Source organism: Nansenia antarctica, assembly GCF_963989245.1.
Source record: "Nansenia antarctica genome assembly, chromosome: 8".
NCBI lineage: Eukaryota > Metazoa > Chordata > Actinopteri > Argentiniformes > Microstomatidae > Nansenia > Nansenia antarctica.
Genome location: NC_137678.1, coordinates 46,934,010 through 46,998,591, shown reverse-complemented (window position 1 = coordinate 46,998,591; position 64,582 = coordinate 46,934,010). Strand labels below are relative to the sequence as shown.

At 44.1% G+C, this 64,582-nt stretch overlaps 2 protein-coding genes across 2 annotated transcripts; one reads left to right on the top strand and one right to left on the bottom strand.

Annotated features, from left to right (window-relative positions):
* Nucleotides 1-6,430: 6,430 nt before the first annotated feature.
* LOC308163580 (tropomodulin-1-like) lies at nt 6,431-18,361 on the bottom strand (the record flags this gene model as incomplete). The annotated part of the gene is made up of 9 exons (XM_080537751.1): nt 6,431-6,489; nt 8,014-8,158; nt 8,993-9,136; nt 9,366-9,473; nt 9,785-9,915; nt 10,520-10,609; nt 13,368-13,484; nt 15,338-15,494; nt 18,251-18,361. The coding sequence occupies 9 exons, from the start codon at nt 18,359-18,361 to the stop codon at nt 6,431-6,433; spliced, it is 1,062 nt and encodes a 353-aa protein (XP_080393877.1).
* A 1,245-nt stretch (nt 18,362-19,606) lies between these two features.
* Nucleotides 19,607-34,043, top strand: LOC308164287 (tropomodulin-1-like; the record flags this gene model as incomplete). The annotated part of the gene is made up of 9 exons (XM_080538420.1): nt 19,607-19,615; nt 20,254-20,410; nt 22,274-22,390; nt 25,109-25,198; nt 25,832-25,953; nt 26,265-26,372; nt 31,936-32,079; nt 32,891-33,035; nt 33,940-34,043. The coding sequence occupies 9 exons, from the start codon at nt 19,607-19,609 to the stop codon at nt 34,041-34,043; spliced, it is 996 nt and encodes a 331-aa protein (XP_080394546.1).
* Nucleotides 34,044-64,582: the final 30,539 nt, after the last annotated feature.

Genomic DNA, 64,582 nt, shown 5'->3' with positions numbered 1-64,582 from the left:
ACCATGACCATGTTTTGCCCTCCCTCAGTAGTTCGTGCAACGGCTTTAGCCGCGTAGCCAGCTGTGGAATAAACTTGCCATAATAGTTTAGAAGCCCAAGGAAAGATCTCAACTGGCTCACATTCTCGGGAGCAGGAGCCTCTGAAATGGCGGTCACTTTAGAGGGCGCTGTGTGGAGCCCGTCTGCATCGATGACATGGCCCAGGTATTCCACTGCTGCCTTGAAGAAGTCGCATTTTTCCTGGCGAACACGTAAGCCATATTCTTCAAGTCTTCCCAGAGTTTTATCCAGGTTCAGCAGATGTTCTTCATCATCCTTTCCAGTCACCAAGATATCATCCAGATAGCATTGCACACCAGAGAGACCACTCAGGACCTGATCCATGGCCCTCTGGAACACTGCCGGGGCGGAGGTGATGCCAAACGGCAGATGGTGATATCTATAGAGACCCTTGTGGGTGGTGATGGTGAGGAGCTCCTGTGACTCTTTTTCAACATGCATCTGTAGGTAGGCCTGGTTCCGATCGATTTTACTGAATTTCTTACCACCAGCCAACCCAGCAAACAGGTCCTCAATCACTGGAAGAGGGTATTGTTCAACAGTCAGCACCGGGGTTAACAGTTACCTTGAAGTCACCACACAGGCGAACTGATCCATCTCTCTTAATTACCGGGACCACGGGGGTGGCCTAGTCGCTGTATGGTACTGGCTCAATGACCCCAATCTTCACCAGCCTCTGTATATCAGCGTCGACCTTTGGCCTGAGTGCATAGGGAACAGTCCTGGCTTTCATAAAGCGTGGTTTGGAATCAGGTTTGACCTGCAGCTTGACTGTGATGCCTTTCATGCTCCCCAGCTCGTCTTTAAACACAGCTGCATGTCGCTTTAACACTGCTGATAGGCCGGTGGTATCTTCTGATACTGCATTCACCTTTCTCCAGTTCAGACGCATCACCTCCAGCCATGGTCTGCCCATCAGTGCTGGATAGTCCCCTCTGACCACATAGATCGGAAGCCTGACTTTTTGTCCATTTAATTCAACTAGGACCTCAGCCCTCCCAACCATGGAGACGGTTTCACCTGTGTATGTTTTTAGAATGAGCTTTGCCTGAGTCAATGGCATATGGTTCAGTTTTTTTCTCGAACAGTGTCTTTGACATTAGTGATACAGCAGCTCCAGTATCGATTTCCATCGTAATGGGATGTCCTTCCAATAACGGGGTGACACTTTAGGCTGCCGAGCCTCCTTTTACAGTTAACACCTTTATTGGTAACTCCTCTTCTGAGTCTGTTCCACTGCTGCTTGTCTGTCGCTGCTTAACACTGTGCAGTTTCTTCTTTGACCGCCAGTGGTCTGTGTTTGCCTTGTCTGACTTTTTCCTATCTTTAATTAATTTAATTAATTTTGCCATTTAGCAGACGCTTTTATCCAAAGCGACTTACAATTATGAATTACAGGGACATTCCCCCTGGAGTAACTGAGGGCTAAGTGCCTTACCCAAGGGCACACTAGTAGTGGTGTGGCTTCAGGCGGGATTTGAACTCACAACCTTCCGATCCCAAGTCCAACTCACTATCCACTAGACCAACACTACCCTCTTTAAAGGTGTCCTTTGTTGACTTCTCTCTCTTAGCTCTACAAACCCGCTCAATGTGTCCCCTCTTGTCACAGTGACGGCATAGGAGCTCCCTCGCCCAGCATTCTGATGACAGGTGATCACGTTTCCCACAACGATAACATTCCAGGGTACCCCCTCTCTGTCTATCATGTGTGGCTGCTACACCATGCACTCTTGAGGCAGCCCCTAGCTGCAGTGCTTCCCTGGCAGCTAGCTCCATTGATATTGCAATATCCACAGCTGTCTTAAATGTGAGGTGCTCCTCTGTGAGCAGGCGCTTCTGTATTGCCTCACTCCTTAATCCACACACAAGTCTGTCACACAGAGTGTCACACAGTGATGTGCCAAACTGACAATGTTCAGTCAATTTCCTCAGTACTGCTACATATTGAGTAATGGATTCACCTTCCTCTTGATTCCTCTTGTGGAACCTGAACCGCTCTGCAATCACCAAAGGCTTTGGGCAAAAATGTCCATTTAACGTTGTCACAATGTCCGTGTAAGAATAGGCACCTGGCTTATTTGGTTGGAGTAAGTCCCTTAGCAAGCCAAACGTTTTAGCTCCTATTATACTAAGGAAGGTTGCCACCACCTTGTTATCTTTAATGTCATTAGCAATAACAAAAAACTCAAACCGTTCAGTGTAAGCATTCCAAGTCTCTAAAGTGTCATCAAACTGTCCAAATGCTCCCGTCATCGGCATTTTCCCACTTTAAGCAAGTCCGTTTCACTTACTTGTTTACTCTCCTCCAATATGCGCAGTGTGTGAGTTTCTCTTTTTCCGAACTTCACAGCACGCACACCGCCCTGATCATGACTCCCGCCGGTGATAATTTGTAATCCAGGGGGAAACGAAACCGCCGCACAAGTTCGTCAATCCTCGTCGCCAATTGTTTTGTTATGTATATAGCCAATAACATCTAGAATTCACAATAAAGAATGGAGGCAGAGGCGGCGAAACACTTTGATATATCTCCGTAGCTTTACTGACCAAACCGCAGGTATACAGGCATAGTATCACTTCCGCATTCCTGCCCGGGCAACACTAGTTACCTATACGCTTTTCATCACTCCAACTACGGTGGTTCACATAGCTCAAAAATCACACTTCAATACATAACAATTATGCTGAAATCAAATCTCATTATGAACAGTCACTCATTTAGGAACTTTAAAACACACACACACACACAGACACACACACACAGACACACAGAAAACATAGCATGTTCCTTGGTTACAATAATACAAACAAATAACTTGGACTGTCACAACCTACACATGTGTATGTAATGGGGGCAACATACCATATTAAGTTCCTTCTCACTCTCTATGCCACTGGTTGTGTGTGTGTGTGTGTGTGTGTGTGTGTGTGTGTGTGTGTGTGTGTGTGTGTGTGTGTGTGTGTGCACGCATGTGCTATTGGACTGTCATATCCTACACATGTGTATGTAATGGGGGCAACATACCATTCCATGTTCCTTCTTGCTCTCTATGCCACTGGATGATGTGAGAGGGTTTGAGGAGTCCCTCGCTCTCTTTAGGTATTCAGGGAGATATCCCGATGCCTGGCCACTCTGTACAAAGAGATTCTGAATTGTTATTGATTCTCAGCACACAGCATTGTGGGTCTCTATAACAACAAAATGCATGACAAGTCTGTGACAGTATTCAAGGGAAAAGTGTGGAATAACTGATCTAAACCAGTTTACAGCTAAACTCTCATTCACCTCCCAATGCAATAGCTGCCACAAACCACAAGATGGCTTGAGCTCATCTGTATCATGCTGCTGGTTGTACTGTAGCACCCATTCACCTTTTAGTTGTTACATTTACATGTTTTACATTTAGTTGTTAAAGTGTGTTTACTGTCCTCTTGTATATGTGGCCTGTTTTTATTATTATACTGAAATCAAATCTCATTATGAACAGTCACTCATTTGGGAACTTTAAAACACACACACACAGAAAACATAGCATGTTCCTTGGTTACGTTCAAGGAATAATACCATTGTAACAACACAACACATTCTCACCTTGAGTGGTCTGTGAACGTTTTTCTTTATTCCTTTTCTGATTTCTGATTAGTGTTTCCAGGTCATATGGACTACCAGCCTGTTGTACACATTCCTCCTCACTCTCTATGCCTGTGTGTGTGTGTGTGTGTGTGTGTGTGCGTGTGTGTGTGTGTGTGTGTGTGTGTGTGTGTGTGTGTGTGTGTGTGTGTGTGTGTGTGTGTGTGTGTGTGTTGGGGGGGGGGGATGTGTGTGCGTGTGCTATTGGACTGTCATATCCTACACATGTGTATGTAATTGAGACAACATACCATTTCAAGTTCCTTCTTTCTCTCTAGGCCACTGGATGATGTGAGAGGGTTTGAGGAGTCCCTTGCTCTCTGTTTAGGTTGAAATCCCGACGCATGGCCACTCTGTACAAAGAGATTCTGAATTGTTATTGATTCTCAGCACACAGCATTGTGGGTCTCTATAACAACAAAATGCATGAAGTCAAAATCATATTATGATACACACCCAATATACAGTATAAGGCTGCGTTCGTAAATTCGCTTTGGAAATCTGATCAGCACTCATGGAATGCCTCTTGTCCAGTCAAATGACTTGGTCCCTTTATGACGTCGAACCCAGTGTGCGCTCCGGCGCTCTCTCGAGCGAATCTACGAACGCAGCCAGTTTTATTTGTAAATAGCCTGAGGTGCAAATGATCAACGAAATAATCATTACTGTGTGTCTGTCAAAACAATATCTGAGAATAACTCTATAAGCCATATTTTATCTTTAAAGGACATTTGAAGAATCGTTTCATGTTAGGCTATGTTTGGTTTTGTCTTATAACAACTTTTTGCACACGCGCGTATATGTACACCTATGTGTCGTGCCCCACTTCACCCCATAATCATTACGTCGGTCTGAACACATTTTATATCAACTCTGTGTACCTTCTTATGTCGTGCATGCCATTTGTCTAGTCAAGTCTTTTGTGAATATGTACAATATCAATTTTTTCCTCTTAGTCACGCAAAAATATATGGCAATAACTCTGATTTTGAATGTGGTTATATTATCATGGTATGATAATGGTAATAACATGTATGCAGGAATTTCATTTACAGTTTTTGATGAGGATGACCACACAGCAGTACTGCTGAAACTCAGCTTTAAGCTTCGACATTTAACTGGAATTCAATAACGCTATCAGGATTTGCTATGGGAAAAAAATGGAAAAAAATGATTAAAAACAGTATTGACTGGAGGGCTAGATTTTCCATCATGTGAAGAGAGGGAACATCAGTTTTCCCCCCTGGATTGCGGATAGTTTGTTCAATAATTTGCTTAATCAGCAAAAAAATTATATATATAAATAAATAAATACAGTTTAAGAGGACATTATTATGCTTGATAATTCAGTTGTACTCCTTGGTCGGTTGTGAGAATGTCATGGTAACCAGAATGGAATGCTATATCAGCAATAAAGGACCATCTTGTATGTTCTGCTTAAGAATAAATAAAACTTGTTCACAGACCAAAATTGTTTTTTTTTTCCTCCCCCAGTTCTGTTGATGATATGGGATTTACAGTTTTGAAAGAGATCAGGGTGATTTGACTTAAAGGGGGGGATTCACAGATTTTTCACCTCATATGTATCATCTCCACAACTATAGCAGTTTTCACGTGAAGACTGTGATTTATACGTTCTATGTTTATTTCATATGGAACCTTAATGGTGATCTTTTTTGACTACAAAATGACATTGCACTTCAAGAACACTTGGGTAGCTGGCACATTCAAGACCATCGTTTACAGTTCAACTGAAAAAAGCAACAACCAGAACAAAACTCTGACAGTTCAAACCTTATTAGGGGTAATCATTAATAAATAACACCCCTAAATATATTATCTCTACCTACACCTCTGAACATAGCTTCTACCTCCAAATGACATTGCATACAAACGGTGTGAGCTGACTACAAACCTTTATGAACCTCACACAAATGACTTACGTTAAGTGGTTGCAAAATGCTGAAATATGCAGTGTGTAATGTCCTAAATGGTGCGTTTGTAAATACGCTCTGGAAATTTGCTCTGAGTGCTCTGGTTTCAACTGAAATCATTTATTTACCGAACGGTGTGCTCCGGCGCTCTCAGAGCGTATTTACGAACACACCCACAGTCAGGAAGACATCACAGGTGGTGGTGCAGCATTTTACAGAATGGGTGTACACCATTTAAGTTCTACAACCACAAAACATCATCTCCAGTAAAAACAAATAAATATATTCTTTATGGTGGATTAGTCTCACAATGACCAACTGTCATAACTGATCTGTCATCTAACCAGTATCTGTAGAAAAACTGTGAAAGAAAACATTTACAATAGTAGATAAGTACATGCCTCAGGTGAGACAGCATTCACCAGAGTCCCCCCCCCCCCGCCTCTTCAAATATAACCATTGCTCTGTTCCAATACTTCTGAAATACATCCTTCCTTCCATCCTCCAACACTTGAAGAAATCACTGATCTATATAATTGGATGAAAAACAGAGTTTTTATAGATCCTGTCAAGTCAGATGAGTTTGTTTGTCAAACAAATTAGTCTGTGAGAGATATTTACTCCAAGTAAAAGAGAAAGGTAGGTAGGAAGGAAGGAAGGATGCACTTTAAAATGTATTTGACCAGGGCCCATCTCTGTAGAGTTGGGGTTGAAACAGGGGTTTATTGTGGGAGTTTGGTTGGATGTGGAGGGGCAGGGCAGGGCGGGGCGGGGTGGGGCGGGCAACTCCGGCAGGGGAGGCTACACGTTTGACCGACACTTGGGGAAGATGGGCCCACCTTCAAGCCTTCTCTTTCTTACTGTGGTAAGGAAGTGAGAGACAGAGACAGAGAGAGGGAGAGAGAAAGATAGGGAGGGAGGGAGGCAGAGTAAGCACACAGAAATTAGAGGAGCAATGAAAACATTTCAATATATTTGTCTTAGACATCTTAGTGTCTGTCTTGTCTTAACCATTTTGTAGAACCAACAAGTAAGCAGAAGTGCTTGAAGAGAAACATATAGTCGAGCAAAGCAGTTGTGTCCTGTACCGTTTGCCTGATAGAGTTTTGAAGAAAATAGCCAGTCAAAGTCACCTTCAAACCTTCTCCCATGTCACTGAAATTGTAAAAGCCAGAAGCAAGCCCCTGACAATGAAGGCCTACTTAAGATCTTAAGAGCTACTAAAGAAGGTCACTGCTGGAGAGAGAGAGGAAGGAGGGGGGGTGGAGAAAAGGAGAGGAAGACGCAGGTAGTAATGGGTAGGCAAGAGACTGCTGAAGCAAGAGACTGCTGTAGAGGAAAGACTATTCATAAAATGGCTGTCTTTACTTGGACTTGCTCTTGAACTTTTTACCAAACGCCCTCTCCAACTCTGGCACGGACAGAGTGAGGGTAAAGGAACCATCTGAGTCAGATCGAACAATCCGAGCTGTAACAAAACAGTGGTATACAGATAAATGCATGCCCACCCATGTACACACACACACACACACACACACGCGCAAGCAAGTACACACGATGACCGACATTAAATACAACTGTATACAATGAGTGTGCTTTTCACATTCTAAAAGAAACACTAATCATAATAATTTACAAGAGCAGCTCATGCATATCTTCTCAAGAAGAGTCGTAAAATCATACAGACACACAGTGTAATAATAGTATTGATGTATGGAGCAACATTGGTACAAGAACACAGGCATGTCCTGTGATGCTCCTTTTATAAACAGCTTTAAATTAGTCACTGGTAGTGCCTCAGCTCAGCTGTTCCGGATCACAGGAACACCAGTTCAGCTTTGATGATGTCATCTTCCAGAGAGACAAGATCGAAACAGCCAGGAACTTATGTTCCCTGGAATTGGCTCTGCCCCCTTGCCTTATTGAGTTACAGTAAAATTATGATGCTCTGATGGTGCACTAAGTTAGATTACAATCGACTCAAACAGACGGAGAGGCTCAGTTCCATGAGTGCAATGCTTTTTTCATTTCTTGGAAAGTTTATATTTAAAAACAAAATCTATAATATAATATTCAAAGGTCTGAGGTGTGAGTGAGTGAGGGTTTTTGAGGATCGTACAAATGTGAGAATGGAAAAGGATGGATGGAGGAAAAGGATGTCATAAAATTGTGAGATGTCTACTAAGAAAGACAGAGTGAGTGATTGTGGGACTTGTGTGAAAAGATAAGCATCTTTGGGTCTTAGAAAAGCTCAATATGAATTCAGTGTATTATTATTATTATTATTATTATTATTATTATTATTATTATTATTACTATTATTATTAGGATGGTTGCATTAGTGAATGAGTGGTACTGTAGCATGACTGGAACAAAGATCTCACCCAGGTCATTGTTGTTCATCATGGCGTTGGAGCCCCGCAGGCGCGGGCCCTGCTGGGTGAAGTGGTAGCCAAACTTGAGCAACGACCTGTTCTTCTCCAACATACTGGCAATCTCCATCTCCACCTTGTTCCCCAACGGCTGGCTCTGTTTGGAGACGGGGGGGAACGACGAATCACACGCGTTACGATGCAGCATAATGACGACGTATGAAGATTCTCAGGAACATCTGACTTGGATAGTCCCCTAGAGATAGTTAGTTAAACAATCTATCAGCTATCAAGACAAACTATTCAGGTAGATATATTTGGATAGTGCCCTAGAGATAGTTGGTAGATTGTTTAACTAACTATGAAGACAAACTGTTCCTCTAATTCATTTAACCCTTACCCTAAACCTGAAGCACCCTTTGAAAACACGATCAAGCTAAATCTAACTACACAATCAAGCTAAATCTAACTACCCAAATACCTGAACTCTCTGAACAAAGTGGGGCCAAATATGTATGACACATAAACAGATATGAAGCATGGAGTAGTGATATTCATCCTACTATGTTAGGACATATTTCACTTGTTAGATGTACAGTAAGGCCTAATGACCATATTAAGTCTCTAATATAACATTTAGCTTCTTTTATTTTTAATACAATAATCTATCCTTCTGAAAATAACTCCACACTAGTGCAAACGCTTTTCAAACTTGTTGAAAGTACCGTAATCCGTCCAGAGAGAGATATTTATTATCACCATCACATACTGTAAACTGAATATTTCTCTATAAGCTGTGTCTGCTAGCCAGTATAGGGCATCTGATAAGGTGGCAGACACATTCATAGATTGAGTGATAATAAATACATAAATAAAAAGAGACAGACAGACAGACAGACAGATTGTCTTTCAAGGCTTCTGCTTAGGCACTCTAAAGTTCCCGACAGGCAGACAGACAGACAGACAGACAGACAGACCAACTAGTCCCTACCTGGTTGTCGATCTTGAGTTCTTGCAGAGTTGTGTTGGACTGCAGGGCCCCTATCAGAGATAGGATGCCTGTCCCTGTGATGAAGTTAGACTCCACGTTCAGACTCTTCAGAGTGGTGTTGACCTTCAGCATATCAGCCAGGGCCTACCACAAACAGACCCACGGGGGACACTGAATGAAAATATACCGGACACATTATTGCCACGGCAAACAATGGTTTCCAGGAATTTGCTTTGGTGTCAGGTATGTTAAAAAAATATGCGCCACCGAAAAGCTAACAATTCGATGCCGCGGGTGGTGGTGGTGTTTGGACTTCTGTAAAGTCTCCAATGAAATATATGAATCACCAGCCGTGTACAGTTAAGTCACTCACAAAGGCTATGGGGTCGTTACTCCTGGTTCCTACAATACTCAGACGCTCTACGGCCGTGTTCTCTTTCAAGACGTCTGCGTAGGCCTTCAGGACAGGCACTGGAATATTCTAGAAAACAAAAGTGACAAGAAAATACTTTTGTCAAAGAAAAGACGTCGTTCGTAGAGAACTATTATTGGCACTGCTGTTTTCAGCTGTAAGGCCTCCATCAGGGTGGAGCAGGGCTGTGCCTGCTATACAGACCTACACGTCTAACATTGGGTAGTTAAACGGGTGATGGACCGATCTCGCCTTGGAATTTCCATTACACTGATGGCATTGACCCCGACCCCTGGCTTATCAACCATATCCTGTTGATAGTATTACTGTACTGTGTTATATCATAAATCATGCATATGTACATCAATGGTCAGAATTACCCTGATGTTATTGAGGTTGACCTCCAGAAGGTCAGGGTCGTTCCTCTTCATCCTCTGCAGCGTTTCCTCAACATCAGTAGCGTTGGGCTGTTCGTCAGGGACGGGCTTATACTGGGCGCACTGGATAACACCTGCAACGGGCATGGCATACTATGAGTGAAAATCACACTCTTGTTTGGTTCATATATACTAAATCTATTCATTCTATACTATGTAGAAAACTCATTAGAAAAATCTATCAAAAACGTCATTTCATTTTCAAAGGGATGGCTCATTGTTTTTTCAATTCTTTGCAAGTGCTGTAGAACAATCCAGACTGTTTTTGAGTGCATGTACGTGTGCTATTTTGGAATCTCAGCATGTAGCCAACAGCCACGCTCGCCTTAGATCTAACTGAATCACTTTTATGGGGCAAGTAAGCTGCCTTCTCTAAAAAGCAAAACATCTCCTTTAAGAAACTCCATAACAACATAGAGACAGCATGTCAAGTAAAGGTAACAGAATAACAAATAGTTCAGCAAGAATTATTAGGCGATAACCAAACTTGAGAACAGTTCTCAATTGGAGCTATTTGTTCTGAAGCATGCATTACAGCTTTGGCCCATTTAACTCTATGTTCAACTTACACCATTTGTCTTGCCACTTGCAAGTTTACAATAAAGGTTTACTGTAAGTATAACATAGGATAAACAGACGAATCACATTAGGGCAGTTCCCAGGAGCTATCCCACTTACTGTTTAAACCTTGTTTGTTGACAATGTTGCTGCTGGCCAGGGCTTCGTAGTACTGCTGGTTACTCATCAGAGTGTGCATGCCCAAAATGGCTGGTGGTGAAGGAGAGGAGATGGAGTGATAGGAAGAAAGGAGAGAAAAAATAAAGTATGAGAGAGCGAGATAGTGGGGGGAGGGGAGAGAGAGAGAGGGGGGGGAGAGAGAGAGAGAGAGAGAGAGAGAGAGAGAGAGAGGGGGGGGCGGGGGGAAGAGAGAGAGAGAGGGGGAGAGAGAGAGAGAGAGAGAGAGTGGGTCAAATGACGTGACCAGAGGGGAATAGATCCAAGGGAAGGTAGTGGGTGGATGCCAACCCTTCCTTCAGTTGGGATTATGTTTACTTGACCGAGTCACCAGAGCAGAGACACAGTAAGTGGGCCTTCAGAGCAGGTTCAAACTCAAAAACATCCCACGCAAAAAAAACATCAGCCCAGACATCCAGTACATTTCACACAAAGCAATTCACATCACAGCACGACACACACCAAAAACAACCGTCGCAATGCAGATCACGACGAAGGGCATTGTTCAAGTAGCAATTGTCATTGTTACAAATGTCACTCGATACAGACATTGTTTCCCAGAGCGTGTACGCCCTATGAAGACGGTATAAAGAGTCTAGAGGACAGGCTCATTGTGATGCATGGAATGGAATCAGTGTTTAATACCATCGGTCATTCCATTCCATGCCTTACAATGAAACGGTCCTCCGATTGCTACCTCCACCAGCCTTTCTCCTGCTGGAGAAATACCTTGACTGTGTGTATAGACTATGCATATTTCTGGGGTTGTTTTATCTTCCGCGCACTCGTCCAGCCAGTGGGTTCAGATGTATTTGGTACAGCACCAGCTCTGAGGCAAGCACAAACGAACAGAGTCAAAACAGGGAGCCAAGAAGAAAGCAGAAAAACAGCAGAAAGAAAGCACTTCCCAAAAAAACAGCCAGCACATCTTTTCATCTGTCAAGGTGACAGAGTGTATGAGAACAGGTTGTTTTTACAGACACAAACAACAGAGAACAGGCTGTCCATTTTTAGTAGTCCATGGAGCCAGTGACTCATCTGGCGCTATTATTAATTGCAAACCAATGAAGTATCTGAGAGGGCTGAATCACTCCAAGCAAGCAAACTGCCAGGCACCATTTACTGTGACTCAGGAGTGGGCAAACTAAACTAAACACGACGATTTACATTTTAACCATTTAGCAGACGCTTTTATCCAAAGTGACTTACAATTAGAGATTACAGGGGCAGTCTCCCTGGAGTAACTTAGGGTTAAGTGCCTTACTCAAGAATGGTACACCAAAGATGGCGGCCGGCTCACTCGCCATGGAATGTTGATTTTATTCTGTTTTTCTATGGGGTCAGCGTGGGAGGTGCAAGCTTACCTGCCCAACCCGCATCAAACTCACATCAAATCACTTTATTTGGACAGTCCCCCGCAGATAGTTTACTCTGGGCCGGTTTCACAGACAAGGCTTAAGCCTAATCCTGGACTAAATCACACTTGCAATGGAAAATCTCCATTGAAGATGCTTTATAGTCTAGGATTAGGCCTAAGCCTTGTCTGTGAAACCAGCCCTAGATGTTGTAACTTAACTATCAACAAACTCTTCAACTGTCCGCTAAACATGACCCTAACGCTTACACTAACCTAAGTTCTAACCCTAACCCTGACCCTGACCTTTAAACTGAACCCGCAACCTAACCCTAACCTTAGTAAATTGTTGCATAGCAACAGACTTGCAGTTCATTATCTAGAAGATGCAGATGAACTAGAGGCCAGTATCCAAATAAAATGGCGACAGACAACAACATGAAGAAAATGCTATGGCAGGATATGCATGGGCAGGCATCCAGATACCCCGTCTATTGTCCTAGAGAGCGCAACCGTCATGTCCAGCAGGAGGAGACACTAATGGAGGGTATGATGAAGACGAGGAGAGGGTGAAGATGGAGGAAGAGGATGTCAGGATGAGGGACACAGGGAGAGGAGGGGTGGAACGCTAGAGGAGACAGCAGAGTGAAATGAGAGCAGAGGATTACTGATGGAGAGACTGTGGTGGTGGTTTTTTTAGGATGAATATAGCATTTCTTCATGCAAAGAGGAAATGGTAGATGCTAAGTGGGATCCTTAGGTCAATCCTCACCTTTACCCTAACCCATAACCCTGACCTAACCAGTTTAAAATCTCCACTTCAATGGAGTGAGGTCAGAGTCAGGCCGTCCCAAGTATCCCACTTAGCATTAACCGTGAGGAAATGGTGACAGGAAGTAGGACAGAAATCGACACAAAGCCACTGTAGGTCTTGTTACCAAAAAGGTTATGCGGTCATTAAGGATCCTCATTGTCTACAGAGAAGATTAATTGACACAGAACATTGTGTTTAGATTAAATAACAGATTAGACACTGGTAGAACTCAAATGTGCATACCATACAGTGAAAGTCCAATCACACGTTACATTATATGTACGGTATTCACCAACATTATGTCTACTTCCTTAGCTCAATGCAGAGAAATGTATACAAAACAGTATGTTCAATTCACAATACAAATTCAATGTCTTTCACAAATGTACAGAATGTAGGAGTGTCTGTAAATGATTGTGTGTGTGTGTGTGTGTGTGTGTGTGTGTGTGTGTGTGTGTGTGTGTGTGTGTGTGTGTGTGTGTCAGTGTTCCTGCGTGAGAGAGAATGAGAGAGGAGAAAGTTGAGAAAGTTGAGGGAGGGAGGGAGGGAGGGAGAGAAAAAATAAGTACATATTGTACTCAGTGTACTGTATGGGTGTGTCTTTCTCCTATCTTTCTCCCTACCTGCGATGTCACAGAGTTCAGCATCACTAGCATTGGCCAGGGCTTCCTCCAGCTCCGGCTCCAGAGTCACGTTCTCCATGATGGGGTCTACCACCTTCTTAGGCACGAAGGCCTTCCCTGGAAGAATGAAGAATGTTTTTATTTGCCATACAATCCATTGTTGGAATTTGGTCTTTTTTGCTCTAGGCACACAGTCAGCCATAGTCGGCACCCCTGGAGCAATTAGGGGTTAAGTGCCTTGCTCAAGGGCACATAGAGCTCCCTCCTGGGGGCGGGGAACGAACCAGCGACCTTCTGATCGCTAGCCGGGCCTCTCTAGCCTCTAGGCCGAAACCGGCCCATGGTGTTCTAGTCACTACTTCTTTCCCATTTGGTTTTCAACAACTGACCATGGAAACGACGTAGTTAATACACATTGCGTCATGCAATCCTGACTAACGGGGGCTCTAAAAATCTGTTCTCACAGGACCGAGGGGGGCTACTGTTACTCCCAGCAATCCCTGGCATCTGGCCCCCCTGCATCATGCTCTACACCGGCTAACGACTCAGGATTAGCGGCTATGAATGGACACTTGGAGGGGGACATCTGTGTGTGTGCGTGTGTGTGCACGTGTGTGTATGTATGTTTGTGTGAGTGTATGTGTGTGTGTGTGTTGGCGTATGTGTGTGTGTGTGTGTATGTGTGTGTGTGGGCGTATGTGTGTGTGTGTGTGTGTGTGTGTGTGTGTGTGTGTGTGTGTGTGAGTGTGAGTGTGTGTGTGTGGGCGTGTGTGTGTGTGTGTGTGTGAGTGTGTGTGTGAGTGTGAGTGTGAGTGTGTGTGTGTGGGCGTATGTGTGTGTGTGTGTAAACCTACAATGCGGTGTCAGAGGTCTGGTCCTGGATCAGAAACTGTGAGCTCTCTGGGTGTGACAGCAGCTGAAGCCATGGAGACAGTTGGTCATTCCGTGTTCAGGTCAGCTCACCTGACCCAGCCTCTGGCAGCCTGGTTGTCCCTGCGCCAGCCAGCTCAGTGGCGGCTGTCAGACCAGAGCGACTGGTGCTCTATCCTCAATCCTCTACCCTTTCCTCAAAATGTCCGTATTTAACCACAAACCTAGATTTTTCCACATAATTTAGCAGCTTCCACTTCCACAATTTCCAATAAGTGGATGTGGTCACATTTTGGGCCAGACATATTGGACCACATCCACTTCCATTATATTCTAAACATTTAAATTGCTAATCTAGGTCAAATAAATAGGAACACGTCTTAAAAAGTGTCACAGTGTATCGCCTGGAGTGAAGGTACGGTATGAAACGCTCCCTTCAAAAGGAACGGTCTGTTGAGGGGAGAAACTCCCACCTAGCCTTATGCTTACATCATTGCTTTTGAATCTGTGTGGGGGGAAGTGTGGGACAAGACACAAGAGCACACCTCAGGGGACAGGGTAGAGCAAGGGACCGCAGTAGAAGAGACAGACTGCTCCCCAGCAGGCTCCCCCTCACCTGGTCTGGACCTGGGAACGGAACGGGCCAGTTGGCCATAGGCCCTGACGGATAGGCAGGCTCAGTCAGGTTGGTAGTGGCATATGTCCTGACACAAGGACAAATGCAGGCCTCTGTGCCAGAGATTGGTCAGGTGGTTAGGCCCTTCCGTCTTCAGACCACACCCCTCTCGGCACAGGAGGTTCCGCCACCACCTTCCTTTTTCTTATGCATGCTAATTTCACGGACAAGCTTGTTTGATGAAGGTCGCCGGGGACGGAAACGTGACGTTTTTTTATATTAAGGCAGCACCTCTCTTAGGTGCTGGACTATTTAAGGCAGCACCTCTCTTCTTGTCGTTTTGAGCACAAAACCCTCTTCCATTACACTTTAACTGAAGAAAAATGTGAGAGAAAAAAACAACAATGCACGGAGCGTGGATGCTAGCTTTCTGTGATGTACATTTAACATCCTTCTCTGGGGAGTGTCTGGATGGGCCTCCTACCTCTCTTCTCCCCGGTGAAGGGCACAAGGTCCTCCTGGTCCGGATGCTCATTGGCCTGCTTCTCCAGGTGGGCCAGCAGGTTGTCTCTCTCGAAGCTCCCTGTGGGAGCCTTCTTGGTCTGGTCCTTCTGCCTCATGCCGGCAGGTAACAAGGCATTCTAAGAGGACAAAAGTTAATAAAGTCACCCAAATTGAGTGCCAAGAGTGGCTTTATTCACCCAAGATTATGCATAAATGATGATGCTTAATTGTGTAGCCAGTATTGTTGCTTGGCAAACACCACATAAAACAATTGGCATTCTAGGTGGTGAGTGTTCCGGAATTCTTTGGCAGTTGGTGGTTTAACTTCTATATTACTATGCAGCAATCAGACTACTTCAGGCGTGCAAAAAGCCTTTTTCTGATCAACATTGCCTTTTGGTTTTACAGCAGGCCCCCTAGGAACTACTTATCCTCGTAGACAGTGTTGATGTCTCAAAAGCACAGACATAAATACTAATTAGCATATCTCCCAGGAAGGTCAAACCTAATTAAACAGTTAAAAGAGAGCCTGAAATAGAGATCCACTTAGCCAGATATGGTGGGTACCGCATAGCCAGATATGGTGGTATCTTTATGCGGTAAATATCAATTGCAGGGCTTTTACTATCACTATCCAAGTATGGAACAAAGACAGTTCCCAGACCTGTTAAGCATTATACTGTAGCTATTCTTAGTGCAGAAACAGGTCCATATAGACTGATACCTTATCTTGGCTCTCAGCACCTACAAATGCAGGGGTGCTAACATGCAATACAGTAGTCATAGCTAGACATTAGTTTGACTCCTAAACATGGCTAAATAACAATGCTTATGTTATGACTTCTGAAAGGCAAGAAATACTTGAAAACGTGGGTTCTTTCACATACACACTGATACTACCCACGCACTAATGCACACACGACAGCAACTCACAAGTGCACGCACGCACGCACGCACGCACGCACGCACGCACGCACGCACGCACGCACGCACGCACACACACACACACACACACACACACACACACACACACACACACACACACACACACACAGCCTTGCTAGCTCTCTTGGCATAGCAAGCTTCCAGCATTTATGAACTGTTGGCCATTAATCCTGACCCTATTACTGGCTCTGTCAACACCTCTACAGATGATGAACAATCATGGATACAAACACAGCCCCAAGTAGCTACATAAAGCCATAAATATCTGCTGAGCTCGTATCCCGGTTTCAGCCAACCTCACAAAATGGAATAGGCTACACCTATGTCAGGATCTTTTTAAAATGGACATATTCAGCCCGTTCTTTGATTTTACCAAGCTGACAAATCATGTTTACAGCAATGACGTGGGGAAGGGTTGCAGGGAGGTGGGATTCATTCTGGCTGGGATCTAGCCAGGGTTCGAGTTATGTGGGAGCCAATGGGAGCTGAGCTCCCATAGAGATGGTCTGAGACTCTCTGAGCTCCCATGAAGGCAGTAAAATCAAAAATCTGTGGGGGTCGCTAATAATACATTACCACAACTATTATTTGATCAAAATGTCAATGTAATGAATATTATTTAATTTATATGATAAATATTGTAAAATAAACACGTTTTCCAAAAGAGCTACGCGCACCATTAATCTCCTGTGAATGACAGTAGGCCTTTGACTGCCTGCACTTCACCACCAAGACACCATGGGGCGCAGTAGAATATTGTGCAACAGCAAAAGGTTGATTAATCAGCTGTGCGGTAAACCGTTGGAACACACAGTGCACAGCTGATTAATCAATTAAACCAATAGAGTGAGACAGGATATGTTCATATACCAGTTGCCTTTCAGGAAGTAGTGGAGATCGTGCACCTAGCCTATTATTGAGAAGCAAACATTCATTCATTAGCTATACAGGAGTATATACATACAGTAGTAGTAGTAGTAGTAGTAGTAGTAGTGTCTCTGTCTCAAGCTACTCATCTACCCGTAACAACTTTTAAAAGTTCAACGCAAACTATTATAAATGTACAGACAGTTTTGTGAGGTGGGAAAGTCGGTAGAAAAGTCTATATTACAAGTTTTATCGGAGCCCTCCGCGCACACGACTATTCACTGCCTCATCAAACCGGAAGTCACCAAACTGTACCCAACCCTAACTATATGTTTACATGCCAACTAATTAGCTAATTCATTTCTGTCATTTAGAGCTGAGGGGAGCAACAGAGAGACGGACAACAGGACAGTAACAGAGAGACAACGGGAGAGGAGAGCAATGACGTGGAGACGTGGGAGTGCAATGACGTGGGAGTGGAGAGCAATGACGTAAAAAAAAAAGTTCAGTGCATTCAGTTCTGTCTCTATTGAGACAGAACTGAATGCACTGAACTTTTTTTTTAAATTCTTTGCATTATTAACACTGTTGTGTTATTGTGTTATTAAAGTGTTTAAGTGTTTTATGGTAAAGCATTATGAGTGGTGTGTGTGCAGGGTGCTCGTAAGTTGTATATTTTGGGGAGGGGGGAGGCTTGTGTATGGGGGCGGGGGGTCCTCACACAAAGGAGTAGCCTAGGGCCACTGACCACCTTAATCCGCTACTGCCTATAGCTAATTAAAACTTGTAAGTCCCATCGCTGTGTGGGCATGATTCGCGCGTGCATGAGAACATTTCGCACTGTTATTTTGGAGACCCCTACAGAGATCAGCTTATAACTCGAACCCTGGATCTAGCCTACTCATAGAAATTGGCTGTTTCTCTCTCAGAGGCTGTGGATCTCTTTTCAGAAATATCCACACTTGGATATTCAATCGCGACACAGTGATTTAGTGCATCCTGGCCTGGCCCCAACCTCAACCACAACCTTTTTCCAGCAACTCCACCTGAAGGTCATAAAAAGATAAAAACAATAACTTACGTCAGGGTCTAACTCTTGCAGTTCGTCCTCCAGCCTCTGCAGCTCTTCCTCAGAGAGCTTCCTCAGTAGCTCGTCCTCATCCACATCCCGGTAATCCTTCTTTAAGGACATGGCAGCGGCACAACCCGATCACAGCGACCTCCGACCTCCCCCCGACAAAACAGACAGAACGACAACGCAGTGCCCAGACAGACAGACCCTGGGAGGAAGTCTGTAGGCATCAACAACAAAAGCAAGGAGAAAGTTAATTGCCACACATTGGAAGCCTCCCCATACACTTTCTCGGAGAGTCTGGGTTAGAGATGCTCCGATCAGGGTTTTTGGTGCCGATCACCGATCACCGATCACTGGAATCAGTGATCTGCCGATCCGATATCACCGATCACCGATCACAGCGTCGAAAATGGCAATTGAAGCATTCTATTTATTGTGTAGCATTATTTATGTTTTTAATTATTCTTAACACCATTGACATTGTATATTAAGTATTCAAATGAAATTAGGAGATGAGAAAGTATCATGAATTGACGACCATCTGTTTTATTGAATTCACAACCACCTGTAGCTTACTTCAGGAAAAACAAATAAAATGTGAAAATAAAAATCATAATAAATAAAATGTACACTGTCACATCAAATGTGCAACATTCCACTCGAATGACAGGAACTAGGGGCTCTTAGAGAACTTGCTTAAACTGTAGCTTTCCTGAGGAACAATAAACATACCCAAACTAAACTGCAACATAAACAGGCTATAGCCAAATATAAAATACTGTTTCAAGTCAGTCAGTTTCAAGTCATATTTAGGAGGAGATAAGACAGCAAGTCAGCAATAATCAATAAAACAAAAAAACAAAACATTGCACCTAAGGAGATTTCAGACTCAAACCTTACTTCTGATTAAGCAGAATCACTGGCAGATTAGCCTTGAGAAATACAAGCATCTCAGCGTTTTTGGCACTCAGCCTGTTCCTCTTATCATCTAAAATATGTCCTGCTATGCTGAAAAGTCGCTCGCTATCTACACTTGTGCAAGGTGCACAGAGGAAGACCTAAAACTCACGTGCTAATAGTTGTTGCTATGGGCCAAGTGACTTCCTGCTCGCGGGGTCACATGACGTCGCTGAACACTACCTACACTACGCTCGTGAAGTCGCGCTGGAACTCTGACCAGCACTCGTGCGTGCGTGCGTGCGTGCGTGCACTTGTGAGTTGCTGTCGTGTGTGCATTAGTGCGTGGGTAGTATCAGTGTGTATGTGAAAGAACCCACGTTTTCAAGTATTTCTTGCCTTTCAGAAGTCATAACATAAGCATTGTTATTTAGCCATGTTTAGGAGTCAAACTAATGTCTAGCTATGACTACTGTATTGCATGTTAGCACCCCTGCATTTGTAGGTGCTGAGAGCCAAGATAAGGTATCAGTCTATATGGACCTGTTTCTGCACTAAGAATAGCTACAGTATAATGCTTAACAGGTCTGGGAACTGTCTTTGTTCCATACTTGGATAGTGATAGTAAAAGCCCTGCAATTGATATTTACCGCATAAAGATACCACCATATCTGGCTATGCGGTACCCACCATATCTGGCTAAGTGGATCTCTATTTCAGGCTCTCTTTTAACTGTTTAATTAGGTTTGACCTTCCTGGGAGATATGCTAATTAGTATTTATGTCTGTGCTTTTGAGACATCAACACTGTCTACGAGGATAAGTAGTTCCTAGGGGGCCTGCTGTAAAACCAAAAGGCAATGTTGATCAGAAAAAGGCTTTTTGCACGCCTGAAGTAGTCTGATTGCTGCATAGTAATATAGAAGTTAAACCACCAACTGCCAAAGAATTCCGGAACACTCACCACCTAGAATGCCAATTGTTTTATGTGGTGTTTGCCAAGCAACAATACTGGCTACACAATTAAGCATCATCATTTATGCATAATCTTGGGTGAATAAAGCCACTCTTGGCACTCAATTTGGGTGACTTTATTCACTTTTGTCCTCTTAGAATGCCTTGTTACCTGCCGGCATGAGGCAGAAGGACCAGACCAAGAAGGCTCCCACAGGGAGCTTCGAGAGAGACAACCTGCTGGCCCACCTGGAGAAGCAGGCCAATGAGCATCCGGACCAGGAGGACCTTGTGCCCTTCACCGGGGAGAAGAGAGGTAGGAGGCCCATCCAGACACTCCCCAGAGAAGGATGTTAAATGTACATCACAGAAAGCTAGCATCCACGCTCCGTGCGTTGTTGTTTTTTTCTCTCACATTTTTCTTCAGTTAAAGTGTAATGGAAGAGGGTTTTGTGCTCAAAACGACAAGAAGAGAGGTGCTGCCTTAAATAGTCCAGCACCTAAGAGAGGTGCTGCCTTAATATAAAAAAACGTCACGTTTCCGTCCCCGGCGACCTTCATCAAACAAGCTTGTCCGTGAAATTAGCATGCATAAGAAAAAGGAAGGTGGTGGCGGAACCTCCTGTGCCGAGAGGGGTGTGGTCTGAAGACGGAAGGGCCTAACCACCTGACCAATCTCTGGCACAGAGGCCTGCATTTGTCCTTGTGTCAGGACATATGCCACTACCAACCTGACTGAGCCTGCCTATCCGTCAGGGCCTATGGCCAACTGGCCCGTTCCGTTCCCAGGTCCAGACCAGGTGAGGGGGAGCCTGCTGGGGAGCAGTCTGTCTCTTCTACTGCGGTCCCTTGCTCTACCCTGTCCCCTGAGGTGTGCTCTTGTGTCTTGTCCCACACTTCCCCCCACACAGATTCAAAAGCAATGATGTAAGCATAAGGCTAGGTGGGAGTTTCTCCCCTCAACAGACCGTTCCTTTTGAAGGGAGCGTTTCATACCGTACCTTCACTCCAGGCGATACACTGTGACACTTTTTAAGACGTGTTCCTATTTATTTGACCTAGATTAGCAATTTAAATGTTTAGAATATAATGGAAGTGGATGTGGTCCAATATGTCTGGCCCAAAATGTGACCACATCCACTTATTGGAAATTGTGGAAGTGGAAGCTGCTAAATTATGTGGAAAAATCTAGGTTTGTGGTTAAATACGGACATTTTGAGGAAAGGGTAGAGGATTGAGGATAGAGCACCAGTCGCTCTGGTCTGACAGCCGCCACTGAGCTGGCTGGCGCAGGGACAACCAGGCTGCCAGAGGCTGGGTCAGGTGAGCTGACCTGAACACGGAATGACCAACTGTCTCCATGGCTTCAGCTGCTGTCACACCCAGAGAGCTCACAGTTTCTGATCCAGGACCAGACCTCTGACACCGCATTGTAGGTTTACACACACACACACATACGCCCACACACACACACTCACACTCACACTCACACACACACTCACACACACACACACACACACACGCCCACACACACACACTCACACTCACACACACACACACACACACACACACACACACACACACACACACATACGCCCACACACACACATACACACACACACACACACACACACATACGCCAACACACACACACACATACACTCACACAAACATACATACACACACGTGCACACACACGCACACACACAGATGTCCCCCTCCAAGTGTCCATTCATAGCCGCTAATCCTGAGTCGTTAGCCGGTGTAGAGCATGATGCAGGGGGGCCAGATGCCAGGGATTGCTGGGAGTAACAGTAGCCCCCCTCGGTCCTGTGAGAACAGATTTTTAGAGCCCCCGTGAGTCAGGATTGCATGACGCAATGTGTATTAACTACGTCGTTTCCATGGTCAGTTGTTGAAAACCAAATGGGAAAGAAGTAGTGACTAGAACACCATGGGCCGGTTTCGGCCTAGAGGCTAGAGAGGCCCGGCTAGCGATCAGAAGGTCGCTGGTTCGTTCCCCGCCCCCAGGAGGGAGCTCTATGTGCCCTTGAGCAAGGCACTTAACCCCTAATTGCTCCAGGGGTGCCGACTATGGCTGACTGTGTGCCTAGAGCAAAAAAGACCAAATTCCAACAATGGATTGTATGGCAAATAAAAACATTCTTCATTCTTCCAGGGAAGGCCTTCGTGCCTAAGAAGGTGGTAGACCCCATCATGGAGAACGTGACTCTGGAGCCGGAGCTGGAGGAAGCCCTGGCCAATGCTAGTGATGCTGAACTCTGTGACATCGCAGGTAGGGAGAAAGATAGGAGAAAGACACACCCATACAGTACACTGAGTACAATATGTACTTATTTTTTCTCTCCCTCCCTCCCTCCCTCCCTCAACTTTCTCCTCTCTCATTCTCTCTCACGCAGGAACACTGACACACACACACACACACACACACACACACACACACACACACACACACACACACAATCATTTACAGACACTCCTACATTCTGTACATTTGTGAAAGACATTGAATTTGTATTGTGAATTGAACATACTGTTTTGTATACATTTCTCTGCATTGAGCTAAGGAAGTAGACATACTGTTGGTGAATACCTTACATATAATGTAACGTGTGATTGGACTTTCACTGTATGGTATGCACATTTGAGTTCTACCAGTGTCTAATCTGTTATTTAATCTAAACACAATGTTCTGTGTCAATTAATCTTCTCTGTAGACACTGAGGATCCTTAATGACCGCATAACCTTTTTGGTAACAAGACCTACAGTGGCTTTGTGTCGATTTCTGTCCTACTTCCTGTCACCATTTCCTCACGGTTAATGCTAAGTGGGATACTTGGGACGGCCTGACTCTGACCTCACTCCATTGAAGTGGAGATTTTAAACTGGTTAGGTCAGGGTTATGGGTTAGGGTAAAGGTGAGGATTGACCTAAGGATCCCACTTAGCATCTACCATTTCCTCTTTGCATGAAGAAATGCTATATTCATCCTAAAAAAAACACCACCACAGTCTCTCCATCAGTAATCCTCTGCTCTCATTTCACTCTGCTGTCTCCTCTAGCGTTCCACCCCTCCTCTCCCTGTGTCCCTCATCCTGACATCCTCTTCCTCCATCTTCACCCTCTCCTCGTCTTCATCATACCCTCCATTAGTGTCTCCTCCTGCTGGACATGACGGTTGCGCTCTCTAGGACAATAGACGGGGTATCTGGATGCCTGCCCATGCATATCCTGCCATAGCATTTTCTTCATGTTGTTGTCTGTCGCCATTTTATTTGGATACTGCCCTCTAGTTCATCTGCATCTTCTAGATAATGAACTGCAAGTCTGTTGCTATGCAACAATTTACTAAGGTTAGGGTTAGGTTGCGGGTTCAGTTTAAAGGTCAGGGTTAGGGTTAGAACTTAGGTTAGTGTAAGCGTTAGGGTCATGTTTAGTGGACAGTTGAAGAGTTTGTTGATAGTTAAGTTACAACATCTAGGGCTGGTTTCACAGACAAGGCTTAGGCCTAATCCTAGACTATAAAGCATCTTCAATGGAGATTTTCCATTGCAAGTGTGATTTAGTCCAGGATTAGGCTTAAGCCTTGTCTGTGAAACCGGCCCAGAGTAAACTATCTGCGGGGGACTGTCCAAATAAAGTGATTTGATGTGAGTTTGATGCGGGTTGGGCAGGTAAGCTTGCACCTCCCACGCTGACCCCATAGAAAAACAGAATAAAATCAACATTCCATGGCGAGTGAGCCGGCCACCATCTTTGGTGTACCATTCTTGAGTAAGGCACTTAACCCTAAGTTACTCCAGGGAGACTGCCCCTGTAATCTCTAATTGTAAGTCACTTTGGATAAAAGCGTCTGCTAAATGGTTAAAATGTAAATCGTTGTGTTTAGTTTAGTTTGCCCACTCCTGAGTCACAGTAAATGGTGCCTGGCAGTTTGCTTGCTTGGAGTGATTCAGCCCTCTCAGATACTTCATTGGTTTGCAATTAATAATAGCGCCAGAGGAGTCACTGGCTCCATGGACTACTAAAAATGGACAGCCTGTTCTCTGTTGTTTGTGTCTGTAAAAACAACCTGTTCTCACACACTCTGTCACCTTGACAGATGAAAAGATGTGCTGGCTGTTTTTTTTGGGAAGTGCTTTCTTTCTGCTGTTTTTCTGCTTTCTTCTTGGCTCCCTGTTTTGACTCTGTTCGTTTGTGCTTGCCTCAGAGCTGGTGCTGTACCAAATACATCTGAACCCACTGGCTGGACGAGTGCGCGGAAGATAAAACAACCCCAGAAATATGCATAGTCTATACACACAGTCAAGGTATTTCTCCAGCAGGAGAAAGGCTGGTGGAGGTAGCAATCGGAGGACCGTTTCATTGTAAGGCATGGAATGGAATGACCGATGGTATTAAACACTGATTCCATTCCATGCATCACAATGAGCCTGTCCTCTAGACTCTTTATACCGTCTTCATAGGGCGTACACGCTCTGGGAAACAATGTCTGTATCGAGTGACATTTGTAACAATGACAATTGCTACTTGAACAATGCCCTTCGTCGTGATCTGCATTGCGACGGTTGTTTTTGGTGTGTGTCGTGCTGTGATGTGAATTGCTTTGTGTGAAATGTACTGGATGTCTGGGCTGATGTTTTTTTTGCGTGGGATGTTTTTGAGTTTGAACCTGCTCTGAAGGCCCACTTACTGTGTCTCTGCTCTGGTGACTCGGTCAAGTCAACATAATCCCAACTGAAGGAAGGGTTGGCATCCACCCACTACCTTCCCTTGGATCTATTCCCCTCTGGTCACGTCATTTGACCCACTCTCTCTCTCTCTCTCTCCCCCTCTCTCTCTCTTCCCCCCGCCCCCCCCTCTCTCTCTCTCTCTCTCTCTCTCTCTCTCTCCCCCCCCCTCTCTCTCTCTCCCCTCCCCCCACTATCTCGCTCTCTCATACTTTATTTTTTCTCTCCTTTCTTCCTATCATCTCCTCTCCTTCACCACCAGCCATTTTGGGCATGCACACTCTGATGAGTAACCAGCAGTACTACGAAGCCCTGGCCAGCAGCAACATTGTCAACAAACAAGGTTTAAACAGTAAGTGGGATAGCTCCTGGGAACTGCCCTAATGTGATTCGTCTGTTTATCCTATGTTATACTTACAGTAAACCTTTATTGTAAACTTGCAAGTGGCAAGACAAATGGTGTAAGTTGAACATAGAGTTAAATGGGCCAAAGCTGTAATGCATGCTTCAGAACAAATAGCTCCAATTGAGAACTGTTCTCAAGTTTGGTTATCGCCTAATAATTCTTGCAAATTCATATTTAATCTCAGTCTTTGATCTGAACTATTTGTTATTCTGTTACCTTTACTTGACATGCTGTCTCTATGTTGTTATGGAGTTTCTTAAAGGAGATGTTTTGCTTTTTAGAGAAGGCAGCTTACTTGCCCCATAAAAGTGATTCAGTTAGATCTAAGGCGAGCGTGGCTGTTGGCTACATGCTGAGATTCCAAAATAGCACACGTACATGCACTCAAAAACAGTCTGGATTGTTCTACAGCACTTGCAAAGAATTGAAAAAACAATGAGCCATCCCTTTGAAAATGAAATGACGTTTTTGATAGATTTTTCTAATGAGTTTTCTACATAGTATAGAATGAATAGATTTAGTATATATGAACCAAACAAGAGTGTGATTTTCACTCATAGTATGCCATGCCCGTTGCAGGTGTTATCCAGTGCGCCCAGTATAAGCCCGTCCCTGACGAACAGCCCAACGCTACTGATGTTGAGGAAACGCTGAAGAGGAACGACCCTGACCTTCTGGAGGTCAACCTCAATAACATCAGGGTAATTCTGACCATTGATGTACATATGCATGATTTATGATATAACACAGTACAGTAATACTATCAACAGGATATGGTTGATAAGCCAGGGGTCGGGGTCAATGCCATCAGTGTAATGGAAATTCCAAGGCGAGATCAGTCCATCACCCGTTTAACTACCCAATGTTAGACGTGTAGGTCTGTATAGCAGGCACAGCCCTGCTCCACCCTGATGGAGGCCTTACAGCTGAAAACAGCAGTGCCAATAATAGTTCTCTACGAACGACGTCTTTTCTTTGACAAAAGTATTTTCTTGTCACTTTTGTTTTCTAGAATATTCCAGTGCCTGTCCTGAAGGCCTACGCAGACGTCTTGAAAGAGAACACGGCCGTAGAGCGTCTGAGTATTGTAGGAACCAGGAGTAACGACCCCATAGCCTTTGTGAGTGACTTAACTGTACACGGCTGGTGATTCATATATTTCATTGGAGACTTTACAGAAGTCCAAACACCACCACTAGTCCTTGGGCCAAACCATTTTTCATTACCAAATTCTGGGCAAATCCTAGATGTGATTTTCTTATTCCTATACATCCCTAGATTATGTTTTGATATGATAGACCTTTTGGATTGGCAGCTTAATAGTAGTTATCACCTCGTAAAGGTACGGAGTGCTTTTTTCAAAACCGGAGTTTTGCCTAGAAAAGTCCCCTGCCATATCCTGCTCCCCTTCGCATGATTCGCGCCTAGCTGTGCTGTGGTTGTGATAGAGACATGAGCCCTTTCATGTTCTTTATGCGCCTGAGTCTCCTAAACACGTAGAGACCAACCCCGAGTCGATCAATGATTCCTACGATGAGCTATGGTAACTTTACCGCACCTACCCCCTACCGATGAATGCCTAATTTTTGCGGTTTTCCGGAGGTATTGTGCGGTAGGTGCGGGAAAGTTACCATAGCTCAGCGTAGGAAGCTCTGATCGACTCGGGGTTGGTCTCTACTTGTTCAGGAGACCCAGGCGCATAAAGCTAACCTGGCTCATGTCTCTATCACAAGCACAGCCCGAGCTATGCGCGACTGACGCGAAGGGGAGCAGAATATGGCCGGGGACTTTTTGATGGGTAAAACATTTTACCTAATAGATATCACCATGAAACTTCCCCAGTTGATTACTTACATTGAGACAATAATTTTTTGTATTACAAGTTTTCAGAAATGTTCTGTTTAAATATGCAAATGATGTATTATCTACTTAAAATATGAGTTAATTTGCATATCTTTAAAGAACATTTGGACCACAGATTGGATAAACACAGTAATTAATTACTATACATCCCTAGATTATTATTTGATGTGATAGACCTTGTTGGACCTTGTTGTTGGTAGTTTAATACCTTATCCCCTCTTAAAGTATGGACTGCTGTCATTTAAAATGTGTGTTAGCCTACGTTCTGTACGGGAGTGGACCCGAATGCAGGACACTGAGGCGGAGGCAGATGAACAGTTACATTTATTTAGCCCACAAGGCAGTGAAAGCTGTAGGTGTATGGAGTCCGGTGGTAGGTGTGGTCCAAAATTGGGAGATGTTTTCTGATTTCTGCCACCCTCAACAAAGTTCTCCATAAGTCCAGGTTTTGGGGTGACACCAGGTTTGAGTTGGAGTCATCATAAGAGCAGTGGATGATGCTGTCCATCATCAGAGCAGTGGATGATGCTGTCCATGATCAGAGCAGTGGGTGATGCTGTCCATGATCAGAGCAGTGGGTGATGCTGTCCATGATCAGAGCAGTGGATGATGCTGTCCATGACAGAGCAGTGGATGATGCTGTCCATGATCAGAGCAGTGGATGATGCTGTCCATGATCAGAGCAGTGGATGATGCTGTCCATGACAGAGCAGTGGATGATGCTGTCCATGACAGAGCAGTGGATGATGCTGTCCATGATCAGAGCAGTGGATGATGCTGTCCATGATCAGAGCAGTGGATGATGCTGTCCATGACAGAGCAGTGGATGATGCTGTCCATGATCAGAGCAGTGGATGATGCTGTCCATCATCAGAGCAGTGGATGATGCTGTCCATGATCAGAGCAGTGGATGATGCTGTCCATGATCAGAGCAGTGGATGATGCTGTCCATGCCGCTTTCTTGGCAGGTTGCTGCTGCATTCACCTGAAGTTGGATCCATCATTAGACTTACACTTACTGCTGATGATGTGGGTCTCTGAAATAGAGGAATACATCTAGTTTGACATTAAATTACCAACCTTATTCTAAACTAAAATATTGTCAGGGTGCAGTAATTGGGGCAGATCTCATTACAACTTAGAGGGGCTACAAACAAGGAATCTTCTGTAAATTTAATGTAAATTAAGTTACATTAATATTACTACAATATAAAACCCTGTCTCAAGCCTGGGTACACAACAGGCTACTTTGCTAGTTTAGCTAGCTAACTAAAGTGTTATTAACTATAAATAATAATAATGCATTTTATTTGTATTGCACTTTTCATTCAAAAGAATCTCAGAGTGCTACAGAGTAAAAAAAACTAAAACATAATAAGTTAAAAACATAGTAAAACAACTCAAAATAAATCACAAAAATGAACACAGTTCAACAGTCAAAGGCCTGTCTTAAAAGAGTCCAGGCTCTGTATTGCCCTTAGCTGGCTAGGAAGGCTGTTCCACAGGCTCTGTACTGCCCTTAGCTGGCTAGGAAGGCTGTTGCACAGGCTCTGTACTGCCCTTAGCTGGCTAGGAAGGCTGTTCCACAGGCTCTGTACTGCCCTTAGCTGGCTAGGAAGGCTGTTCCACAGGCTCTGTACTGCCCTTAGCTGGCTAGGAAGGCTGTTGCACAGGCTCTGTACTGCCCTTAGCTGGCTAGGAAGGCTGTTCCACAGGCACGGCGGAGCCGAACAGAAGGCTCGGTCCCCCATGGTGCGGAGCCTGGTATTGGGGACCTGGAGGAGCAAACTGTTTGAAGACCTGAGGGTGCGGGTGGAGGTTTGTGGAGTGATGAGTTCTTGTAGATAGGGAGGTGCGTGTCCGTTGATGCATTTGTGGGTGAGAAGAAGTACTTTGTAGTCAACCCTGAATGAGACAGGGAGCCAGTGTAGTGTAGAACGGGGGTTATGTGCTTGTATTTGTGGACTCTCATCAGGATCCTGGCAGCGCTGTTCTGGATGTATGGCAGCTTCTGTATGCTTTTGCCAGGAATCCCGATGAAGAGCGGATTGCAGTAGTCAAAGTTCACAAGTTCTCTGCATCTGACAGGGTTAGAGTGGGACGGAGTTTGGAAATATTTCTGAGATGATAGAAGGAGGTTTTGCACAGGTGTTTTATATGGTCACTGAAGGTCAGGTGAGGGTCAAACCTAACCCCCAGATTTGAGACTGAGGAGGAGAAGGGGATGACTTGACCCTCGAAGGTGAGCTGTGATATGGGCGAAGACTGAACCTGGTGTGGGGTGCCAACAAGAAGAGCTTCGGATTTGTTACTGTTTAACTGAAGGAAGTTGTTGTTCATCCATGCCTTTATCTCCTCAAGACAGGTGGTGAGACATGACATGGCTGCAGAGGGGCTTGGGGCAGTTTTAATGTAGAGCTGTGTGTCATCAGCATAACAATGGAAAGACATCCCATATCTGGTGATGACACGACCGAGGGGGAGCATGTAGGTGATGAAGAGGATGGGGCCGAGAACCGACCCCTGTGGAACACCACAGGTAACAGGGAGAAGTCTGGACTTGCATCCTCCCAGTGAGACGTATTCAGTCCTGCCAGAGAGATAGGACTGAAACCACTTCAGTGCAGAGTCTGAGAGTCCAATGGTGGTGTGGAGGCGCTCTAGGAGGATAGTGTGATCCACCATGTCAAATGCTGCTGTCAGGTCCAGGAGGATGTCATTAGCAGTTCATTCGTCACCCTTAGCATAGCCGTTTCTGTACTGTGGGCTGAGCGAAAGCCTGACTGAAATCTTTCAAACAGATTGTTGTGTTTGAGGTGATCCTGGAGTTGGGAAGCAACTTCCTTCACTAGCACCTTGGACAGGAAGGCAAGGTTGGTGTATGACTTGAGCAGAGCAGTGGGAATGGGGTCCAGGGCGCAAGTGCATGATTTCATTCCTCTAAGGATTTCCATAATGTGGCTCTGTTCTTCTTCGGCATATGGGTAGTTGTTTTTCCTCTCCACTCCACCAAGCTCGGGGCCGAGGGGCTACCCTTTTACCACCCCGAGACCTGGTTGAGGGGCTCACCCGGGCTATATTTCTGGACACCCCTCCAGAAGCCACGTCATCGTCTCGTCATCTAATACCGACAGACCATGCATCCCGTTGGGTGGGTGGTACACCGGGCAATCCAGGATAATATGGTCTGCGGTTTGGTCCTCTGCGCCACACTCGCACGACGCATTTGGGGCCAAGCCCCATCTGTGCATTGATGAGCGGAAACGCCCGACGCCGGTCCGGAGACGATTGAGCCTCACCCAGGATAGCCTTGGCAAGTCCATCCCGAGGGGCTCAGCGCCGGCGACTGGGATGTGGTCGCGGAGTTTGGAGGTGTTAGCCTCCCACTCCGCGCGCCACATATAATCCGCCCATCCTGCCGCACTGATGTTGAGAGTGGCTCTGTTGAACCTCTGTGAAACATGGGAGAGATGGCAAACTCCCAGGCGAGGGGTTGGTAGCAGAGGGAGACAGAGAGGAAGAGCTGGGCATCAGAGAGCGAATGTTGTTGACCTTGGATCTGAAAAAGTCAATGAAGCTGTTACATCGCTGCTCTGTAGCCTCAGTAGTGGGAGATGGTTGTGGCTTCAGGAGATGATTTATGGTAGAAAAAACTAGCTAGCTAGTTATAATAATAATAATAATAATAATAACTTGCATTTATATAGCACCTTTCAGGGAACCCAAGGTCGCTTCGTTATCTAACCAGTAACCAGCTATACATTACCACTAACTCTAAACTAGCTTGCTAGCTAAAGTTACCTGAGGTAACTTACCTCTAAATATGGATCTGGCTGGGGCTAAGTTAATTTATTTGAGGAGGTAAACACACACTTTATTTGTTTTAAGCACTTTGTTTTAGATTTTTATTCTGGAAAACTATGTAAATTAATGCATATTTTAAGTAGATAATGTATCATTTGTATATTTAAACATACAAATTCAGAAAACAATAAATGTACCCATCCATGGGTTTGACCTTTCATCTGACTCCGCCTCAGTGTCCTGCATTCGGGTCCACAAGTCCCCTGCCATATTTTGCTCCCCTTCACGTCAGTCGCGCATAGCTCGGGCTGTGCTTGTGATAGAGACATGAGCCAGGTTAGCTTTATGCGCCTGGGTCTCCTGAACACGTAGAGACCAACCCCGAGTCGATCAGAGCTTCCTACGCTGAGCTATGGTAACTGTCCCGCACCTACCGCACAATACCTCCGGAAAACCGCAAAAATTAGGCATTCATCGGTAGGGGGTAGGTGCGGTAAAGTTACCATAGCTCATCGTAGGAATCATTGATCGACTCGGGGTTGGTCTCTACGTGTTTAGGAGACTCAGGCGCATAAAGAACATGAAAAAGCTCATGTCTCTATCAAAACCACACCACAGCTAGGCGCGAATCATACGAAGGGGAGCAAGATATGGCAGGGGACTTTTCTAGGCAAAACTCCGGTTTTGAAAAAAGCACTCCGTACCTTTACGAGGTGATAACTACTAATAAGCTGCCAATCCAAAAGGTCTATCATATCAAAACATAATCTAGGGATGTATAGGAATAAGAAAATCACATCTAGGATTTGACCAGAATTTGGTAATGAAATGTTCAATTTGGGGGTTTGGCCCAAGGACTACACCACCCGCGGCATCGAATTGCTAGCTTTTCGGTGGCGCATATTTTTTTAACATACCTGACACCAAAGCAAATTCCTGGAAACCATTGTTTGCCGTGGCAATAATGTGTCCGGTATATTTTCATTCAGTGTCCCCCGTGGGTCTGTTTGTGGTAGGCCCTGGCTGATATGCTGAAGGTCAACACCACTCTGAAGAGTCTGAACGTGGAGTCTAACTTCATCACAGGGACAGGCATCCTATCTCTGATAGGGGCCCTGCAGTCCAACACAACTCTGCAAGAACTCAAGATCGACAACCAGGTAGGGACTAGTTGGTCTGTCTGTCTGTCTGTCTGCCTGTCGGGAACTTTAGAGTGCCTAAGCAGAAGCCTTGAAAGACAATCTGTCTGTCTGTCTGTCTGTCTGTCTGTCTCTTTTTATTTATGTATTTATTATCACTCAATCTATGAATGTGTCTGCCACCTTATCAGATGCCCTATACTGGCTAGCAGACACAGCTTATAGAGAAATATTCAGTTTACAGTATGTGATGGTGATAATAAATATCTCTCTCTGGACGGATTACGGTACTTTCAACAAGTTTGAAAAGCGTTTGCACTAGTGTGGAGTTATTTTCAGAAGGATAGATTATTGTATTAAAAATAAAAGAAGCTAAATGTTATATTAGAGACTTAATATGGTCATTAGGCCTTACTGTACATCTAACAAGTGAAATATGTCCTAACATAGTAGGATGAATATCACTACTCCATGCTTCATATCTGTTTATGTGTCATACATATTTGGCCCCACTTTGTTCAGAGAGTTCAGGTATTTGGGTAGTTAGATTTAGCTTGATCGTGTTTTCAAAGGGTGCTTCAGGTTTAGGGTAAGGGTTAAATGAATTAGAGGAACAGTTTGTCTTCATAGTTAGTTAAACAATCTACCAACTATCTCTAGGGCACTATCCAAATATATCTACCTGAATAGTTTGTCTTGATAGCTGATAGATTGTTTAACTAACTATCTCTAGGGGACTATCCAAGTCAGATGTTCCTGAGAATCTTCATACGTCGTCATTATGCTGCATCGTAACGCGTGTGATTCGTCGTTCCCCCCCGTCTCCAAACAGAGCCAGCCGTTGGGGAACAAGGTGGAGATGGAGATTGCCAGTATGTTGGAGAAGAACAGGTCGTTGCTCAAGTTTGGCTACCACTTCACCCAGCAGGGCCCGCGCCTGCGGGGCTCCAACGCCATGATGAACAACAATGACCTGGGTGAGATCTTTGTTCCAGTCATGCTACAGTACCACTCATTCACTAATGCAACCATCCTAATAATAATAGTAATAATAATAATAATAATAATAATAATAATAATACACTGAATTCATATTGAGCTTTTCTAAGACCCAAAGATGCTTATCTTTTCACACAAGTCCCACAATCACTCACTCTGTCTTTCTTAGTAGACATCTCACAATTTTATGACATCCTTTTCCTCCATCCATCCTTTTCCATTCTCACATTTGTACGATCCTCAAAAACTCTCACTCACTCACACCTCAGACCTTTGAATATTATATTATAGATTTTGTTTTTAAATATAAACTTTCCAAGAAATGAAAAAAGCATTGCACTCATGGAACTGAGCCTCTCCGTCTGTTTGAGTCGATTGTAATCTAACTTAGTGCACCATCAGAGCATCATAATTTTACTGTAACTCAATAAGGCAAGGGGGCAGAGCCAATTCCAGGGAACATAAGTTCCTGGCTGTTTCGATCTCGTCTCTCTGGAAGATGACATCATCAAAGCTGAACTGGTGTTCCTGTGATCCGGAACAGCTGAGCTGAGGCACTACCAGTGACTAATTTAAAGCTGTTTATAAAAGGAGCATCACAGGACATGCCTGTGTTCTTGTACCAATGTTGCTCCATACATCAATACTATTATTACACTGTGTGTCTGTATGATTTTACGACTCTTCTTGAGAAGATATGCATGAGCTGCTCTTGTAAATTATTATGATTAGTGTTTCTTTTAGAATGTGAAAAGCACACTCATTGTATACAGTTGTATTTAATGTCGGTCATCGTGTGTACATGCTTGCGCGTGTGTGTGTGTGTGTGTGTGTGTACATGGGTGGGCATGCATTTATCTGTATACCACTGTTTTGTTACAGCTCGGATTGTTCGATCTGACTCAGATGGTTCCTTTACCCTCACTCTGTCCGTGCCAGAGTTGGAGAGGGCGTTTGGTAAAAAGTTCAAGAGCAAGTCCAAGTAAAGACAGCCATTTTATGAATAGTCTTTCCTCTACAGCAGTCTCTTGCTTCAGCAGTCTCTTGCCTACCCATTACTACCTGCGTCTTCCTCTCCTTTTCTCCACCCCCCCTCCTTCCTCTCTCTCTCCAGCAGTGACCTTCTTTAGTAGCTCTTAAGATCTTAAGTAGGCCTTCATTGTCAGGGGCTTGCTTCTGGCTTTTACAATTTCAGTGACATGGGAGAAGGTTTGAAGGTGACTTTGACTGGCTATTTTCTTCAAAACTCTATCAGGCAAACGGTACAGGACACAACTGCTTTGCTCGACTATATGTTTCTCTTCAAGCACTTCTGCTTACTTGTTGGTTCTACAAAATTGTTAAGACAAGACACTAAGATGTCTAAGACAAATATATTGAAATTTTTTCATTGCTCCTCTAATTTCTGTGTGCTTACTCTGCCTCCCTCCCTCCCTATCTTTCTCTCTCCCTCTCTCTGTCTCTGTCTCTCACGTCCTTACCACAGTAAGAAAGAGAAGGCTTGAAGGTGGGCCCATCTTCCCCAAGTGTCGGTCAAACGTGTAGCCTCCCCTGCCGGAGTTGCCCGCCCCGCCCTGCCCTGCCCCTCCACATCCAACCAAACTCCCACAATAAACCCCTGTTTCAACCCCAACTCTACAGAGATGGGCCCTGGTCAAATACATTTTAAAGTGCATCCTTCCTTCCTTCCTACCTACCTTTCTCTTTTACTTGGAGTAAATATCTCTCACAGACTAATTTGTTTGACAAACAAACTCATCTGACTTGACAGGATCTATAAAAACTCTGTTTTTCATCCAATTATATAGATCAGTGATTTCTTCAAGTGTTGGAGGATGGAAGGAAGGATGTATTTCAGAAGTATTGGAACAGAGCAATGGTTATATTTGAAGAGGCGGGGGGGGGGGGACTCTGGTGAATGCTGTCTCACCTGAGGCATGTACTTATCTACTATTGTAAATGTTTTCTTTCACAGTTTTTCTACAGATACTGGTTAGATGACAGATCAGTTATGACAGTTGGTCATTGTGAGACTAATCCACCATAAAGAATATATTTATTTGTTTTTACTGGAGATGATGTTTTGTGGTTGTAGAACTTAAATGGTGTACACCCATTCTGTAAAATGCTGCACCACCACCTGTGATGTCTTCCTGACTGTGGGTGTGTTCGTAAATACGCTCTGAGAGCGCCGGAGCACACCGTTCGGTAAATAAATGATTTCAGTTGAAACCAGAGCACTCAGAGCAAATTTCCAGAGCGTATTTACAAACGCACCATTTAGGACATTACACACTGCATATTTCAGCATTTTGCAACCACTTAACGTAAGTCATTTGTGTGAGGTTCATAAAGGTTTGTAGTCAGCTCACACCGTTTGTATGCAATGTCATTTGGAGGTAGAAGCTATGTTCAGAGGTGTAGGTAGAGATAATATATTTAGGGGTGTTATTTATTAATGATTACCCCTAATAAGGTTTGAACTGTCAGAGTTTTGTTCTGGTTGTTGCTTTTTTCAGTTGAACTGTAAACGATGGTCTTGAATGTGCCAGCTACCCAAGTGTTCTTGAAGTGCAATTTCATTTTGTAGTCAAAAAAGATCACCATTAAGGTTCCATATGAAATAAACATAGAACGTATAAATCACAGTCTTCACGTGAAAACTGCTATAGTTGTGGAGATGATACATATGAGGTGAAAAATCTGTGAATCCCCCCCTTTAAGTCAAATCACCCTGATCTCTTTCAAAACTGTAAATCCCATATCATCAACAGAACTGGGGGAGGAAAAAAAAAATGTTTTTGGTCTGTGAACAAGTTTTATTTATTCTTAAGCAGAACATACAAGATGGTCCTTTATTGCTGATATAGCATTCCATTCTGGTTACCATGACATTCTCACAACCGACCAAGGAGTACAACTGAATTATCAAGCATAATAATGTCCTCTTAAACTGTATTTATTTATTTATATATATTTTTTTTTTGCTGATTAAGCAAATTATTGAACAAACTATCCGCAATCAAGGGGGGGAAACTGATGTTCCCTCTCTTCACATGATGGAAAATCTAGCCCTCCAGTCAATACTGTTTTTAATCATTTTTTTCCATTTTTTTTCCATAGCAAATCCTGATAGCGTTATTGAATTCCAGTTAAATGTCGAAGCTTAAAGCTGAGTTTCAGCAGTACTGCTGTGTGGTCATCCTCATCAAAAACTGTAAATGAAATATCTGCATACATGTTATTACCATTATCATACCATGATAATATAACCACATTCAAAATCAGAGTTATTGCCATATATTTTTGCGTGACTAAGAGGAAAAAATTGTTCACAAAAGACTTGACTAGACAAATGGCATGCACGACATAAGAAGGTACACAGAGTTGATATAAAATTTGTTCAGACCGACGTAATGATTATGGGGTGAAGTGGGGCACGACACATAGGTGTACATATACGCGCGTGTGCAAAAAGTTGTTATAAGACAAAACCAAACATAGCCTAACATGAAACGATTCTTCAAATGTCCTTTAAAGATAAAATATGGCTTATAGAGTTATTCTCAGATATTGTTTTGACAGACACACAGTAATGATTATTTCGTTGATCATTACACCTCAGGCTATTTACAAATAAAACTGGCTGCGTTCGTAGATTCGCTCGAGAGAGCGCCGGAGCGCACACTGGGTTCGACGTCATAAAGGGACCAAGTCATTTGACTGGACAAGAGGCATTCCATGAGTGCTGATCAGATTTCCAAAGCGAATTTACGAACGCAGCCTTATACTGTATATTGGGTGTGTATCATAATATGATTTTGACTTCATGCATTTTGTTGTTATAGAGACCCACAATGCTGTGTGCTGAGAATCAATAACAATTCAGAATCTCTTTGTACAGAGTGGCCATGCGTCGGGATTTCAACCTAAACAGAGAGCAAGGGACTCCTCAAACCCTCTCACATCATCCAGTGGCCTAGAGAGAAAGAAGGAACTTGAAATGGTATGTTGTCTCAATTACATACACATGTGTAGGATATGACAGTCCAATAGCACACGCACACACATCCCCCCCCCAACACACACACACACACACACACGCACACGCACACACACACACACACACACACACACACACACACACACACACACACACACACACACACACACACACACACACACACACACACAGGCATAGAGAGTGAGGAGGAATGTGTACAACAGGCTGGTAGTCCATATGACCTGGAAACACTAATCAGAAATCAGAAAAGGAATAAAGAAAAACGTTCACAGACCACTCAAGGTGAGAATGTGTTGTGTTGTTACAATGGTATTATTCCTTGAACGTAACCAAGGAACATGCTATGTTTTCTGTGTGTGTGTGTTTTAAAGTTCCCAAATGAGTGACTGTTCATAATGAGATTTGATTTCAGTATAATAATAAAAACAGGCCACATATACAAGAGGACAGTAAACACACTTTAACAACTAAATGTAAAACATGTAAATGTAACAACTAAAAGGTGAATGGGTGCTACAGTACAACCAGCAGCATGATACAGATGAGCTCAAGCCATCTTGTGGTTTGTGGCAGCTATTGCATTGGGAGGTGAATGAGAGTTTAGCTGTAAACTGGTGGTTTAGATCAGTTATTCCACACTTTTCCCTTGAATACTGTCACAGACTTGTCATGCATTTTGTTGTTATAGAGACCCACAATGCTGTGTGCTGAGAATCAATAACAATTCAGAATCTCTTTGTACAGAGTGGCCAGGCATCGGGATATCTCCCTGAATACCTAAAGAGAGCGAGGGACTCCTCAAACCCTCTCACATCATCCAGTGGCATAGAGAGCAAGAAGGAACATGGAATGGTATGTTGCCCCCATTACATACACATGTGTAGGATATGACAGTCCAATAGCACATGCGCGCGCACACACACACACACACACACACACACACACACACACACACACACACACACACACACACACACACACACACACACACACACAACCAGTGGCATAGAGAGTGAGAAGGAACTTAATATGGTATGTTGCCCCCATTACATACACATGTGTAGGTTGTGACAGTCCAAGTTATTTGTTTGTATTATTGTAACCAAGGAACATGCTATGTTTTCTGTGTGTCTGTGTGTGTGTGTCTGTGTGTGTGTGTGTGTGTGTTTTAAAGTTCCTAAATGAGTGACTGTTCATAATGAGATTTGATTTCAGCATAATTGTTATGTATTGAAGTGTGATTTTTGAGCTATGTGAACCACCGTAGTTGGAGTGATGAAAAGCGTATAGGTAACTAGTGTTGCCCGGGCAGGAATGCGGAAGTGATACTATGCCTGTATAACTGCGGTTTGGTCAGTAAAGCTACAGAGATATATCAAAGTGTTTCGCCGCCTCTGCCTCCATTCTTTATTGTGAATTCTAGATGTTATTGGCTATATACATAACAAAACAATTGGCGACGAGGATTGACGAACTTGTGCGGCGGTTTCGTTTCCCCCTGGATTACAAATTATCACCGGCGGGAGTCATGATCAGGGCGGTGTGCGTGCTGTGAAGTTCGGAAAAAGAGAAACTCACACACTGCGCATATTGGAGGAGAGTAAACAAGTAAGTGAAACGGACTTGCTTAAAGTGGGAAACTGCCGATGACGGGAGCATTTGGACAGTTTGATGACACTTTAGAGACTTGGAATGCTTACACTGAACGGTTTGAGTTTTTTGTTATTGCTAATGACATTAAAGATAACAAGGTGGTGGCAACCTTCCTTAGTATAATAGGAGCTAAAACGTTTGGCTTGCTAAGGGACTTACTCCAACCAAATAAGCCAGGTGCCTATTCTTACAAGGACATTGTGACAACGTTAAATGGACATTTTTGCCCAAAGCCTTTGGTGATTGCAGAGCGGTTCAGGTTCCACAAGAGGAATCAAGAGGAAGGTGAATCCATTACTCAATATGTAGCAGTACTGAGGAAATTGACTGAACATTGTCAGTTTGGCACATCACTGTGTGACACTCTGTGTGACAGACTTGTGTGTGGATTAAGGAGTGAGGCAATACAGAAGCGCCTGCTCACAGAGGAGCACCTCACATTTAAGACAGCTGTGGATATTGCAATATCAATGGAGCTAGCTGCCAGGGAAGCACTGCAGCTAGGGGCTGCCTCAAGAGTGCATGGTGTAGCAGCCACACATGATAGACAGAGAGGGGGTACCCTGGAATGTTATCGTTGTGGGAAACGTGATCACCTGTCATCAGAATGCTGGGCGAGGGAGCTCCTATGCCGTCACTGTGACAAGAGGGGACACATTGAGCGGGTTTGTAGAGCTAAGAGAGAGAAGTCAACAAAGGACACCTTTAAAGAGGGTAGTGTTGGTCTAGTGGATAGTGAGTTGGACTTGGGATCGGAAGGTTGTGAGTTCAAATCCCGCCTGAAGCCACACCACTACTAGTGTGCCCTTGGGTAAGGCACTTAGCCCTCAGTTACTCCAGGGGGAATGTCCCTGTAATTCATAATTGTAAGTCGCTTTGGATAAAAGCGTCTGCTAAATGGCAAAATTAATTAAATTAATTAAAGATAGGAAAAAGTCAGACAAGGCAAACACAGACCACTGGCGGTCAAAGAAGAAACTGCACAGTGTTAAGCAGCGACAGACAAGCAGCAGTGGAACAGACTCAGAAGAGGAGTTACCAATAAAGGTGTTAACTGTAAAAGGAGGCTCGGCAGCCTAAAGTGTCACCCCGTTATTGGAAGGACATCCCATTACGATGGAAATCGATACTGGAGCTGCTGTATCACTAATGTCAAAGACACTGTTCGAGAAAAAAACTGAACCATATGCCATTGACTCAGGCAAAGCTCATTCTAAAAACATACACAGGTGAAACCGTCTCCATGGTTGGGAGGGCTGAGGTCCTAGTTGAATTAAATGGACAAAAAGTCAGGCTTCCGATCTATGTGGTCAGAGGGGACTATCCAGCACTGATGGGCAGACCATGGCTGGAGGTGATGCGTCTGAACTGGAGAAAGGTGAATGCAGTATCAGAAGATACCACCGGCCTATCAGCAGTGTTAAAGCGACATGCAGCTGTGTTTAAAGACGAGCTGGGGAGCATGAAAGGCATCACAGTCAAGCTGCAGGTCAAACCTGATTCCAAACCACGCTTTATGAAAGCCAGGACTGTTCCCTATGCACTCAGGCCAAAGGTCGACGCTGATATACAGAGGCTGGTGAAGATTGGGGTCATTGAGCCAGTACCATACAGCGACTAGGCCACCCCCGTGGTCCCGGTAATTAAGAGAGATGGATCAGTTCGCCTGTGTGGTGACTTCAAGGTAACTGTTAACCCCGGTGCTGACTGTTGAACAATACCCTCTTCCAGTGATTGAGGACCTGTTTGCTGGGTTGGCTGGTGGTAAGAAATTCAGTAAAATCGATCTGAACCAGGCCTACCTACAGATGCATGTTGAAAAAGAGTCACAGGAGCTCCTCACCATCACCACCCACAAGGGTCTCTATAGATATCACCATCTGCCGTTTGGCATCACCTCCGCCCCGGCAGTGTTCCAGAGGGCCATGGATCAGGTCCTGAGTGGTCTCTCTGGTGTGCAATGCTATCTGGATGATATCTTGGTGACTGGAAAGGATGATGAAGAACATCTGCTGAACCTGGATAAAACTCTGGGAAGACTTGAAGAATATGGCTTACGTGTTCGCCAGGAAAAATGCGACTTCTTCAAGGCAGCAGTGGAATACCTGGGCCATGTCATCGATGCAGACGGGCTCCACACAGCGCCCTCTAAAGTGACCGCCATTTCAGAGGCTCCTGCTCCCGAGAATGTGAGCCAGTTGAGATCTTTCCTTGGGCTTCTAAACTATTATGGCAAGTTTATTCCACAGCTGGCTACGCGGCTAAAGCCGTTGCACGAACTACTGAGGGAGGGCAAAACTTGGTCATGGTCAAAAGAATGTGACGCAGCGTTTAACATAGCCAAAGCAGCATTGACCGACAAGAGGGTGTTAACACACTTCGACCCGTCCTTGCCTCTCCAACTCGCATGTGACGCGTCGCCATATGGAGTGGGCGCCGTGGTGTCCCATATCACACCGACTGGAGAAGACAAACCCATCGCGTTTGCGTCATGTACGCTGAGCACAGCAGAAAGGAACTATCCACAGATAGAGAAAGAAGCATTAAGCATTATCTTTGGAATCAAAAAGTTCCACACTTACCTGTTCGGAAGGAGGTTCACCCTGCTGACCGACCATCGTCCTTTGACATCCATCTTGGGTCCGTATGCAGGGATACCGACCCTGGCAGCAAGCCGCATGCAGCGCTGGGCACTGCTCCTCAGTGCTCACAACTATGACATTAAGTACCGGAGGTCAGGGGCACACGCCAATGCGGATGCTTTGTCACGCCTTCCACTTCCTGATCACCCTAAGAGCAAGGAGCAAACCATTTTCTACTTTGACATGGTGGAGAGTGCCCCGGTGACTGCTCACCGGGTCAGGAAGGAAACAAAGGGGGACCCCATCCTCTCCAGGGTGTTTGACCGCGTTATGAGAGGGGATCTGTCACAGGTTCCTGACGCACCACCGGATCTTCAGCCTTACCTTTCGCGGGGGAAGGAGTTGACGGTGACGGCTGGATGCTTGCTCTGGGGCATGCGGGTCATAATCCCGACAAAGCTGAGAGAACCAGTCCTGAGAGAGCTACACTCAGGCCATTGTGGCATCGTCAGGATGAAAGAGCTTGCACGCAGTTACTTCTGGTGGCCTGGGCTAGACTATGACATTGAATCTAAAGCCAGATCATGCCCATCATGTCAAGTCATCAGAAACACACCAAGCCTGGCTCCGCTGCATCCTTGGGACTGGCCAGCGTGTCCCTGGCAACGAGTTCATCTGGATTTTGCAGGACCAGTTGATGGAGCTACGCTGCTGGTGGCCGTGGACGCACACTCAAAGTGGCCTGAGGTGGCTGTCATGTCCACCATCACCTCGGGGAAGACCATTCAGATATTGAGGGAGATGTTTGGTCGATTTGGACTCCCTGAGCAGATCGTCACTGATAATGGGCAATCTTTTGTATCAACAGAGATGGAGGACTTCCTACAGAACAATGGAATTAAGCACATCCTTTCAAGTCCATACCATCCATCCAGCAACGGATTGGCTGAGAGAATGGTGCAAACTGTAAAACATGCCCTCAAAGCATCCAAGAGTGAGGCTCCCTTGAAGCAACGCCTTGATACTTTTCTACTCAAGTATCATAATACCCCTCATGCAACGACTGGGACCTCGCCAGCTTACCTTCTAATGAAGAGGCAGCTTCGGACATGTCTTGATCTGCTGCGACCTACCTCAACGGAAACATCAGTCCACGAGAAACAGCAGGAACAAGTAAATCAGCGAGCTAAGCGGTCTAAAGACAGACAGTTTGATGTTGGAGACTCTGTCCTCGCACGCAACTACACTACTAAGGAGAAATGGACCCCTGCCACGGTCCTCCGGAAGACTGGACCTGTTTCCTATCATGTTCACACCAAAGACAATCAGACATGGCGTAGGCACGTGGACCAGTTGTTGCCTAGAGAGCTAGGAGTGACCAGCCCCACATCCGGGGCATCAGGATTCGCGTTCACGGACGAGCTGACACCACACCTGAGCATGCCGGTACCTGCAGCGGCCACACCTTCGCCGCCTGCAGTAGAGCCAGCACCTCCAGACCCCTCGGTGATCGAATGCCCTGTGATCGAGCTTGAACCCAGCCCTTCTCCGGTGCTGAGGCGCTATCCCCCAAGAGACAGGAAACCTCCTGAGCGCCTGGTGCTAACCCTGTCTACCATCTCTCCCTAGTTGACATTTAATGTGTATGATGCTAATGTGGACATTATCAGTTAAGGGGGGAGGAAATATGTTATGTATTGAAGTGTGATTTTTGAGCTATGTGAACCACCGTAGTTGGAGTGATGAAAAGCGTATAGGTAACTAGTGTTGCCCGGGCAGGAATGCGGAAGTGATACTATGCCTGTATACCTGCGGTTTGGTCAGTAAAGCTACGGAGATATATCAAACTGTTTCGCCGCCTCTGCCTCCATTCTTTATTGTGAATTCTAGATGTTATTGGCTATATACATAACAATAATAATAAAAACAGGCCACATATACAAGAGGACAGTAAACACACTTTAACAACTAAATGTAAAACATGTAAATGTAACAACTAAAAGGTGAATGGGTGCTACAGTACAACCAGCAGCATGATACAGATGAGCTCAAGCCATCTTGTGGTTTGTGGCAGCTATTGCATTGGGAGGTGAATGAGAGTTTAGCTGTAAACTGGTTTAGATCAGTTATTCCACACTTTTCCCTTGAATACTGTCACATACTTGTCATGCATTTTGTTGTCATAGAGACCCACAATGCTGTGTGCTGAGAATCAATAACAATTCATAATCTATTTGTACAGTATTTTCTACAGTATTCTGTGGACATATATAGCGCCGCACATGGCAGCTATGGTTTTACAGTTTGTTGTGTTCTGTCTGCACTGCTGTCTGTCCTGTGTTGTTTTGTTTGCATTGCATCTAGAAATGCTCTTACTGTAACGGCAAATCAAATTCCTATATGTGTATGCTTAATGTGTATGCATAAATGGCAATAAACGTTATCTCATCTAATCTCATCACACACACCACACAAACACACACACCCACACACACACACACACACCACACACACACACACACACCCACACACACACACACACCCACACACACACACACACACACACACACACACACACACACACACACACACACACACACACACACACACATCCAGTGGCATAGAGAGTGAGGAGGAATGTGGACAACAGGCTGGTAGTCCATATGACCTGGAAACACTCATCAGAAATCAGAAAAGGAATAAAGAAAAACGTTCACAGACCACTCAAGGTGAGAATGTGTTTGTAAAGTTGTAACAATGGTATTATTCCTTGAACGTAACCAAGGAACATGCTATGTTTTCTGTGTGTGTGTGTTTTAAAGTTCCTAAATGAGTGACTGTTCATAATGAGATTTGATTTCAGCATAATAATAAAAACAGGCCACATGTACAAGAGGACAGTAAACACACTTTAACAACTAAATGTAAAACATGTAAATGTAACAACTAAAAGGTGAATGGGTGCTACAGTACAACCAGCAGCATGATACAGATGGGCTCAAGCCATCTTGTGGTTTGTGGCAGCTATTGCATTGGGAGGTGAATGAGAGTTTAGCTGTAAACTGGTTTAGATCAGTTATTCCACACTTTTCCCTTGAATACTGTCACAGACTTGTCATGCATTTTGTTGTTATAGAGACCCACAATGCTGTGTGCTGAGAATCAATAACAATTCATAATCTCTTTGTACAGAGTGGCCATGCGTCTGGATTTCACCCTAATTACGGAAAGAGAGCGTGGGACTCCTCAAACCCTCTCACATCATCCAGTGGCACAGAGAGCAAGAAGGAACTTGATATGGTATGTTGTCCCCATTACATGTGTAGGTTATGACAGTCCAATAGCACATGCACACACATCCCACACATCTCACACATCCCACACATCTCACACACACACACACCCCCACCCCACACACACACACACACACCCCCCCCCACACACACACACACCCCCACACTCACACACACCCCACCCCCCCCCCCACACACACACACCCACACCCCCCCCCAAACTCACACACACACACACACCCCCACCCCACACACACACACACACACCCACCCACCCCCACACACACCCCCCCCCCCCCCCCCACACACACACACACCCACACCCCCCCACCCCCACCCACACCCACCCCCACACACCCCCCCCCCCCCCCACACACCCCCCCCCCCCCCCCACACACACACACACCCACACCCCCACCCCCACACACACACACACACACCCACCCACTCCCCCCACCCCCACCCCCACCCCCACACACCCCCCCCCACCCACACCCACACACACACCCCCCGACCCCCCCCCCCACACACACACAATGAATGAGAGTTTAGCTCTGGTGGTTTTTACATTAAGTTGCTCTGTACTTTTTCCCTCAGGGAAGAAGCTGATTCTGTGTCAGTTGTCAGTTATTCTATACTTTTTCACAGACCCTCACAGTCACTTACTTTGTTATTGTAGAGACCCACAATGCTGTCTTCTGAGAACCATTGTTATTGGTTAACTATAATCCCTACTTTCTCAGCCCTTTTAATGTGTGGTTTGTACAATCACACATTAAAAAAGCCAAAATTAAATTATAATCGAACATTATAATGTTTTTGTTGTTTTGCTCCTAGGGTCACACAATGCTGCCTTTTCCAGAGCTGCTACTGGCCTCTCTGGAGGAGCTGAACACAGTCGACCTGGAGAGATTTCAGCAGCGCCTGAGATTTGAGTTGCGGTTGCCAGGGTGTTGGGCAGTGAGGCTGCCAGGGAGGCTGCCAGAGAACCCTGATAGGAAGGTCACAGTGGACCTTATGTTGAGGTTTGGACAGGAGGAAGCTTCGAGGGTCACAGTGAAGATCCTGCGTTACCTACATTCCAATGTCACAGCGAGGTTAGAGAGGGATACCAGCAGAGGTAACACAGCAAGTTATCTCTAGGCTTATACATTATAAAGGCAGTCCCCTGTTAGGATGATGAGTGTTATGCACGTTTTTATTCATGCAACTGAAAATGTAACTTAAGTGACAGGCCTAATAAGAGAACGTTCTGTTAAAATAAATAAATTGCTCAGTCAATTAATATTTGTTTGTTTAATTATATCTTTGATACATTTCTCAGCTGAAAATGTGAACAAATAACAATAATCAGATAGCACAGAAGAGAAGTAAACAGCCTTGAAAAGCATGGGGTGATTATTGAAGATGAATGACGCCTCATCTCCCTCTATCTGTCCTTGCTCCAGCCTTTATACCTTTTATAGGACATACCATACGGAGCCAGTTAGCAACTGACAAAGAGATTAAGGACGACATTGGCAGTTCTTCTACTACCATGGACAGGGAAAAGTCGAGCAGCAAAGAAACTGGAAAACAAAAGAACACAGACACACTGCTCACGGTGAGAAGGGATGGGGATGTTTTGGTATATTAGAATACCTGGTAAAGAAAGTATTGTCAGAGAGACAAACACAGATGTACACTTATAGTGAATATGTGTGAGTGAGTATGACACAAGATTCTGTCTATGTTGTTGCTTTGCAAACAGGAACCCGCAAAGTTGCCGGTTCCAGATCTGCTGTTGGGGCTGAGCACTAAGGAGCTGAAGAGATTTCAGTGGCACCTGACTACTGGATGGATAACACGCTCTCTTCCCATACCAGAGAGCCAGCTGGAGAATGCTGACAGGCAGGACACAGTGGACAAGATGGTTCACTGCTATGGTCGTAGGAGAACTGTAATGATCATGCATAAGATCCTGGAGAGAATGGAGCTGATCTATCTTTCTAGGAAGATAGTGAGTGATTACAGGAGAGGTAAGTAGTATATCATAGGCTTACCGTTACACATGAACAAACACTGCCTGGTGACTATTTCTTATATTAGGTGAAAATATAAATGAAGGTACAATAACTAAGAGCAACTTCCTCTTGTGGAACTCATACCAGAACCTCTCTGTAAAATATGAGGTTGGTTGATGATTGTAGATGAATAAAACAAATTAATGAAAATGTTTTCTCTCAAATGAAAATGTAGATTAAGTCATAATAACTGGAAGACCATGTTGAAAAACATGATGTACAGTAGATTGAGAATAGTACAGTACATCTGTAAGAGTCTCTAGGCACAGAGGGAGGTCGACACAGAGAAACGGTTCAATAAAGGCGTTTTATTTTCTGCACCAAGTTCAGCCACGCCCCTGGCGTGCTGAACAGAGTCTTTTCTCCCGACTACTACTGAAGTTGATACGTCCCGGCAGCGCACGGCTGGTTTCGACCGTCACGCCCGGCTGTGAGCTCCCCCCTTTTCGGGTTCTGCCCGCTCCACTCCTCCTGCTGGGATCGGCTTGCGGGTGCTGCACAGTCTCTCTCTCTCTTTCTCTCTCGCTCGCTCGCTCTCTCGACCGGTTTTCACCGCCTCCTTCGCTCTCCCGAGGGTACAGACACACACAGGTTAAATAGACCAGTGGGATAACGAGTCTGATCACTGACACCTGTCCGCAATCAGCTCATCATCCCCTCCCCAACGACAGTCTGGCTCCCTCTGCAGGCCAGAACGCGCCATGCTCCCCACAACATCAATACCACAAATGACATGAGAAATGTTTAACATGTATGACACGTCTCTGTCTCACTGTACCAGGTCTGCTGCTGGCCACTCTGGAGGAGCTGAATACAGACGAGCTGAAGATATTTCAGTCTCATCTGACTAGTGGGCTGCTGCTTGGCTTTGCTCCCATCCCAGAGACCCAGCTGGACAACGCTGACAGGCTAGACACAGTGGATAAAATGGTGGAGAGCTATGACCCTGAGATGGCTGTGAAGATCACACTGGTGATCCTGAGGAACATGAACCGGAATGACCTAGTCAAGACATTAGAGAGTGGTCACAGAGGAGGTAACACAGCAAGATTCTGTACATAAATATGTTTATTACATGTAATGGTCGTTAGAATGCTGAGTGTATCAGAAGTTTACCATCACATAAAGATCACCCCTGTTTGCTGGTGCTGACTATCATTCAACTGTAAATGTTAATGAAGCTATGAAAACAGAGAGAAGCTTCCTCTTAGTGAACTCATAGCAGAGCTGCCTTGAATAACATGATTTAGATTGACAATGATGCATAAATAACACAAATTACAAGTTAAATGTTTATCATGTATGACACATCTCTGTCTCACTGTACCAGGTCTGCTGCTGGCCACTCTGGTGGAACTGAACACTGAGGACATGAACATATTTCAGTCTCACCTGTCTACTGAGATGCTCCCTGGCTTTGCTCCCATCCTAAAGAGCCAGCTGGACAACGCTGACTGGCAGGACACAGTAGATAAGATGATGGAGAGATACGACCCTGAGATAGCTGTGAAGATCACACTGGAGATCCTGAGGAAGATGAAACCGATTGATCTCGCTGGGAAATTAAGGAGTAGAGGTAACAGATACATCTGTTCCTTAAGAGTGCAGTTCCTTGTTAGGTTGGAGTGTATTGTAGTATAATATGCTTTCCTTCACATGAAGAGAACCCCTGCTCGCTGATGCTGACTTTCTCTCAGCTGAAAACGTAGATTAAGTCATAATAACTGGAAGACCAGGTTCCTTGGGTATCATTAATTCCAGGACTGTGTTGAAAAACATGATGAACAGTAGACTGAGAATAGTACAGTACATCAATACCACAAATGACATGAGAAATGTTTAACATGTAAGACACGTCTCTGTCTCACTGTACCAGGTCTGCTGCTGGACACTCTGGAGGAGCTGGACACAGACAGGCTGAAGATATTTCAATCTCACCTGTCAACTTATCGGCTACTCCAATTAAATTCAAATATTTAACATGTAAGACACGTCTCTGTCTCACTGTACCAGGTCTGCTGCTGGACACTCTGGAGGAGCTGGACACAGACAGGCTGAAGATATTTCAGTCTCATCTGACTAGTGGGCTGCTGCTTGGCTTTGCTCCCATCCCAGAGACCCAGCTGGACAACGCTGACAGGCTAGACACAGTGGATAAAATGGTGGAGAGATACGACCCTGAGATGGCTGTGAAGATCACACTGGTGATCCTGAGGATCATGAACCGGAATGACCTAGTCAAGACATTAGAGAGTGATCACAGAGGAGGTAACACAGCAAGATTCTGTACATATTCTGTACATGTTTATTACATGTAATGGTCGTTAGAACGTTGAGTGTATCAGAAGTTTACCATCACATAAAGATCACCCCTGTTTGCTGGTGCTGACTATCATTCAACTCTAAATGTTAATGAAGCTATGAAAACAGAGACAAACATACTTTAGCGATCTCATATCAGAGTTGCCTTGAATAACATGATGTAGACTGACAATGATGCATAATGCACAATGATGATTGGAGAACATGGTGCACCACTGCGGTCATAAGAGAACAGTGAGGAAAGTGAGATTAAACTGTTTGATCTCGCTAAGAAGGTAGAGAGTGATTACAGAAGAGGTAACGCAACAAGACAGATACATGTGATTATTACAAAACCGTGAGTGTATCATAGGCTTTCCTTCACACATAAACTATCACTTCTCGCTGATGCTGACTTTCTCTCAGCTGAAAATTTAGATTAAGTCATAATAGAAGAGAAGAGAATTCAATCTCACCTGTCGACTTATCGGCTACGTGGCTATCCTCCCATCCCAGAGATCTGACATGCTAGACACAGTTGATAAGATGGAGGAGAGCTACTATGTCCCTGAGATAGCTGTGAAGGCTATGCTATACAGATATTGAGCAGCAAAGCCACTGGAAAACTATTGGTGATACTGACTGTTTCTGTTTCCCTCTCATCTTCTCTCCTATGATAGGAGATTCATATTCGTCGAGCAGCAAAGCCACTGTAATCCAAAAGATCACAGATAAACTTGTAATGGTGAGGAAGAAAGAGAATGTTTGGGCTCTGAGCATGCAACTACACATAAGGAAAGGTTGTCACAAAATTAAGATTCTACCTGTGCTGTCGTTTTGCATCTAGATGGAGGTTCCAGATCCGCTGGTAGGAGAAGCTTTCATCTCCCCAAAACAAACAGTGTCCAGCAGTTTGCCCTCATCTAGCAGCAGTTTACCATCTGACGACGTAGAGATGGAAGAGTTACAGAGCCTCACACCTCTGATGACCAACCCTACCCTGGTAATTTGCTGTGTAACTACAGTAGTCTTGCTCAAGTGTGTGTGTGTGTGTGTGTGTGTGTGTGTGTGTGTGTGTGTGTGTGTTTGTGTGTGTGTGTGTGTGTGTGTGTGTGCGTGTGTGTGTGTGTGGAGGGATCATTAACAAAAAAACATTTGGTTGCATTTTGTCTCATTCTTTAGAGCTCTTGCAAGGAATTTACACCTACTACCAATGATCAGAGCCAGGACACATGCAGGTAAATTGGTCTTTCTTCATGTATAATTATTTGTATTCAGTATCATTATACAATATAACAGGTTTGTGGGCGCACAGAAAAGAGCCTTATTTTGAGCCAGGAAAAACCCAAGCTAGTTAGCCTCAAAAGCTGGATGGCCAGGTTATACGTTGCTAAAAAGTACCTAAAAGAGCCTGCAAAGTTCTGGAAACATAGGACAGAGAAAATGAATATTATATATTATTATTATTATAATATTATCAGGTATCAAACTGATTGCACATGTAAAGTTTAGAGAAAAAAGGAACTGCCCGAGACCCACAGCATACCAGCTCATCTGTGAAACATGGTGGATGTGGTGGTATGGTTTGGGCAGGCCTGTCAGAGCATCACCAGTGAAGATACCCAGTGTCTGGTCGGGTCATTGTGCTTAAAGGGGCAAACTGGGGTTCAAACGACAACCAAGTGGTCTCTCCGCCACTGTTTAGTAAACAGCTACGGGATGGGGCTGGAGGAATCTAACGTAAATTACTGTAATGGACGGAGCTATGGTTAAATTATAGTTTTAACCATGTTTTAAAGATACACAGTGTTCTAGTTTTTTATAGTTACATTGTTTATGAACAAGTAAAACGTGTTTTAAAACAAGCTTGTATTTTGGGTGCTGATGGGGTAAGACAGTTGAACTAAGCTGATTTTAAAGTTACATTCTTCAAGAATCACTGGCTGTATATCATTCATTTAAAAGTCCAACAAACAAAACATTAGTCTGTCCCAATACTTTTGGTGCCATGAAATAGGGGGACTATATAAACATATTTTTGTAATTTCTAAATGGTGAAACTAATATGTACACAAATACCCGACATTACAAATAAAAGCTGAGAATCTATACATAACCTCTTAATCTATACATAACCTCTTAATCTACGTATACATAACCTCTTAATAATTGTTTGATTTACAATCCAAACTTCTAAATCCAAAACAGTATTGAGCCAAAATAAGAAACAATTCTTCACTGTCCCAATACTTACAGTTGGCACTGTATGCTGATATCTGTTCTGCTCTGCTCAACAAGTGTTACAGGAAGTGTTGGAACGCTCTTTTTCAAAACTCTAATTCTACTGAGAGGGCAACATTGTTAATGACTCAGGACATTCAATTCAAGGGCTTTCGTCATTTAAATATGTGACACAGTCTGATCATTACCAACTTTGGTCCGCATGTCGGGATCCGATGTAATGATCTGACTCTTCTTCCGAAAAATGTGAATACATTTCCGCGCTGTTGAAAATCAATGACACATCGCTAGTCAACTAACACAGCTTGTTTTGTGAGCCTGCTAACAATGTAAAGTAGTGTTCTAGTTAACTAGGTAGCAGTGGGGATTACTCACCCAATCCATTACGTTGCAGTATTTTGGCTTGACTAGAGAGTTTGTGTTGTGATTCGTATTTTCTTTCTTTTCTTGCCGACATGTGGACCAAATGATCAGACTGGGTCACTAGTGGCGCTTTTCCACTACCGACCCGAACCGGGCCGCATTTGTATCCGAGCCGTGCCGTGCCGTACTTTCAGAAACGCTTCTCCATTATACTGAGCGACCCGGGACTGTAGTTACGTGTCATAAGATTCCCCCCCCCCCCCCCCCCCGCTATACAGATCAGAGTGGGGAAATGCGATAAGAATTATGTCAAAATGCAGCACTATCGTGCACAGATCAGCCTTACAACATGTAACGTTAAGTGCCTGTTACTTGCCGCTTTCAGTTCTAGTAGACTAGTTTAGATCTCGCAACCAGGGAAATGCCGACATGATTCTTTTTTTATTTCTCCTGACACGTTGAGCACTGTGCTTTTTTTTGTTGGTGAACTACCGTAATAAGCCTAAAAAAGTTCAACTGTTCAAAAAGTGCAACTTCTCTGCTTTCAGAAACTGTTTGAATCTTTTAGATTGGGCATATAGTTCATGAATTACGGTAGTTTTAAGGAACGCTGTAAAATCCTGTCTGCACCGACTGCTCCCAGCTCCGGTTTCGGAGCAAGACGCGAATCTATCGGCATTAGTCAAATACATGCTCACATCCAGTCATCAGCTCACTGCTCTCCATCAAAAAGGGCACATCCATCAATAATATTACATAATAACAACTGCTCTGATTAGATTGCTTAGATTGTTTAATACATCAACGGGGGGGGGAAAGCGAGATGAACTCTGAGCGAGTATCATGCTTCCTCCAAGACACGAATCTACCGGCATTTGACTGCCGCTGGACTGAGGAACAGCATAGGCACAGCACATCGCCATAATAGCGATTTTTTTGTTATGCTTGTTGTAAATAAAAGTTCTATGATGCATTGAAATGACATTAAACTAAGATAATACGATGGTCAGCATAATTTTTCGAATCTTTATTAATAAGCTATTACAGAAACAGTAAGTGACATTTTCCTAGAGCGAAATCTGTTGTGGTATTTAAAGATGGCGGTCAGAGAAGAAATCTATGAACATGGGATGACGATTTCCATTGACCAATCAACGGTGTGCAGCGTCACACGTCCCACGCAGCCTGGCAAAAAAGTACCTTTCCCCAACTTTCCCTACCCATCCCGAACAAGAACTATTTTACCGTGCCGTGCTGACACGGGCCGCTCAATGGAAAAGCGCCAAAGAACAGGGCTGACCCGGGTCGACCCGGGCCGGCCCTGTAGTGGAAAAGCACCATAGCAGACCAAATGATCAGACTGGGTCACTAGCAGACCAAATGATCAGACTGGGTCACTAGCAGACCAAATGATCAGACTGGGTCACTAGCAGACTTAATGATCAGACTGGGTCACTAGCAGACCAAATGATCAGACTGGGTCACTAGCAGACTTAATGATCAGACTGGGTCACTAGCAGACTTAATGATCAGACTGGGTCACTAGCAGACCAAATGATCAGACTGGGTCACTAGCAGACTTAATGATCAGACTGGGTCACTAGCAGACCAAATGATCAGACTGGGTCACTAGCAGACCAAATGATCAGACTGGGTCACTAGCAGACTTAATGATCAGACTGGGTCACTAGCAGACCAAATGATCAGACTGGGTCACTAGCAGACTTAATGATCAGACTGGGTCACTAGCAGACTTAATGATCAGACTGGGTCACTAGCAGACCAAATGATCAGACTGGGTCACTAGCAGACTTAATGATCAGACTGGGTCACTAGCAGACCAAATGATCAGACTGGGTCACTAGCAGACTTAATGATCAGACTGGGTCACTAGCAGACCAAATGATCAGACTGGGTCACTGTGTTCAACAGGTTCCAGTTCCCCAGGCAGGTCTGGTCCTGTGCAGTAGAACAACTATTTGTATTGTTTCACTTTTGATTATGATTCTTTGACAGGATGGATGTGGAGAACTCAGCTAAGACAGCAGAGGAGAGAGGTGAGGGAACTCTCTGGAAGTTTTCTTTCTGCATGTCTACTATATCAACATAATGCATGTGTGTGTGTGTGTGTGTGTGTGTGTGTGTGTGTGTGTGTGTGTGTGTGTGTGTGTGTGGCGAGTATGCACTTATATGTGTATACAGTATGTATACTAGACAGACTATAATAGACAGACATGTTGTTTCCAAATGTATGATTATTTCTCTCCCTCCCTCCCTCCCTCCCCCTCCCTCCCAGAACCCATTCAACCTACTGTTCACCTTGCCTCAACCTCGCCTCAACACAGAGGACCATCCAGCCTCAGGCCACGCCCCCGTAGTTGGCCCCCTAGTGGCGATTCCAAGAACAGCACGGAAGATGTCAGAGTACATCTGTCTCACAACAACTTACCTGATGTCGTGTTAAGTTTCAAAGAATTTAACATGTTCAGCCTGAGCATGTTTATGCCTGACTCTCCCCCGGTAAGAGCTTCACCTGGAAGGATAGAGAGAATTTAGGAAGTAAAAAGAAAATGAAAACTATTTCATAATTTAAGTATGTGGTTCAATATCAATTGCTTTTACTTTTTAGACTTTTCACAAAAAATGTACTCCTGAAATCCTTGATGATGAGAGCAAGGGAAGATACTGGTAACTTGTTTTTTGTCATTATATTGTGTATTATACATATATTTCTGACTGTATGGGATTACTACAAGAGATTACTATGTCGAAATAGTTGAATTGGTGGATATCATTCGTCATTGTTGTATGTTCAACAGGTTCCAGTGCCCCCATGCAGGTCTGTTCCAGTGCAGTATAACAGGCCTGGTGTTTGGGATGAAGGGGGAGGGGGAGGTGCTCTATGAGACAGTCCCCTGGGACACGAGGCTCCTAGCCCAGAGTGGCAAGAGGCCTGCAGGACCCCTGTTCAACATAGACTGCCCTCAGAAGTCTGTCCGTCAACTACACCTCCCACACTGTGAAATCTACCCTGGTGAGAGAAGAATACACTGTGCTGTGTGCATGGAAAGAACATGTGGGCTATACATAATCAGGGAAACCGTCAATTATTTTGTCTTAATCACATAACAGAGACTTTAGTGAAAGACAGGAAGTAAGGAGGAGAGGGTATTGCAGCAGGGCATGGATCTGAACCCATGCCGACATGGGCATATGTGACACTGGCTGGTCAATTGAGCCGCAAGTCGGCAACCAATCAAAATGTTCTGATTTTTATTTTGAAACACGGAAATACATTTCAACGTTGTTGAAAATCACAACACAAACTCGCTAGTCAAGCCAAAATACTGCGACGCAATGGATTGAGTGAGTAATCGGGGAAGGGGCGCGTCGTCGGTGTGACGCAGAAGCATAAATCCGTTTATTATTTATTTTGTTTCATTGAAACAAAGATTGATTATTGTATGTATTAAATGTTTTGGAAGGTCCAAATTCAAATATTTCATGAGTCATTATTTGAATTTGCAATGGGAACGTATGTTAAGCCAGAGAGACTGGACAACAGGGTGACATTCACAGGTGTGCAGACTTGAGAAGGTGAGGTACAACATGCACTGGAGCCCGCGGCCACTGCCGCGGCCACACGACTAATCGCGACTAATCGAAAAAACAATCGACAGATTAGTCGACTACCAAAATAATCGTTAGTTGCAGCCCTAGTCTGAAGGTTGCCTGTTCGATACTTGATTTATTTATTTATTTTTATTTTTACATTTAACCGAAGCCTTCATGCAAATCGATTTACAATATATATATATATCTGTCTAAGTGAATCACCGTGGCATTCTTAATCCAACATCCACCACAGAAGGGTTAGCTACACTTCTTTACTAATCCAAACGTTTCCCCCCCCCCCCCCCCCCCCCCCCCCCATCACGTCTCAGTTTGGAAGAGGAAAAGAGGTTAGAAGACCACAGAACACCTAATTCGTCCAAGATGAGCCGGAGAGCAGTAAACAGAGGTGAAGAGTCCATGGCCAGACAGGATGGGAGAGCGGAGAAGGGCGGAGACACAGGTGGTGATGATGATGAGGCAGGATGCAGTCCGGTAGACATGATGGATGATGGTGATGACCTGGCTCGAAGGAGTGAGATCCGGAGCAAGTACCGAGACCTCATCAGCACGGTTCAACGTGAGTGGAGGACACTTAAGCAATATCACACGAGAGGGAGTGTGTTATACTGAATATCAGCACGGCTGTGATTCGGTCGTAGGTACGAGGCCGCAGACCTCGAGTGTGATATTGCTTTTATACAACAGTTCTACAGCGCGATTTATTAGTTAACAGTAATAAGCGACAACAGATTATGATTTGTTTGTTTATTTAATCATAAAAATAAACAAAAAATAGTTCCGCAACTGAACTTCAAATGGACGGTTGCCTAGTAACCTGAACACAAACATGTAGTCTAATTAACGGTCATTTAGTAGAACATCTGTGCGGCGGAGTGATACATAGTTAAAGGTCCCAGTGCTGTTATACTGTATATCAGCACTCATGGAATGCCTCTTGTCCAATCAAATTACTTGGTCGGAACTAACTGTTGTATAAAGCATGATAGTCTTGTTTAGGACTGCCATATTTCCCCCACTTTGTGTAACTATTTTTGACACCTTTCAGGGATACTGAGTTGGCTTGACCATTGATTATATCTGTTCACAGAAAACCGAGAGGACATGTTGAAACCCAAAAACAACAAACTCACTGAGGTTCTGGAGGAGGCCAACAAACTTTTTAAAGAAGGTATGCTATGATAAATATTCTCTCTCACCTTTCTGCATAAGGCATGGGCCGGAGTCCAAAATTGTGAAGTTCATTTTCGCCCTAAGTATTTTGTCGACGGTCTCTTTTACGCCATGGAAAAGGCAGAAACCAGAATGAAGAAGAAGTAAACAATGTTAGTGAGCCCATCTGTTCGGTACATGATAGATCTATTTTGGGAGTTGCACTTGAATTATGAAATGCCATCGTCGCGGAGTAAGTGGCTTTGTTCAAGCCTGTTTTCTATTGTCAAACATTGTAACCTCAGGGCTGTGGTTATAGTTTCTAAATAATGTGCATTATCTTTACTGTTCAAAGAAACAACTTCACCTGTTTATTTGTGTGCGTCTCTCGTCTATCTTGGTTTACTAAACTTTATTTAAACCACACAATACCAACGATGGCATCAGTGATGTTAGTCCAGTGAATGCAAGTAAACTGTTTGAACCTTTTTATCTTAGTGAATAGAGTTTACCCACCTTGCTTTGTGTGCTATTTGTTTTAGGGTTTTCCAACCTATTCAATCCATGGTGTTCAGGGTTTAACCTACTATATTAAAAAAAGGGGGGTCACATGTAGAAACTGTTGAAATTCCTACACTGTTCATCTCATTACCCTCAAATTACCCTCAATCAATGCTGAACGTCTGCACATCTTGATTGTTTCATTTCAAGTCTATTGTGGTGGTGTAAAGAGCCAAAATTATGAACGTTCTGTCAGTGTCCAAATATATATGGACCTATGAACTGTATAAGCAAAGTGCCTCTTCCCACCACCTTTCACAGTCCATTTCCCCTCCTGCTTTAATAATGACGTCGCTCTTTGTTTTCCCTCACAGTTCATCAGCCCCGGGAGGCAGTGCTGGATGCCCAGCTCCTCATTCTAGCAACAGACCTTGGCAAAGAGAAGGCCAGCCAACTGCATGCTGGGGGATCTACCTTTGACCCGGCTGCCTTCACTGAGAACCTTGTGAGTCAGAGTAGGAGGTGGTGGAGGATGAAGATAGTAGTTACTCTGATAGAAATCATCTCTAGTAATCTCCCAGAAGCAAAGTATCTTTGTCAGGGACCATATCATTGTATCTGCATTTAACTAGCCAGATGTCAGGATGTCTATTGATATGGTTGTCACAAGTCTTGTCAAATTTGCTTGTTCAGGACTTTGTATAAGTCTGATTGCTGAAACACTGTTTGTGTTTTGGATGGATTACCCAGCTCTCCTTCATGGGGCTGAATCGATTGGAGGATGAGGAGGAGGAAGCAGAGAAGGATGGCGCAACCGGCGGCTACCTACCCGCTGATGCCTGGCAGAAGTTGGCTAAGAGAGCAGAGTGCTGCTTCAGGACAGCCCCGACCTTCCACTACATGTGAGTGTCTCCTTCTCCTTCACCTCTTTGTGAGGATCGAGACAAAGGTGTCTACCGTACTGACCAACATGTGTCTTGTTATCCGACCAGCATATAAACCTGACTCAATTGTCACCCTATGTTCAGTCCTGAGCCTTCACTGTCGTATGTATCTGTATTTACCTGAGTTTCCTAGTAAAGTACCTACGTTTTGGATTATTGTGAACCTTGACGCCTGCGTTATTGCAGCACTTGGGTACACACACACCACTCCATCTCGTTATGTGCATGGAAGAAATTGATCAAGTTGACTAATAATAACTAATTGTTATCGTCTTGGATGATTTTCCCCTGTATTTTTGCATGGAGAGTATATCTCTGATTAATCCCAGTGTCTGTTTTCTACCAGGCTGGGCTCGTTCCCGGCAGAGCCACCTCCACCAATGCAACGGGTAGAGAGGCAGAGGAAGGTGCCCGGCCAGGAAGCCAAGAGGACCATGCCCATGCAGGTCTCTGTACTTCACACACTCAACATATCGTGGCGTTAGAATTATAAGGTTCTATCTCCATTTTTGTCAAAATTGAGTTTTTTTACATAATCTGATCCATTAGGTGTTTATTAAAGCCTGTGTGGTGTTATTTTTAAAATGTTGACATTTTTGAGTTAGTAATTCATAAAATACAAAGGTTCCATCTGACAAAACATAATGGAATGTAAAAACTTTGACGCTCAATATCTCTGAACTACCGTAGACGGAGATAGAACCGTATAATTCTAAGCTCACGATTTGTGTTTGGAGGATAGTGATGTTACCTAATTTATGTATTTTTTAGAGGGGGGGGTCTACGTCTCATCCAAGTCACATGATGCGTGAGCTAACATCTTCCTGTCTGCTAAACTCCACTGCTGTTGGAATAACGTTTAGCTTCAGGCAGCTAGGTACAAGTCCAGACAGTGTGGAGTATCATTGTTAGACCACCATTAGTGCTATCTATTTATAGCACCACTATAACTCGTGCTACTAGTTATATATCACATATCAGACTCCATCTTTTGGCCAGCAACGGTAACTTTTCCACCTACCTCAAATCTATGGACCGCTTTCAAATAAACACAACAACTCTGTAAAAAGCAAAGGAGCACAACACTTTCTGGTAGCTTTTTAGTCATACGTTTGAATACCTAATTGTTACCAATTCACACACGGTGTGGCGCTACATCATTTGTGGAGGACGACATGTTTACACTTGTTTGTCATTTTAAGTGAGGTCACCCAGAGTCCAAGATGGGGGAAATAGGTCATGTTTTTTAACTGTAGTTTGCTTGACTTTATCTTGCAGTTGATGAACTTTGAAGAATCCCACCAGGAGGCAACTGAGAAGGAGGTAGAGAGGATTCTGGGATACTTGCGAAGCTACTGATGACCGTGAGTTTTGACTGTTGTTTTGATATATATTATATTGTATTATATATATCGACTTGATGTTTACATTTAAGTTAATAATTGTATATCAGATCGATAGCCGTTGTGTCTCTCTTCACAGCGACATCACCTATCTCATATTATGCGTTTGTGATCGATCCCAACTCGTTCTCGCGGACAGTGGAGAACATTTTCCATACATCTTTTCTGATCAGGGTGAGTGGCTTATGTTTGATAGGTATAGTTATCAATCGATGGGGGGGGCAACCACCACTGCAGCACTGCTACTCATTTATGAGATGCAGATAGTACTGTATATACATAGGGAGATACAACTTTAAGATTCCTACATTTACTATTACATAGCCAATGGAAGAATTATTGTATTCCTATATTTTGTGTTCCTTAGGATGGTTTGGCAAGGATGTACCTGGATAACGACAAGTTGCCTTGTATCGGTAAGAAAAAAACTACATTTCCCATCACACCTTCCGTACGCATGTGTATGAGTCTTTAATGAGTCATAAATATGTGTGCAGGTCGTGAGCTTAGAATGATAAGGTTCTAGGTCTATCTCCGTTTAGGGTAGTTCAGAGATATTGAGCGTCAAAGTTTTTACATTCCATTATGTTTTGTGAGATGAAACCTTTGTATTTTATGAATTACTAACAAAAAAAATTCAACATTTAAAAAATAACACCACACAGGCATTAGTAAACACCTAATGGATCAGATTATATAAAAAACTCAATTTTGACAAAAATGGAGATAGAACCTTATAATTCTAACGTCACAAGGTGTTGTGGTTGTATTAGCCGCCCTGGTAGGAGTAATATCTGTGAGGTTTCATGTTTACGAGTCCTGTTCTTGATGTTGCTTCCTTCCCATTATTCTGCAAGAATTATCTCAGGTTGTTCTGCAGGAATAACAGGTCGTTATTAATGTGAGTGCATGTGATTCAATAATACTGGGTCATTATTAATGTGAGTGCTTCATGTGATTCAGCTCCTGTGGAGGAAGGGGAGGTGGAGGCTGGAGGGTCGTCCACACAGCAGTGTGTCATCTCCATCAGCCGTAAGAGCTGGAGGGTGAGGGATGCTCTAGCTCTATACCCATCACTCTAGCTCTATACCCATCACTCTAGCTCTATACCCATCACTCTAGCTCTATACTCATCACTCTAGTTCTATACTCATCACTCTAGCTCTATACTCATCACTCTAGCTCTATACTCATCACTCTAGCTCTATACTCATCACTCTAGCTCTATACCCATCACTCTAGCTCTATACTCATCACTCTAGCTCTATACCCATCACTCTAGCTCTATACTCATCACTCTAGCTCTATACTCATCACTCTAGCTCTATACCCATCACTCTAGTTCTATACCCACCACTCTATACCCATCACTCTAGCTCTATACTCATCACTCTAGCTCTATACCCATCACTCTAGCTCTATACTCATCACTCTAGCTCTATACCCATCACTCTAGTTCTATACCCACCACTCTAGCTCTATACCCATCACTCTAGCTCTATACTCATCACTCTAGCTCTATACCCATCACTCTAGCTCTGTACCCATCAGACCCTTTGTATCTTACTCACTAAGCTCATCTATCTCACACACCAAACATCATATTTTTGTTCATAACTTAAAGGACTTTTTTAATGCTCTTTTTCAACAAGTTAATATAATTTATGTTCACACATTTGACAACCAGCTGATTGTAAAAAGGTTGTTTTATTTGATGTCATCTCATGCTTTGTTGTTTTCTGTCTCCTAGGAACTCATTGATGTCTTTGACATAACGGAGCCCTTAATCCATGCTCCAAGCACACAGGCTCAGGCAGATTGAGGCATCAGAAGCTGTTAATACAAATTTTTTGGAAATGTTCATTTGTTTAGTTCTGACCTTTCTGAGCGACAATAATTAATATTTTCTTAGTTAATTCACAATTATTTTTTTATAGCACGATCATTTCTATGTAGGATAGATAATTTATAATTTGCGATCTGAAGAAGAGAATATAAGAAAAGAAGAATTTTATGTTCATAGAGTTGTATGGGTCAAAGTTGAAAGTTCGCCACAACTATCGCATGCCCTGCGTTTGCCTACAATGGCTAAACATCATCCAGATTTGATCTTCTGCAGAAAACAAGCCGGTGTTGGTAAGGTCTTACATTTTAATTCAGTAGATGTAAGCGCATTGATAGTGTGTGGTATTTGGCAATGGTCAGTCGAAAGAATGTTACCACAGAGAAGGAGAGAACCAAACCAATCTGTCAATTGTATTGTATTTTTATCTTGTTATTAAAGTTTGGACTGTTGTTTGACGTTTAGCAATTCCGGGTTTTTGTTTCAGTTTAAAGGGTTAGCCGGTTTGTTATTTTTCATTCATGATAAACGTGTACCGTGTGGCAGCCCTCTCACTATGTGCTGTGGCCAGACGTTTTCCACAGAACTTTTTTTCAACACTTTCATTTTTAAAGGTTTGAACATTGATAAATTTACCTTCAGTATCATACACGGGGAAGAAATTGATACATCATTTATTTGCATACATCTAGCCTTGCTTTTCCCGCTTTGACACACAGAAACACTAATATTATTAATTTCTATCCTCCCGCTATCCTTGTTCTGCTCAGACTAGCAGAGATTTTGTATGACAGCGATCTGACCAGTGTAACCCTAACCCTGTATGAGGAGAAAAAACTAAGCACATAGGATAATTACATTGGAGTCAGATTATCAATATTAGACATGTTTTGCTATCAACAAAACATAGCCAAAAGTCTCTGCCAAACATTCATGTGAAAACTGATATTATTATATTTGCTCTACAGCCTGAGTCAGTTCAACCATTCTTCCTGTTCTAAAATGGTCATTGTATTCCTGCTATTTTTATGCAATAAAACGTATGTCACCCCATTATTCTATCCAGACTGTTTGAGAGTCTAGTTTCCTCCTTGTAGCTACAGTATCAGTGCACCCAGGTGGCAGGCTGCAGGTTATGATGTTGTCCACATGAGGGCGCTGGTGATCCCACTGCTTTTCCATTCCATGGAGTGGAATGTTACTGTGCTGCTACACAGCTGGATACATTCATCAATAATAGGAGGCCTTTCATATAAATAAAAACATTGGAAAATATAACAGTTTTTTATACTGCTGCTGAAACAATTCGGAGTGCCAGATGTGTGATAGTTTCAACCACTGAATAGGAAATATTCTCATGAAGTTCTGGATTCGCCAATTCGCTTTGTGTTGTGCTGACGACAGTTGACCACCAGATGGCGCCGTGCCTAGTGTTTCTGCTATATGGCCGTGATGATAGCGCCCTCACGTGTTCATACATTAGTATTGCAGTGTATCTGTTACGTTCTACGTTCGCTAGGGAGAAGAAGAAGTAACAAAGTATTACTGGTGTTATGTAACAAGGAGTTTTATTATAGCAAGGATAAATTAAAGTCTTATTGGTATTGAGAAAAACAGAACTGGAGTTACAACAAATGCTTCAAACAAAAATAAACAATAAACTCATCCGTGATGGTTCTTTAAACAATAATTACTAACAGGTTTCTAACACAAGGTATAAACTAACAAGTATCAAACTAACAAGTATCAAACTAACAAGTATCAAACTAACAAAGTAGTACAACAAAAGAATGGTGGGCACACAGCTCCTGCTGCTTTCATGTCAATGTCTTTTAAATGATGTGGCCTCTGATGATTGGCTGGTTTGGAGTTGATCGGCTGGAGTTGATTGGCTGGAGTTGATTGACCACTGCTGGAGTTGATTGGCAATTATCAAGGGGGGGGGGGATCCTCTGGACTGGACTTATCTCCTATGGCTGTTAAAGAGACATACACACAAACACACAGACAACCAGGCTACTCATAGCCGTCACAGTATCAGATGAGTGCTACGTAAACGCATTTAAACAGTATTGTTCATTCAATGTACATTGTTTTGATCTCAATCATTCTAAATAAATAATGTTAACTCATTCATAAAGACAAGTGTAGTGAATCCAGAACCTGAGATAAGGAGATCAGCGAGAGAGAGAAAGCCTGTTTGAGTGTAAAGTCTGTACTAGTAGGATCTACCAATGCTCACTCAGCGACGCAACAGTTTGCCAAACACTACAATAGTGATGCATGGTGGTGTAATTATTTTGCCCAGTGCAAGTCATGTATGCCTATAGTATCACTCTTTCTGCCCATTGATTAATTTGTATAAATGTTGTTTAGTTTGAGGAAGTGCACGGGGGCGTGACAGATGATTGAATGAGTGAGAGGAAACCACAGACACCTGTGGCAGAGTTGGCTGTGTGTTTGGAGAGCGTGCGACAATGACGTATTACTATCTTGTTATTTAAGTTTGGACTATTGTTTGACGTTTAGCAATTCCGGGGTTTTGTTTCAGTTTAAAGGGTTAGCCGGTTAGTTATTGTTCATTCATGATGAACGTGTAAAAGACGACCAAAGGGTGATGTCGTGGTTGGGTGGAGGGTGGTGATGTTGTGGTTGGGTGGAGGGTGGTGATGTCGTGGTTGGATGGAAGGTGGTGGCATTGTGGTTGGGTGGAGGGTTGTGGTTTCGTGGATGGATGGAGGGTGGTGGTGGTTTCGTGGCTGAGGGGAGGATGGTGGTTTCGTGGCTGAGGGGAGGATGGTGGTTTCGTGGCTGAGGGGAGGATGGTGGTTTCGTGGCTGAGGGGAGGGTGGTGGTGTTGTGGCTGGAAGGCTGTGGTTTCGTGGCTGGGTGGAAGGTGGTGGCATTGTGGTTGGGTGGAGGGTGGTGGTTTCGTGGCTGGGTGGAGGGTGGTGGTGTTGTGGCTGGGTGGATGGAAGGTGGTGGCATTGTGGTTGGGTGGAGGGTGGTGGTTTCATGGTTGGGTGGAGGGTGGTGGTGTCTAATATTTGTAAACACTTGTAAATATACTTTTCGCGAAGGCAATAAAGCCTTTTATTTAGGATTGGTGGTGTCGTGGCTGGGTGGAGGGTGGTAGTGTCATTGCTGGGTGGAGTGTGGTGTTGTCATGGTTGGGTGGAGGGTGGTGGTGTCATGGCTTGGTGGAGGGTGCTGGGGGTTCGAGGGTGGTGGTGTCATGGCTGGGTCGAGGGTGGTGGGGTTGGAGGGTGGTGGTGTTGAGGGTGGTGGTGTTGTGGTTGTGAATGGGTGGAGGATGGTGATGTTGTGGCTGGGTGGAGGGTGGTAGTGTTGTGGCTGGGTGGAGGTTGGTGGTGTTGTGGCTGGATGGATGGATTGAGGGTGGTGGCGTTGTGGTTAGGTGGAGGGTTGTGGTTTTGTGGCTGTGGGGAGGGTGGTGGTGTTGTTGTGGCTGGGTGGAGGTGTTGTGGCTGGGTGGAGGGTGGTGGTGTTATGGCTGGGTGGATGGATG